Here is a 72089-nt window from a genome sequence, read left to right on the forward strand (position 1 = left end):
ATTTGGGTTTTTTTTTAGAGCAAAATCGTGGATGAGGAGTATATTGAATTGAAATCGAGAAAGAGGAGGGAAAAAAAAAAACCTGACATTTCATTTCCAATTGGGCGGCGGTTTGATTGGGCGGCAGTTTGAACCGCAGCCCAATTGAACCGCCGCCCAATTATTATTTTTTTTTTTGAATATTTTGGGCTGCGGTTTGGTTTGAACCGCAACCCATATACAATTTCGAACCGGAGCCCAAATGCTTTTTTCTACTAGTGGACTCACACCGGAGCTGGACTGTCCCGCCTCATAGACTGAATCAGTGAATAATCTACCGCTTCACAATTCTTCAAAAAAGCCTCAAGGATTAGATAACCACCTACAGGAATTACACCCTTTAGCATAGCAAACAACGGAAAATGAGAGAAGGAAAATATTTTACACACTACCAAACGGAGGATGAATCCAACTGATTGCAACTGAATTGAAAATAAGATGGAGAGAACAGGCTAGGAATAATAATCCTATTTATATGATAATGTTTAGAATTCTAACAGATCATCGATGTACAATAAGCTATTACTAGTCTCATATGCATATTTATGTTAATGTATAAGTTCCTACTTTTTAATTGTTTGAAATTGCTTTAGTTAGATTAGTTTCATTTTCAATCAAAAATATCTCTTTTAAGCATATTTTTTGGAAAATATTTTATGTGTACATTATATCTTATTATAAATTAAACAATCTTAAGTTTCCTTATTAGTTATTACACATAAATATAGATCAAAAAGAATTGAATATTTTATAGTTAGCATTTTTTTAATAAGTAAAGGGTAGAACACTAATTTTACAAGACGACACCGTAGCTCGTCACTTTGCTTATATAATAGAGATAAACTCGTCAATTTATGTTACATTTTCGGGTGTTGTGCATAAAAAAAAATGAGTTTTGCTATTTGACGTCCTAAATTTTTTACTAACGCCCTAAATACATTGTATTTTTATACGGTATTTAGTACTTTACCTTTTCTGTTCCTTACTCGCATAGTCGCATATAGTCTTAAACGTGTTGAGATCCTCTAGAGTTCCAAAATAACTCTACACGATAGAGTTTGTTAAATATCAGTCGTTGATTAAGAAATCAAAGGCTTGTATTTTCTTTCCCAAAAATCCCCCTATTTTCCCCCCGAATATCCTGCCCATATCTTTTTCTTTCCCACTAATCATGAGCCCTTGATTTTATAATATATGGCCAGGATTCAACTCTACTTGGTAGAGTTTTCATAAAACTCTAGAGAATCCGGAATAACCTGGTATATGCGAGTACCACTCCAAAAACGCTCACGGTGCCGGTGCCCAACTCATAAGCAAATTGAATTCCTTTTAAACCTCTTGAATCTGGAACCTCTCATATGTCATACGCAAAGCTCGAATTGCAGAAGCTCGTTCCAGGTTCTTGTTTTGTTCCTTAGATGAATCTACTTGTTTTGTTGTGGATTTTGGTTTGGAATTGCGATTTTTGAGATCTACTTCATGTGATTATTCATGCAATTGGTTTTATGCTATTTGTTTCATGAATTCAACTTATTTTTTCTTTCTCATACATGCTATCTCATGTTTTTAGTGATAATTTACATGTTATAAACTTATGACTCGAGTTTCTGGTTTAACTTCTTATCTCATCTTTGTTTCATGGAAGTAAATGATAAGAAAATTTATGTTACAATTTGTAGATGCGCATATTTGTCTTCACTTCTTCTTGTTTAATTTCATGAGATTAATTTTTCAAGTGTTGTGGCTGGAAATCAGTAATGAATGACCTGTCATCCCCGGGCCCAGGGCGGCCGCCCCTCTTGCCCTGGCTCAGGGACGGGCCTGACCAGGACCTGGCCCTCGATATGTCGAACCTGCACATTCACCGGCAGTATTTTTTCTCAGCTTTTCTCGCTATGGAACCATCCGATATCTTAATTTCGTTAGCAAGGTAAATAACTAAATACTCCTTTATCTCCATCCTCCATACTTCTCAAATCTCAATTAAATTGCACCAAATTTATTTACCCCCCTGGCCCTGTATACTTGTTCAGGAAATGTGGGGGTGGCTTTGTATCCGAGGACGTGCAAAAGTTCATTTGGACTTACTGCATTAACAACATCAGTGTAAGTTATCTTCTATAGTAGTCCTTCCGTCCCACACAATATAGTTCCTATTTCCCTTTTTTCACGGTAATTTATGCAAGTAGAATCTAAGAGAGATAGTAAAGATTTTTTGTTTATTTAAATAAATATTGTATGGGAAAAGATGATTTTAGGAGAGAGAATGGAAAATAATTGGTGAAAGAGCATTAATTGTAACATTTTGGTTGAATAAACAAAGGAAAAAACAAAATTCAAGAAACAGATAAGTGATGGGACACGGTTTTTCTAGACAAATTACGGAAAAATGTGGAACTAAATATAGAAAGGGGAACTATATTTTGGGACACCCAAAATGGAAATGGGAACTATATTTTGGGACGGAGGGAATAGTTTTTTTTTTTGCAAAAATCATTTCAATTATTTAAGGGTTCTGTTTAATTAGGTTAATTTAAGGAAAGCATAACTAGTTGAGTTGTTGGTATTGCGTATATCTTTGAGAATGTCCACTAAAATAGCCAATCAATTGAATGAACTAGATTTTAGTTGCACGGGATCAATAGAAAGAATTAAAGTTATGTATGTGACGTAATTACTCACTGAATTTTTTAAGTAATTCTTATAATATACAGTTTGTATTTGTTTTCTGTATCATATGTAACGATATTAGATAGGGTAATGTGGAAAATTATGATTGTATTATAGTTGTGTATTGTATTTTTAATGTAATTCATATTTGTCGTATAACACTATGGTGATACTCTCACTGTAATGTCTTGACATTTATTTTGAACTTAATAAACTTGATAGAAGCATATGTAGAAGGATCTTATTCCAAAGCATATTTCGAAACTATTCAGTCATATGAAGATTGTAACCTTTTGAAGTATATAGGATTTTATATATACTATTTCATTGGTAATTTTTTTTATGAAGGAAAAGAGAAGCTAGGGAGGTTTCCACATAGTGGGCCACCCTAAAGCATCCTTGCGGATGATTACAACCAGTAGGTGAGATTAGTCGTAGAGTGACTCCTCTGAGCCAACCAGTGTGCCGCATCATTAGCTTCCCGATAAATGTGTTGAATTTGAACTTCTTCAAACCTTTTAAGATCTTCACCTGCATCTAAAACGATAGCGTTAATTGTCCACGGAATTTTCCAAATATTTTTATTAGCTTGGATGACAGCCAAGATAATAACTTTCCTCACTCCCAAAGAGAGCGCCCCCCTAATCCCTTCCCGAAGGCCTCTAGCTTCAACAACTAAAATAGACTCAGAACTACTGAGAGCACCATCACCACATAACTTAAGAATACCAGTCTCATCTCTAATGATAAACGCGAACGTTGTCTGGCCATTAGCGAGTTTAGACCCATCAAAATTAATCTTCACAAACCCAGCCTCTGAAGGGGTCCAAACAATCAACTTTCTACTTTCTTCCTTTGATTTAGGAGAAGGGGTCTTCCTTTTACCAGGAAAAAGACACACCTCCTCTAACTGCAAATTAGGCAAACCTATTTTGCTAATTTTGTCCAGATAAGCACAAATCTTACTACTAATCCTTATTGCAGGCCTCTTGTTGAAATATCACACCATTTCTATTGTATCAAATAAACCACCAAGAGATGACAAACATTTCTATTTCTACCATAGAAAACTTCTTTTTAAGAGCCTCTAAGAACTCGATAAACGACATATTTTTACTAATGATACCCGGGCTTAGGAGATTAATCCTCCTAGAAAGTTCTGCAAACACATGTCAGGGGCAAAGAGAAAAGATGTGAATGGGCATTACAGAAAACACAATCTAGAGTCAGAAAGACATGACTAAGTTCCAATCTTTTCGTTGTTGGGAGACCATTGTGACAAAGTCTCCAAATGAAAAATTTAATTTTTGGGGGACTTTAAGTTTCCAAAGCCAATTGAAAACAGGATGGCGATGAGCCTCGGAGCTCAAACTGAAGTAGACAAACGCCTAAAGACCCCAAAACAATTTATCCTTCATAATATTACTTGGGATATGGACACTCTTAATATCAGTTAAAATATCCCACGGCACCATCTGTGATAAAGAATTTAAATTCCATTTACGATCCTGAGAAATAAAACTACTAACTAAAGCTTCTTCAGACCCCTCTACAAACCCAATGATCAAACCAGAAAGAAACTGATTGACCATCCCCTATACTCCATCTGACTCCTTTTTTGAAACTACTCCGTAAGTTCATAAGTTTACGCCATTGCCAAGATACATTAGCTTTTAGTTTGTAATTAAACAACTTTTCCCCTTTTAGGTATTTGTTTTTAACAAGACTTGCCCATAGATTATCAAGGGAAGAAAGGATTTTTCAAAGAAGTTTGAATTGGAGGGCTATATTACTAATCTTAGCTTTTCGGAGACCCAGCCCCCCTAATTTCTTTGGTTGACAAATCTTATCCCAACCTATGAAGTTGGGGGATTTAGCATCTGAAGTTTTATTCCAAAAAAAATTTCTATAACTCTTATCTAACGAAGATAAAATTTCAGTCTAACCATCTAACATACCATCATCATCATCCTGCAACTCATCAATAATATAGGTGCCTTCTTGAACACTAGAATAGGTGTCATCAATAGCAAGAAGGTCATCCTCCCCCGGGAGAAAATCATCGGCATCCTCCTTATAATTCCCAGCAAACAAATCTGCCGGGTGCAGTACTCTCAGAGAGACACGAGAAATAATTTCATCATTGGCAGGGGTGGAGGGAAAGGCAATAGCCCAGACTCGGAGTCATAAGCATTACACTTCTTAGCAGTCCAAGGCTTGACATAGGGGTCAAGAGAGGGTTCAGGAGAGGGAGTTAAAGCCTCACAATTAGGCTCATCATCATAGGACTCCACATCAACAACATCATACACCATTAAAGCTTTACCTTTCTCATTAGACTTAGGCAGACTCAAAGCACCAACTTTCCCAGCTCCAACTTGATCACCATCATTAATCATAATACCCTTCTAAACAGGATTATTTTTTACACCTTTAGCAGGAAATTTCTTTCGAGAAGAATTCTGAAAGCCACCAGACCCAACACTAGGAACATGAGAATTTCTAGAAACATGCTTAGGCCTTGCCTCTACTACATTAGCTTGCTCAGCTCTAGTGAGAGACTTAGCTTGCCTTGAAGCATTTTCAAGGAATTCGGCCAACCATTTCTTTTTAGGATTCTTAAGTACCCTAACTCTAACATCTTTCTGAGGAGGGTACAATAGAGAACACTTCTCAATGCTATGATCGTCATTTCCACAGAAAGAACAACCAATAGAAAAATCTTCATACCACAAAACATAGCCACTGGTACTACCACCGTCCTAACAATTTCAGCATATTTTAATAATGGTTTTGTAATATCAACTCTCACACAAACCCTTGCAAAACGAATTTTATGCTTTAAAAGAGATCTTGCATCAAGTTTAACAAAAGTTCCCATATTATTAGAGGCCAACAAGTTAGCCACAGATAGGATTTAGCAATTCAACAGGAAACCTTGGAATCCTAACCCACAGGTCTACCCATCTCAATTCCTCAATATAAGGATCAAAGATAGCACGCCATGGTTGGAGAACAAAAAGTTCCCCCTGCACATGCCATGGTCTTTCACACCACACAAAACAAAGATCCCCAGAATTAGCAAACATAATCATCACCCAATGATTTCCCATAATTTCACCCTTGCAGAACTTCCATTCTACTTCAGTTCTAGTGATAATAGTACGCAAATCAATAGGTTTACCTAACATTTTACCTATCAAACATGACTTAGAGAGTTCCTCTACATCTTTAACTTGAGGCAAATCATCAACATTAACAACATCAGGAAAAAAGAGGGGTCACGACAATCACTTACACCAACTTAGAAGAACCAGGAACATGGGATAACCAGCCATAGACGAATCAGGGACAACCACATTTATAGGAGGATTGGTATCCAAGGACATACCATTACCTCCACCAGGTTCAGATAAAATAGCATCTTTGAAAGATTTAGGAACTAACATGATAAAAGAGCACACTAGCCCACAAATGGACTGGCAGTAGAAATACAGGAACTCACTAATCAGAGAAAATTTTCGAGAAAAAGACAAGAGAGCAGAACTGAGAGTGAAGTAAAGATTTACCTGAATGGTCCACATTTTATAATCAAAACATTTCGGGCAAAAAACCCTAAACTCCATTGCTGAATTCAACTTACCAGAGAAATTTCCCGTCGCATTTAATGCATTAGTTGAAATAATGGAGAAAACTCCACCAGACGCAAAAGAAGTCTGCTTTTCGCAAACAACAGAATGCTTTCTCAAAGCAATGATGACCTTAAAACCAAAAAAATTGAAGACACTTGAAGCCAAACCCTCACAAAGAAATAAATGAACACACTCCCATCGATGAACAGTAAAATCCTAGCCGTCTTCCGACTTTTGTACTTAAAGCTCATGAATTGAAGCCACTTAATCCAAATTAAGGACGAATTAGGTAGTGAAATGATGAAAATAGGCTCAATTACTCTTCTCCTAGGCTCATAGCTCTGAAATGGAGTGGTTTTAATGTTAACCACCCTACTAATTATTGCAGATTTACAAAAATTCTTGCACACGAAAGACGAAGAGTTATCTACTTTTGTAGATAACCAAGGGATGATAGAGATTATCAGTAACGAGATAGTTACAACAATCACAATGAACGGAAAATATGAGCTTGAAATCGGGAATTTTTTCGCGTTCTGATGGCTATCTGATAGTTATTTACTCTTGTTTTCTCTCTCATGGTCTTTTTCCGCTAGTTCATTTCTTAGGTATTTATTGAAAACCAAAATTGTTTTTTCTCTTCTCCTAAATATTATATCTAGTTTAACCAATTCAAAACTCTGTTTTTTCTTGAACTCATAATTTATTTTATGATATGACATACTTGTGTGGCAATGGCAAACTATAATAGTTTTGTTGAAAATATAACTTGCTGATCATTTTTCTGCTCCATGGGAAATCTTGTTGTAATGCTCTATTACTAGTCTTAAAAGAAGGGAGGAAAGCTAATCTATAAGTTCTTTAAATACACAGGTGGATTTCTATTGACTAGTGGACTTAAGCAGACTTGCAGAACATTTTGTACAATGCTTGGAGGTTTTCCGTTATTGGATAAAATTATATATAGCTATATCACTTAACCAGTATCCATGGCTGCTTGTGATTATTGCAGGATGAGAGCTGTTATGTAACTTATTTGAAGGTTTTTCTGAAAAAGCTCATCAAAGAAGTTGAATTAACTGGTGGCGTTGTGTTGGATGAATTTTATGAGCGGTATGCTCATTACATGGCTTCTTTGAAGGTCAGTGTTGGTTATGGGTTATTTTTTTGTGTGGAAAAGCCCTCGATTTCCGTGCTCTTATATATCATGTGAATCATGTTGTTTTACTACCTATTTACATTTGTAGGAAGATGCATCAGGGAACCAAGATTTATGGACTGTGAAATGCATTACGTTTCTTTTTCATGATGGTAAGAACTTTTGCCATTTATATAGGTGTCGAATTGGTGGGTTTTTGTGGGTTGAGCTAATGTTTGGTTATTATTTTTACTTCTCTCTGTGAATATATGCAAGTTCCTAGTCACACCGGTCAAATGCAGATGGTTGTACCATTGAGATGTTCTCTCAATATGCTTCAAGGGGACACTGGGTAAGTTTGTGTCAATATGTTGTTTTGGACTTTAGAACTATGACGTTTTCTCTATCCCAATAATCGTGCAAATCATCTAGTCTTTATTTTTTAAGGTTTTAGAATATTATGAAATATATGGAACTTTGTTTTTTCCTTTATGTAACTTCGATTCCTGGTTTTCTTGCAACTATATGTAAATTGCTCTTATTTCAAGCATTTGTTCGACTTAATCTAAATATCATTTTAGTCTGCATTGGTTGTATTAATATGATTTTCTGACCCAAGTCTTAATGTGGTTTTGACATTTTGACATGCAATATGTTCTTGCAGATGAGGAACTAAGCTTTGTTGTATTTATTAAATGGTGTTTAATCTTCACATTTGGCACTTGCTGGTGGTTTGATCTAGTTTTGTCCTGCAAAAAAAAATTCTTTTGTCCTGAGAGTGTAAGTATGATAGACAGTTAGTTCACCTGCCTTATCCAGTTGAGCTAATTGTGTAAATAAATGTGTAGGTGTGCACTTTGGCCTTCTAGTCTTTTTCTGTCGGAGTTTATCCTTTCATTTCCCGAAGTTTTTACAAGGAAATTATGTTTTGAGGTGAACTTTTAGTGTTGATGTACTATGTTTTTTGACAAGTTTATATGTTGATTTGAATTAAACTTTTGGTGGATCGTGTACAACTTAGTGATTTCAGCCAGAAAATTAAGTTTCTATGAATGCTATAGTAACATTTGGTCATCACTTATGACATGCTTTTGTCTATTGGCCAAAATTTGGCTTGTTGAACTATACTATTTATGTAAATAATATTATAGAAATGCATCTATTCTGTGCCTCATTTAGATATTTCAATTACTTGTATGTGATAGTTGCTGATTTCCGATGGTGATAATGATTGTACTGTTTTGTTTATTATATGTAAACAGGTTGGTTCTGGTATAGGTCTGATTGGCATCTGCCTTAAGCATGCCAAAGCCTCCCAGGTATTATTTTTATCATATGTTCCCTTATGGTTAGAAGGAATTTTAGAATAGTTCTTTACCTTTTGGTAGACTGATAAAAATTTATTTGCCATAGTGAGAAGAGGTTTTCAATGTGTCGTTAAGGCACCAAAAATTACATTTAAACTATATTTATACCTTCTAATAAGCAATTACTAAGAATGTAGCAAAGGAAAATCAAGGGTCGATCCACACGGAAAAAGAGATTAATTAAAGTCTAACAAGTTCAAATTGCCAAATTGAAGGGTAATTTGGGGTTTTGAAATAGGTTTTGTAAACTACTCCCTTCGTTTCGTTTTAATCTACGTACTTTTCTTTTTGGTTTGTTTCTTTTTAATCTACACATTGTTGCCTTTTCTATTCTTGGTAATATGTCCCATCTACTTTCTCCTCTTTTTCCACCCATGTCATCCACTTTTTAATATTCTAACGCATTTTTTTTATTTTCTCTCACTTTTCAGTTTCTTTTCCCACCTTTTCAGTTTCTCTCATACTTTTATACTTCCTTCTTGGTCTTTCGCAAAGTGAAGTGAGTGAACTGAAAAGAAACGTAGAGTATGAGCTAACTAAGATCACACAAAACTAGCAAATAAAACATGTGTAAATATCAATGAGGAAAACATGAGTGTATGAATCAAACTAGAAGAATGATTATTAATGCAAATGCGTATTTGAAAGCGATAATTATGCAAGGTTTAGCTTTCCTCTAAAATACTCTCAAGTCCTCTCTCGAATGGCCCCCAAGACTAATTGCTTAATCAATTAACTAAATCCTCTAATGGTCTTTAATTAATTGATTAAGAGATCAAATAAGCGCGGAATATCTCTAATACAAGGATCCCCTTAATTTTTACGCAATATCTTGGCTTAGAAATTAAAATGATTCATGGGGATGATAAACAGGTTTAAAAGTCGATTAAGAATGTTTGCAACCAAAATACCAAAGCATAAGTATGATTATTATCTATCGGTTTATTCTAAGGCTTCAAAGCACCAATATCAATGCATAATCATCATCAAGTCACCACCAAAATGCCGCATAAATGTGATCAATATCTATCCTAAGGCCTCAAAACACCGATTGAGAAACCCACCTTTACCTGTCCTTATGGTAGGGTGTTCATTTTTCGATTGGGAAAAATGCGAGCCGAATCCGATCTGAAGCGTCAGATCGGATCAGATATCTAAATATTAAAAAAGTTCAAAATTAGTTTCGGATCGGGAATATTCGAAAATATTCTCATTTTTAGGATCCGATCCGCACCTTTCGGATATCTGATCCTAAAACTAAAAAACCGGGTCGGGTATGTCGACCGAATTACGGATCTGATCGACCGGATCGGACATTTATGAACACCCCTACTTATGGGACATTTTATACCGAAAGAGATACACATTGTTTTGTGTAATGCTCCATCTACTTTTCAGAGGTGTATGTTCGGCAATCATTTCGGACATGCTCGAGGATTCAATGAAAGTGTTCATGGATGATTTCAGTGTGTTGTTCGTATTTAGACATGTTTACTAGTTTTGAGAGCATGTTGGAAAGGTGTCAAAATACGAAACTTGACTTAAACTCGGAGAATTGTCACTTTATGATCGAAGAAGGCATTGTCCTTGGACATTAAGTATGAAGGTCGGGCGTTGAAGTTGATCCAGCAAAAGTTTCGATTATTGAGAAACTTTCCTTGCCAAACTCGGTGACGGGAGTGCGTGCTTTCCTTGGACATACATCGGTGTTTTATCAAGGACATTTCTCAAATACCCAAACCATTGACGAAACTATTTCAAAAAGATGTTGATTTTGAGTTTGATGAATCTTGCATAAAAACTTTTGAGGCTTTGAAAACAACTTTTACTTCTGCCCCCATAGTGAAGGCCATTGTGACTTTGCAGTGGGTGTTGTTCTACGGAAGAAAGGGGATCCGCAAATGACGCTTCACTAGGTTTAAATACGGGAGGGTAATGGGGGTGGTTAGGAAAGGGAGGCTCGTGTTCATATTGGACTTTGGCGAGATAAGTTCGCTAAGCCACCCTAGACATATGGTCAAGGTCAGTCCGAATACCCTAAAGAGTCCGAATACCCTAAAGAGTATGCATGATCTGCTGGTGATGTGCATTTAGGAATATGGCGCCCATGATGAAAGCCATATCAAAGGATTGTGAGGATGAATAACTGCCCTCCTCACTCACGGGAGTGCGATGTTCGACTATTCAAACCCTCGGTGCCTTCTGAGCGGGGATGAGCTGAAGATAGGTCAACTCATTAACAAAGTGATGAGGGTTAATGTGGGTAGCAAGAACCTCCCATCTATTTGGGCAATTAGTAGGTGGGTTCCAAATGAACTCATTTGAAGCATAATAATAGGGTTTTTTTGGCACAAGCCAAATGCAATTACACTGATAGCTGTGAATAAATTTCATCTAGAGCCAGGCTTGACTATCTAACTACTAGGACTGACCAATAGAAGACGCACTTAATTTAAAGATTTTGTGGAAAGGTGGGGTTAGGAAAGATGGAGTAAAATTTAAGGAAGATTAGTAATTGGAGTGGGTGTGTTAGATTTCTGAAGCGATAAAGTATGGAGTTAATTCAAAGATTTTGTGGAAAGGTGGGGTTAGGAAAGATGGAGTAAAATTTAAGGAAGATTAGTAATTGGAGTGGGTGTGTTAGATTTCTGAAGCGATAAAGTATGGAGTTAATTCAAAGATTTTGTGGAAAGGTGGGGTTAGGAATGATGGAGTAAAATTTAAGGAAGATTAGTAATTGGAGTGGGTATGCTAGATTTTTGAAGAGAGAAAGTATGGAGTAGGGATGACAATGAGGCGCGTCTGGCGCGGGTCCACCTGTACCCAGACCAGACCCGTTTATTTTTTACAGACCCAGACACGCCCTAGATCTGTTGGGTCTAGATTTTTCAGACCTATACCAGATACGCTGTGTCTAGCGGGTCCACGAGTCCTGAATGAGTCTTTCTTAGTTTTAAGTTTTCATCACATTTTTGAATATATGTAATTGAAAATTTTCGCCCTAATTTATATAGGTCCTGCATCCATGGTTAAAGCATTATCTAAACAAAATTTTAAAAATTAACTCATAAAAATCTTAAAATGTTACAACTTACAAAGTCATAAGTCTTAGATAGAGTTACAACACTAATGAGTTCACAAAATCACAACTCATAAAACCTTAGAGCTTAGGTTAAAAAAATTCCTAATATGTAAATGGGTCTGCCGGTCGAGTTTGGGTCTAGCATATGTGGACCCAACCCATGGTCTCCAGACCCGACCCAAACCCATTAAGTCTAAAATTTTTAGACCCAGACCTTTATAAATGGGTCGTGTCCTAGCGGGTCTGGGTCGGGTCCATGACCCATTGCCATCTATAGTATGGAGGTTCGGTAATGGAGGTTGAAGGAGTAAGAGAAAGAGAATTCGAGAGGATGAAGGAGGAAGAAGATGAGAAGAAAAAGAAAGGTAGGACTTTAAAGAAATTCACGAGTCGAGACGCTCGCGAAGGCTTATTTCAGTTCAAAGAAAGAAATCACTGCCGCCTGACGGAGCGGAATCTTGCATAGCTTATTTTAGTAATTTTTTCTTATTTTTCCTAAACACTATTTGTAGTTTTTTTAGTAATGACGATGTGATATTCTTTAATTGTGCAAGCTTTCCTTTGCCTTCTGTCTTTGAGGATGACTTGTTCGTCTCCTGAGCCTGCTTTTCCTTAGGTGTTGATTCTTTCCGGCAGTCTCTGAGTATTTGATTCTTGTTCTCATGCTTTAATTCAGGTGATCCTGAGTGATGGTGATTCATCAACTTTGGCGAATTTGAAGCTTAATTTAGAAATGAATGAGATTGCAAATTTTGATTCTTCTTTAGATCAAAGTACAAGTACCTCATATTTGGTAAGACTTAATGCTCCAAATGTAGCTAGCTTTTTGGCTTCTTTGCCTTTAGTGTCAATTTCTGTGATCCAGTTTCAGTGGGTTCATCTATGTCAAGGTTATGTCAACAATAAGAGTAGCTTAGCAATCGATAGCCTGTGAGGTTGCTTCTTTAGATATATATTTTTTTTAAAAAAATTTCTCCATCTGTGCTACGGCTGCTACCCCAGTCAGTTATGTGGCATCTAAGAGCTTCAAGTGATATGTGAATGAAGTAGGAGTTGTTTTACATTTTTTAATTTTATACTCCTGTTTTGCATACTAGCATCATCTAGGCATGTACTTCATCTATGATTATTTTCCCTTCTCTGCTTTCTTATTTCAGAATGTATGTCCAAATTACCCATTATCTCTCTACGCATTTGATGCAGAGCTTCACGGAAAAACTATTTCCAACTTTCTGTTGGTTCTTGGTTTTTTTAATGTTTGTGAGGAATCAACAAGGAAAATCAGTGTGAATGGACCTGAGTTTGGCCTGTGGCATGAACATAATAAGTCATGAGTATGAGTGTCATCTGTCAGACTGTCACCCATGAACAGGATGCTATGCAATTCTTAGGTTGTAGGATTTCGCAAGCTTGATTATGATTAACACTTTTTCAATAATAGTGTTTCCACAAAGCTGATTGCTGGGATTTGGCGTGATGAATTGATGATTGAATGGAAGGATATTGGCCTGTGACTGTGGCATGAACATGATAAAGTCATTAGTTTTATCTGTCACTCATGAAGAGGATGCTCTGCAGCTCTTGGTTTGTGGGATCACACAAAGCATATTATGATCATTACTTTTTCAACTGGGTAATTTTATTCCACCAAGCTGATTGCTGGGATTTGCCATGATAATTTTGCCGCTGAAGATTAAATACAAGTGCTTCGAGATAATTCTCAATATTAGCTACTATTTTGTATTTTCTTAAAATAGAGAAAACAGGGTTAGACAAAGGGAATACTTGTGTGACTATTCTTTTTTCTTTCAATATTCTCACATAAAGGTTTTATGAGTTTATGACATATAGATCTCACTCCCTCTGTCCTCAACAAATTGTCCTCTTAGGTTTGGGCACACCGCACACATATTAAGAGTAGATAGTAGGGTAGTGTAAGTTTTTGTGTGGCTAGAGTTAAAGTAAGAATAAAAAGTTGATTTATTAAGAGAAAGAGTTGTAGATGGTCCCACATCATATCATATAAATATGAAGAGAGAGACATTATATAGGTTAAGCGGTTTGGGTGAGGTGAATTTTCCATTTGAGGTAACACGATTGTTATTTATGGACTGACTAAAATAGTATATAGAACAATTATTAGAGGACGGATGTCGTTTTCAAAGCATAATTCGAGCTGATAATAATTCAGTTGCCATTATCATATAAGAAGTACAGGTCTTTTGCTATATTCTAGTCCTTGATATCAAATACAACACTTACAGATAAATTTATGTTATTTCCTTGTTGATTTCCTTACCCAAATGCAGTACTTATTTTTTTTATTTAAAATTGGTCCACAAATACTTTCCAAACAATAATCCATTTCTAAGTATGCCTGAAATGTCCAAGTCTGGGAGCTGTATTGTTGATTCAACAGTGTACGTGTTTTTAGCGATCATTCTTCATACTATATGGCGCAGGTGCGATGCATTCATCTGCCATGGGAATCTGCAAACGAGAGTGAGCTTCAGCAATTCAACCCTGATATTGTGTAAGCCTTCTTTTGATTACTCTTCTAGCAGTATCGTTTTTCATTTGTCACAGTAACGAATTATGATGGTTGGCTCTTGTCGTCGGCTCTTATTCTTATTGTTGATGCGCAGTTAACATATTAAATATGAATTGATTGTGCCACCTACCTCACAGTCAAAGTTTGTTTTGGCTTGTTTAATTATTAATGCAGTCTGTTTTAGGGAATCACTATCTTTTACTCTGGTGGCACTGGTAAGCAAATTAAATCCTAGAAGTAAATGCTGTTGTTCAGGCACTACCATCACTTATCTGTTAAGTTTTTCTGGAATGTCATTACATTTTAAGGAAAATATTTATACAATAAGCTTCCCAAAAGAGGCATATACCATACTTTTTGTGGCGAGGAAAGCAGGTTAAGAATTAAGAAATTTCTTTCTATCTAGTATCTAAATCAGAAGGTGTTTAGAGTGGAGTTAAATCAGACTGAAGCCGTCTTATGGCTAGGACGACGACAATAGAATGTCAAATAAGTACCAATTCAGATAACTGAGAATTTGAATTACATAATGCAATGCAGGTTCTAGAACCAACAGCCGCTTTACTCATTAGCAGTTGTTATGAATTAAGTTCACATAGCTTAAGCATTAGTAATGACAGAAATTAAGGAAGAAGATTAAGATTTGATTACTAAATTGAAATTACAGCGAAGTGTAATTTAAGCTTTTGAGAGGCTTGATTCCCTCCAAAACAAACTTTTAAAAGCTCACTAAAACATTAATCAATTCTCAACATGCTTCCCTTCTCTCCAACTATCAATATATATACTGAGTTTCCTGAAACAAACTCCCTGGCCTTTTCTCTAAGTTACCCATAACCAACATATAAAGATAATGTTTTTTTTTTTTTTGGTGAAAAGGGAACTAGATTACAATAAAACATCCAAATACAGAATTAAGTTATGGCATCAAGCCTTACATTCAAATGGCTGAAGTTCTCAATGTAATTAGGGGGTGAGGGAAAATATCTAACTACATTAACTTCCTGAGCTTCCTTCCTTTCCTTTTTCGCCATGTGGTCTGCAACTTCATTCCCTATGCGCCTGATGAATTCTAGCTTCACTTCCTGGAAAGACTCTTGTAGCTCCCTGCATTTAGATATTGAATCCGTCAAGAAATCCGTGGACCTTGAGCTATCTTGTATCTCTTTTAGGGCATTTTGACAGTCTGAATAAAAACTGCGCGGTAGCAAGTTGTAGGCCCATAACAATAGCAAGTACTTAGCGTGAAGGCTATCTCTAGCATCATCAAGAAGAACCCCTGCAATACTAGCAACAGTCTCTACACTAACAAAGGATGCATCCACAAATAATCTATGATCCGTTATGCAAGTTCCTATCACTTCCACTACTTGATTCTATGGATTGCCAGTAAAACTTGGCTCTTTGCGTTGCTTTTTCTATGATCATATTGGGCCTCAAATTAGGAGTATTTTCAAATATTCTTTTATTCCTATGTGTCCACAATTCCCAGCAAACATTAGGGAAGATAACACACAAGGGAATATTTGATAACGTGACGGGAACATTCTGGTTCTATATTGCAAATCGAGCTTAAGGGAGAGGGAATGATTTTTCTTACAAATAACATAGAGGCAGAGGGGAGGTGATCCCACCAGTCTCAAATTGGGGGTGGTTAGGCTTTTGTATGCAAGGAAAGGGAAAAGGCATTTTTGTGAGTTAAGGAGGATATGAGAATATCGGGCTTTTTGGATGTTGGATTGGGAATCTTGAAATCTAGAATTCTGCGGAGGATGAAGATCAGGGCCAGAATGCTAGGGATAATCTGGGGAGGAGGGATAGGGTTCGAAACTTGATCAGTTGTGAAAAGGTTAAGGAAAAAGGATCTAATGTGCGAAGTTAGGTCATTATCCTCACTAATGACATTGCCCGACTCATTTTGTAATGTGTTTATTCTACCCTTGTTCCTCTTAATCTAGACACATTTGTGAAAGAATGCAGTGCTTCAATCCCCTTTAACACACCAATCATACCTACTTTTCGAGATCCATAATAACTCTTCGTGATCCAGAATTGTAGATATTTCTTCCTGGAGATTTTCCTCAAAGGTTCAGGTGGAAAAAAGAGTTTGGGTGGTCTTGGAGGTGAAGTTGAGTGCCTTCCAATCTTCTAATTGCCCTATTCTTCCTCCGATAAAGGTTGCCGAAAACACCCCAATTCCATTCTAACAAGACATGTCTAAATCTCTCCAAGTTTATTATGACCCCTTCATCATGCATCCATGATCCTTCAATGACTTCTTTATATTGGGGGTGAAGTAACCACATTAACTCGAACCTAAACAGTTTCTCCCTTCTTTCCTTATAGGCTTTTGAAGGAGTTTGATGGGACAATGGTCTGAGGTTATTTTTGGTAAGTGGTAGAGACCCGCTTCCGGAAAGGCTCCATACCAGTCACTATTCACCCATCATCTATCTAATCTTTCATGAATGGGATATCTCTTCCTCTTGTTATACCACATAAACCTAGGGCCAATATACCCCATATCAATAAGGCCACACTCCTGCATCGTACTAGCATAAAGGGTGGTTCTATGTCTACTCACCACCATATTTTTCCCTTTGGTTAATGACTTCATCAAAGTCACCTACCACTGCCCATGGCAAATTCACATTTTGAGCGCAGGAAATTAAGTCTAACCACAATTCTTTACGTCTAGCAAATTTTGGACTCGCATAAATCGTATATAAAAGAAAAGGTTTAGAATTTTGTACCTCCACCAGCATGCATATTCCTTGGTTGTTGTGGCTTAAAACCGAGATCGAAAATCTAGTTGAATGCCAAAGAACCAAAATCCCCCTGCAAAGCCAATAGGTTCAACCAGCTTGGAAGAGTCGAAGGGTGTTTTTGGATGATTTTTGTGGGTTTGGTTCAGGCTGGCTCTGGATTATGAGTTTCAAGAATGTTGCGCATATTAGGTTTGAAGGACGGCCTTGCAATGCCTCTAGCATTCCAGTAAATCACCGACATATTAAATGGTAGGTTTAGCTTGCACATGAGGGCTTGCACAATAGCCGACTTTTTCTTTGCCCATGGGTGAACTTCTTCCCTTGTTGGGGCCCATATCCAACGGTACCTTTGGGGGTATGCTGCCATCTCCTTTACTCGCGGGTTTCTTCTTCCTCTTTCCACGACCCAGTTCACTTGCAGGGTCATCTGTTTGAGCATTGGCATTATCCTTAGCTCTATCAATGCATTCGAGTGAGTTAGGAATGACCATCTCATTGACGTTAATTTTAGGATGAAGATTTTCCTCAGGAGTAGGAAACAGTCGGGTCTAGCCACGGACCCAACCCAACTGCATCATGAGCCCCCGTTCCTCGTCCTCGCTCTTCACCTTTTTGTTGATCAGCTTCAGGACATGAAAGACCAGGGACATGAAAGACCGGGGGAATGTGAGTTGTGTCCGGTAATTGTGGGACATGAGCTGGGATGATCATTCCCTCCTCGGAGTACATCAGGAGATCCTTGCATTGGGGTGGGATTTGAAGCGGGTTTTCTATGATTTGTTTTACTTCGTGAAGGGACAGTTCTATCAACATCTCCCCTTGTTTCTAAAGGTAAAAGACATTGAACTGGTTGACCTCTGCCTTTAGGGGTAGTGGTGGGCGTTGGAACTCGCATGGGTATTCCTACCTTGAGAGGAGAAGGAGAGGTGGGGACAGGGGGGTGAGCTTTTTGGAGATGACAGGGGTGGGGGGGATTGGGGAGAAAGGGACGAGGCTGACATGGTTGGCCTTTTTTCCTGGGTTTGAGCAGCTTGGATGTGGTGATAGGTTTTTGATAGGTGTTTGCTCTTTTGAATGGGAGTTAACCACGAACTGTTGATCTTCCGCATGCTGTGGAGGCATAGGGTGGGTAGCTTCAGCTAGCATTGGACAGCTCACTTGAATTACTTCCTCGGAACCCGATGGTGGCGTGATTTGATCTGTTTCCAGAAGATGGAAGGTATTTCTACTCCCTTCATAGATTTTATTGTACTGACACAGTCGTCTGTTGAGATCTTCGGAGCTTCTCTAGGGACCCAATTATTTTTAAACGTTCGATCAATAACTTTTGGTTTTAACTTTCTCACCCACTCTCCTTCCTCCTGGCCTTCCGCGCGTTTCTCCATGCTTTTTAGAGGGCAGTTGTTTCCTCCATCCCCTAATTTCTCACAATTAATGCAATACCAGGGTCCTTGGAAAACTTCAATTTCCTAGAAGAATTTTCCCAACCAAATTCCTTTTGGTACTACAATATCGTCCCTCATTAATACGCACAGATTTGCATACTTTTTGCCTTCTCCTTTCAGGGAATTTTTGTCTATTTTCACCAGTTGCCCTAACTCCTTTCCTATTTTGGATAGGAAGTCTTGCCTGTAGAATTCCATAGGAAGTTCAGGTAATTTTACCCAAACTGCTACCACGTTGCATCTAGCGGATGAGGGCTTGAATCATGGCTCCTAACTTTGCACCCATAGATGGTGATTATATTCCAAGGTCCTTGCGTGAGTGCAGTCGTTCTTTCTTGGATTGAGTTACACTTGACCGTGTAGAAACTCTTCCCCGAGGCAGTTAGGGGTGGGATGACCCCTAAATTCCATATCTTCTTAAACTCCTTGGCTATAAATTCCTTGGAGAAGTAAGTGCCTACAACTTTGATTATGACATTCAACTTCCATGGCTCACAGAGTTGCTCATATTCCTCGTGGGAAGTTGGAATAAAATGGTCTAGGATGGAGGCGCAAAGGGTGGCTGGGGAAAGCACTGCCACGTCTAGGGTATGGGCTGGATTGGCAAGGGTTTTTAGGGCTTCTTTGAAGGAGAGGTTGGGAGGGGGGAGGGTGGGGCGGGGGGGGAGGGGTGGGAGGGGGAATCGCCCGAAGGTGGGGAATTTTCTCTCTCTACCTCACACTCTCTCTCTAGACATTTCTGCAAAGATAATGTTTAAAGCACAATTCCCCTTAATACCAGTTCATTGCAATTATATTTGAGGATTTATTGGGTAAGACTCTTCAAAGGACCTCTCTTTTCCTTGATGAGATAGTAATTATTTATGGGACCAGGTCACGGGAAACTGGTTGGATACCTAGGTTATTTAGAGTTAGTGCAAATTTTCTTTTTCCATGTAGACCACACTGGATAGATGATGGGTTTTAAAATAGTACGGCAAGTGCACGCTGTGTGTTAGCAGATACTACCTCCGTTTCCTAAAGATCTTCCCTGTCCATTTAAGTGCGTTTTCAAAAGATCTTCCCTCTTTTACTTTATTCCTTATTTGGAACTTTTTCCTCTTTTTACACTCTCATGTCCCTATCATATGGTCCACCATTACATTATTAATTCAATTTTACTCCCTTTCTCTCTTTTACTTTAACCTTTTTTTTGTATTTATCTATCTTAACCCCTTTCTCTCTCCTACTTTAACCACCCCACACCGCACACAAATTAATTCTCATTGGTATTTGTAGTAACAGTAACAAGGAAGATCTTTAGGAAACGGAGTACTAACTTAGCAAATACGGGTCGATTTATAGGGAGAGGAGTTCTACATATTGATGTTCAATTACTTAACTATTCAAAGAGAAAAGTTGTTGAATGATTAATAACTAAGCTAAAACAAATTAGATAACAAAAGATGGAAATTTATTAAATAATTTAAAATCTAGGCATTCGATCGGTCCACCATGCTTATACGAATCAGGGGCGTTCAAACAACTAATAATACTTAGGTATAGGGTACAACAATTAGAGTAGACGTTAATCTTGTGATCGGATCTTAACACTCTCATGGCAACATATGTAGTATGGTCACATCACATAATTAGACTTATCAGTGTGTTCTAGGCCTCTAAAAGTAAGATCTTGGTCAATACAAACAATTATTAGTCAGCTATGTTACTCCGACACGGATACGGGTGTCGTATCCAAGTAGGGATCGGAGGATCCGACACTCTACTCGAAAAGTATGGCCGATACGGGGATACGGTCAAAAGAGTGTCTTGACCAATCTTATAGACACGGGTATCGTATAAGTGTCGAAAAAAAAATCCCCAAACCTTTTTTCCGTAAAAAAAAAAGTCGTAAAATTATTAAAAAGTAGGTAGAATTTAAAATTTTGCCTTGAAAATTATTATAACTAAAGAATAGCAGACATTTATTAAACATCTTTGTTTGGGCCCTTGGCCTGGCCCAGCTAATATCAAAGAAATACTCCCTCCAAGGCTTAGGACCCCTAGGTCAAGGGAATTCACCAGCTTTTAAGTAACAAAGCAGCTTTACCCCAAAAAGGTGGAGGCTTCCCTAGGCATTGGGATGCTCCCCAAAAGGGTTTCTTGTCTGGGAAATCCCCAACACTATAAAAGCCAACAGTCTCATCAATGAACAGGTAATCAATTCTCACCTAACAAAACCAGAGCATCTCTCTCTAGACTGGATTACTTTTTCTCTCTACCTCAATCCCAACTGACTTGAGCGTCGGAGGGGCTTTCCCGGGAACACCCCCGGGCCAGTTTTTCCTTATTTTTGCAGGATTGGAGACAACGAGACTCGGGATTCTAACCTAACTCGGGATTTGACTCTCACCTTAAACATATTACTCTTTTGACTAGTTTCTAGGCAGAAACAGTTTGTCGCCGTCTGTGGGGACACTACATCTCAAAGTCACGTACCGAGAGCAACATGGCACCCCGAAAGAAAACCACCCGAGGTTCATTGTCTCGCCAACCCACACCTCTCCAGTCTCACCAACCCAACGTCTTGGTCGAATCCCTGGCCATTGACGACGAGGGGTCGACCCCTCGCAATGACGAGCATTCTGCCCCCCGAGAGGACCCAACACCGGTAACGATGGCGGACATCGAACGGATTGCTCGGCAGTTGAATGATAACATGCAGAGGAGTTTACAGCAGCTCATAGCCGGGATCCCCCAGCTTAATCAAGGGGAGCCCCGAGAGATGACCAAGGCAGAGCCCCGTGGCAGGGATAACCCTCAAACTCACGCTCCTAACCGGAGCGAGCAGCGAGGGGGAGGAGAGAGATCCCGACAGGCTCACTCTCAGAGGACACCAAACTCGGATGCCAGGCGCATTATAGAGGAGAACCGGAGGCGCAGGGCAAAGCAGGACGCTCGCAACCTCCTGAACAAGAAGAGAGAGGAGAGGGAGAGAACTCACCGAGAAGAACAAGCTCACTCTCAGACCCCGAAGAGGGAACGGGAGAAGTCTCCCGTCGGGTCAAAGAGGACTAGGCAGGAGGATGAGGCGGACTCAGGGCCTCCTCGAAACAAGACCAGCGCCTTGATCAACCGGGGAGTGCTCAATTTTATGACCCCCTTCAGTCGGGAGATCATGGAGGTGCCTAACCCGCGAAAGGTTAAGGTCCCTACCATCGAGCAGTACTCGGGCAGTAGCGATCCCGAGGATCACATGGCAGCCTACAAGGCTCAGATGAGTGTGCAGATGGGGTGTGAGGCCACTTGGTGCCGCTATTTCTCGACGACCCTCAAAGGGTTGGCGCTCAGTTGGTTTTCAGGCTTGTCACCTGGTATCATAACTAACTTTTCGGTTCTGGAGGCATTGTTTCACCAACACTTCATTGCTGGACGTAGGCACAAGAAAACCAGCATCCACTTAATGTCCATAAAGCAACAAGAATACGAGAGCCTTGCTGATTATATCAAGCGATTCAATGAGGAGTCACTGAAGATTTCGGATCTTCAGGATGGGGTTGCCTTTACCGCCTTAATGTCAGGCCTCTGGCCGGGAAAGTTTAGATGGTCCCTAGCTGAAAACGAAGTCACCACTTTCACCGAGGCCATGAGTCGGACTCAGAAATTCATCCAAGCCTCGGACATATGTAAGCCTGTCGGAGAAAAGGCTAAGAAGAAGAAGGAAGAACTCCCTTACCGGGAACCAAACAAAGGCATGAGGAATCACCAACAGTTGCTCCCGAGAGCAGTAGATAACGGGAATGATCCACGTTTCAACAGAAATAGGCGAGAGATCTATTTGGATCTCAAGCACAAGTCGGTATTACCCATTCCCCCACCTATCAGAACTTCCAAAGATAGGCGGGATCAGAGATTATGGTGTGAATATCATCGGGAGTGTGTTCACACCACGAAAGACTGTCGGGAGTTAAAAAAGGCCTTGGATCACTTGGCTGATCAAGGAAAGTTGAATAGATACATCAAACATCCCCGAGAGAGAGAAGGGAAGAGAAAGAAGCAAGAAACGATAGCGACAACACCGACGGGTACGTTGGTGTCATAGCAGGGGGCCATGCCTCAGGAGGATCATCTGGCCGCGCTCGAAAGGCCCACCTTCAAGCAATGACACATCGGATGTTGGAAGTGGAGCCTGTAAAGGCGGGATGCCCAGTGATGACATTCGGGGAGCCTGACCGGCACTTACACACCCCCCATGATGACCCACTGGTCATTGAAATGAAAATAGCAAACTCCCGGGTGAAGAGGATCCTCGTTGACAGTGGATCCTCAGCCGACATCATCACACTTGATTGCCTACTCAAACTAAAGTATACCGAGAAGGACGTGATCCCTACCAACCAACCGTTAATCGGTTTCGGAGGCGGGTCGGTCTATCCTCTTGGCCATGTGAAACTGCCTGTAAGGCTCGGGGAGAGAGGAAAAGGTAGGAGTCTACCAGTAGACTTCCTAGTTATTGACACCCCGCTGCCTTACAATGTCATTATGGGTAGGCCCACCATGAACAAACTAAAAGCCGCCATCTCGGTATATCAGTTGCTGCTCCAATATGAAACCGACGATGGGCAAGTCGGGAAGATTTATGGTGATCAACAAACGGCCCGGGAGTGTTATATCAACAGCTTTCGAGCCAAAGCACCAGAGGAGAAGAAGGAAAAGAAGAGGAAGAGAGAGGAACCGACAGAAGTCCCCACGGGACTCGGGGTTTATATATCTGAAAACCCCAAGTACTACGAACGCCCCCGACCTGTGGAGGAGGTCGAAGAGGTCGTGATAGATCCAGAAGTCGGGCACACATTGAGGATTGGCTCAAACCTTAATCCCGAGATCAGGGATCAACTGGTTCAGACCTTGAAAGAATTCAAGGATGTATTCTGAAAGAATTCAAGGATGTATTCGCTTATTCAGCTGCAGACATGCAAGGGTTGAACCCCGACTTTGCTTCCCATGAGCTAAACATCAAGGAAGGGTTCCGCCCTATCAAGCAAAAGCTTAGGCATCAGGGTCCCGAGAGGAATGCCGCAGCTGCAGAAGAAGTGAAGAAGCTACTGGAAGCGGGAATCATCGAAGAATGCCAATACACTGAAAGGTTAGCTAATGTGACCTTGGTGAAGAAGGCCAGCGGTGCTTGGCGTATGTGCGTCGACTTCACGGACCTTAACAAAGCATGCCCCAAAGACAACCATCCCCTCCCGAAAATTGACAGGTTAGTCGACTCCACAGCGGGTCACGAGTTGCTTAGCTTCATGGACGCCAACGCGGAATACCATCAGATCCCCATGGCTGAAAAGGACCGAGTCCATACTGCCTTTGTCACGGCCCAAGGCGTGTACTGCTACAAGATGATGCCCTTTGGGCTAAAAAACGCAGGGGCCACGTACCAAAGAACCATAAACAAGGTCTTTGCAGAGCAACTCGGGAGGAATATAGAAGTATACGTGGACGATATGATTGTTCAGAGCAAGAAGAAGAAGGATCACGTAGATGATCTGAGGGAGACATTGGCGACACTCAGGCGCCATGGTATGAAACTAAACCCCAAGAAATGTGTATTCGGGGTAACTGGCGGTAAGTGTTTGGGATTCCTGGTAGATGAGAAGGGGATAGAAGTCAACCCCGACAAGATTAATGCAGTGTTGAACATGTCCTCACCCCGAAACGTTCGGGAAGTACAGAGGCTGACGGGGTGCCTTGCTGCCTTAGGACGCTTTCTGTCCTGGTCAGCAGACAAGAGCTTGCTATTCTTCAGGGCCCTAAAAAGAAAAGAGAAAAAGAAAAGAGTTCGACTGGGACAAGGAGGCTGAAGAAGCGTTTCAACAATTAAAACAACACTTAGCAACGCTGCCAAAACTCATATCTCCCTTGCCGGGAGAGACTCTTTGCATATACCTCTCGGTATCAGAACACGCACTCAGCGCGGTGTTGGTTGCAGAAAGGGAAGCATCTCAACACCCCGTCTATTTCATCAGCCATGCATACCGAGGGGCAGAGTCGAGGTACAGCGAGGCTGAGAAAATGGTGTTCGCCTTGGTGATGGCGAGCAGAAAGTTGAAGCTGTATTTTCAAGCGCATCAGATCATCGTCCTAACCGGACAACCTATCAGGAAGCTAATTGAGAACCGGAATCATTCAACAAGAATGACCGAGTGGGCGGACCAGCTGGCCGACTACGGGTTGGAGTATGAGCCTCGCCGAGCAATCAAGGCACAGGCCGTAGCAGATTTCATCAGCGAGTGCTGCTCCCGCCCTGAAGACATTGAGATAAGGGAGTCGTGGGAACTTCAAGTAGACGGTAGTGCGACCAAGTCGGGAAGCGGGGCTGGATTGGTAATCATACCCTCTGTCGGGGACAAGATGGAGTACGCTGTGAAATTTGACTTCCTCGCCTCAAACAACGAGGCCGAGTATGAAGCGTGATCCTGGGCCTACAGATTTGTATCACAGCGGGAGCTCAGAACTTATTGGCAAAATCCGACTCCCAACTTATAGTGGGGCAAGTCTCGGGAGAGTATGAAGCTAAGGAGGATAATATGAGAATGTACCTCAACAAGGCCCGACAGCTAATTCAGAAGTTGACTTCATTTAAAATCCAACATTTCCCCCGGTCCGAGAACCAACAGGCTGATGCCCTTGCCCGTATGGCTAGCTCAGCAGAAGGGCTATCCCCTCGCAGTATAATTTGGGAAGTCCTGGAGCAACCAAGCATCAACTCTTTGGAAGTGCATACTTTGAACCGCACCAACACCTGGATGGCAGAAATCATAGGGTATCTCCGGGACGGAGTCTTGCCTGTGGATGAGAAGGAGGCTGAGGCCCTTAAAAAGAAGGCGGGGTGGTTTCTCTGGCATGAGGGCCACTTGTATAAAAAATCATACACCCATCCGCTGCTGAAGTGCGTAACTCCATTTGAGGGAGATTACATTTTGAGAGAAATCCACGAAGGGGCTTGCAGCAGTCATCAGGGAGCCAGGACTATAGCCAGGAAAGCCCTAAGGGCGGGGTATTATTGGCCCACCCTAAAGCAGGATGCGGAGGTTTTGGTGAAAAGGTGCCCAAATTGCCAGCTCCATGGAGATATACCTCGGGCTCCAACCAATCAGCTCAGTACTATCCAAGCTGTTCTTCCATTTGACAAGTGGCGAATGGACCTCATAGGCCCCTTTCCAGCAGCCTCGGGGCAAAGGAGGTTTCTCTTGGTAGCCATCGACTATTTCTCAAAATGGGTCGAGGCGGAACCACTGGCCTCCACTACGGATAAGCAAGTGCAGAACTTCATATGGAGAAACATCATCACCCGTTTCGGGTTCCCAAGACTCTCATCTCAGATAATGGAAGGCAATTTAACAGTGAACCAACTCGGGAGTACTGCTCCAGATTCGGCATTAGAACAAGGTTCTCAGCAGTATCCCGACCCCAGACAAATGGTCAAGCAGAGGCTGCAAACAAAGTTGTGCTGAATGGGATAAAAAAGTCTCTAGAAGGAGCTAAGGGAAGCTGGATTGACGACCTCCCGGGAGTATTATGGTCAGCAAGGACAACAGTGAAAGAGGCAAGTGGCCATTCACCCTTCAACCTGGTTTATGGAAGCGACGCTGTCCTTCCCGTGGAAGTCGGGATACCGTCCCCGAGAATGACATTCTATGACTACGAGTTGAACGAGGAAGAAAAAACGGTCAATCTCGACCTACTTCCCGAGACGAGAGGCAACGCTGTGTTGAGATCCATCACAATAAACTGCGAGTGGCAAGACAATTCAATCAAAGGGTCAAGGCTCGCCCTATCTCAGTCGGGGATTGGGTGGTAAGGAAGGTGGAAGCCACTGACCTCACTCATCTCAAAGGCAAGCTCGGGCCGAAGTGGGATGGACCTTACAAGGTTGTTGCCGAGGTCAAACCCGGGACATACCGACTTGAGTCATCAGAAGGCACCCCACTCGCCCTACCTTGGAATGCAGACAATTTGAAGAAGTATTACATCTAAGTTACCTTGTAACCCGGCCACACTTGAGCCTCTTATGTAATCAAAATGCAAGCCAACTCGGGGTATTCGCCAATTCTCTTTTGAGTTAACATGACTAAAGCCGCATTGGCCACAGTTGAGCCGTCGGTTTTATCATTCGTTACAACTCGGGGCCATTAGCAATACCTTTTTAGAGCTCGGTATTATTGCAGTAGTAATGAAAGTTGGCACATTATCTCATATTTGCAACGAATGATAACATTAATAACACATAAATTTTGGCAACAGACAAAGGATATGGTAAACAAAATACTTCATTTCATCAAAAGAAAAATACAACTTAAGGGTCCCGAGAACAGACTCTCAGGAACCATAAAAAACCTAACCCGAGAACAAACACTCGGGACTTAGTACACCTAAGTTCAAAACAAAAAGAGCTAAGCAGCGGCAGCCTTGATAGGGGAGCTATCGGTACTTCCAGTACCATCCTCCTCATGAGAACTCTCAGACAAGAGGTCCTCGGGTTCAGCATCGGCCTCAGGCTCAGGCTCAGCATCGGCCTCGGGATTCTCAGGCTTGACTGTCGGGGCCTCAGAAACCTTAGAAGCAGAGGAAAGGGGCGCCTTAGAAGCAGAGGAGGAAGGAGGATCCTTCGTAGCAGCCGCCTCAGCCTTCAATCGCTGCTCCTCAGCCTTCAATCGCTGCTCCTCAGCCTTCAATCGCTGCTCCTCAGCCTTCAATCGCTGCTCCTCAGCAATACGGGCATTAAAAGCCGCCTCGACTCCACTCCAGTCCAAGGTAAAGTCGGGACCCATCAGTATGCCCTTCAAGCGTTCCTTAGTCTCCCGAACCGCCATTGCATAAGAACGGGTGGCCATCTGACCAATGAAGTCATGCCCCTCGGGAGACCTCTTCCAGCTCTCGAGGAACTTGCCATGCTCGACCCGAAGAGCTTGCGCTTGGGAGGAAGCTTCCTTCAGCTTACGGTCGAGGTGTCGAATCTTTTTCTTCGACTTCGACAGCTTTCCCTTCGCCTCATCAAGTTTTTTCTGCGCAGTATTGCTCGCAATGGTGACGGCCTTGAGATCCGCCACTACCTTCTTCTTGCTCTCCACCAGCGCTTTGTACTCATTTACCGCCTTCGACGCCTCCTCGAACGTCTCCTTTTAGGAGTTGAGCTCGGTATTGAGGCGAACAATCTCAGCTTCCTGGTCCGAGATCGTCTTGTTAAGGCCCTCAACTTGACCTTTGAGGTCAGTAACACCGTGCTCAAACTGAGAGCGTCGATTAATCACCGACGTCATACGAATGGAGGTCTGCAAGTCAAAACATGTTAGATAGACAAAGTCGGTAAAGAATAAGCAATACGAGAACAAAAAAAAACATACCTCAAGCCATGATTCGTATAAGGCATTGATCTCTCCTAGGCCCAAATCCAGCATGGCCTTGTCATCAGCATCGGTGTATATGTCCTGAACAGCTGCCCTCACCCGGGCCATTTTCTGGGCAGAGCTCAGGGCGGTAATGGGAACGTCGATCCCGAATTTCTCAACTCGGGAGCGCTTCTGGAGAGGCTCTTCAAAATCAACCAGAGCTTGCTCGGGAAAGCTCCCGACCTTTCGCTTACTTCCTGAGGAGACCCCTGAAGAGGCCTTCTTAGAAACCTTGGAAGCCGCCCTCTCAGAGGCCGCCTTCTCAGAGGCCGCCTTCTCAGCAGCCTGAGCCTTCTCCACATCCCCTTCAGCTTTCGGGAGCGAACATGGGGCTTCTTAGCCTTCCTGGCCTCGATTTCCTAAGGAAGGTATATAAGTTAGCAAAGTCAAAGGAACACTGATCATAATCAACTAACGAGGTTTACCTTGGGAGGTGGTGGCACCGACATGACCTCCGCATCGAGTTCCGCCATAAGCCTCGCAGCCAAGTCAGCCCCATCAGTGAAGTGTTCGGCAATTGCAGGGTCTAAACGAGCTCGGGCAACACCTGAAACAAACAAATGTCAAATCTTTAGCGTTAAAAGGCAGTTCAAAAAGACTTGAAGAAAATTACCCTTGTCACAGCTACAACTCAAACCTACGGCCGCCAGGAACATCTCGTCCCGGATGGTATGTCTGGTAGGCAACCAGTTGGACGGCACATAAGCTAGATCCCCCGACTCCGTCCTCGGGGTGGTGGTAAGATAAATTGCCACAATTGCCTCTTTCCGAGACATCTCGGGGACCGTCTGGTTCAATCGAAATCTAGGTCCTTCCTCGGGAGGTAAGATAGGGATACCCCACTCAGCGTTGGTGTAAACATGATAAAACATGCGGCGGAATCTTTTTGATTCGAAGGAGGATCACGGACCACCTTGTACCCCGGGCGACATTGAAAGCGGAACCATCCCGGGCCATGACGATCAGCTGGGCCAAGCATAAGAGTGAAAGTGTTGCGCCACAAGCGCAAACTCGGGGCCACCCCGAGAAGTTCACAAACGGCGATAAACCCGTTAATGGTCAGCCAGCTATTCGGGAGAAGGTTAGTGAGGGTAAGCTAATAACCGTTGAGTAACTCTTTAATAAAAGGATGTAAGGGGAACCTAAGTCCCATCTGCATACTTTGATGATACACAGAGACACACCCGACAGGGGGAGTTAAGACCGACTCCGCCCCCTTAGCTCGAACAATAAAATAAGAATTTGGTGCTTATGTACTTAGAGTTTCTCTCCATAGACTTCATAAAGGTGGCCTCGGGGAAAAAGGTGTGGGGACCGCCCTCGGGGTCAAGGAGGGAAATCTCTTGGCCAGAGGTGGTAGGAGCTTCTTTCGCCTCCTCGGATACCGTCACCACCTGATCAGAAATTAGTTTATCCAAATAACTGGAACTACAAGGCTTATGGGCTAAAGATACTTCGAAGGGTCCAGGAATCACTCCCTCATCTTCCTCACTAAAGGAGTCGGGATTATCTACCAAAGGAAGTGCATCGGGAACCTTAGAAGGATCTTCACAAGGTATCCGAGTACTAACTAAGAAACCATCCACCCCTCGGATCTCTTCCGACAATCTAGCCGGGGAGGAAACGGAAGCAAGGGGATCCGCCTCGGGATCCATCCTAGAAACCTAGGAAAATAAAAGAAAGGGTCACTAAGAAGCGTACCTTCTCGGGTAATCAGAGTCGGGAACGGAGTCTGGGGCGCGAACTCGGGATCAGATGGAGTTGGGAGAAATTCTAGAGAGAAATCCTAGAGAGATTCTAGAGAAATTCTAGAGAGAGAATCTTGAGAGAATGAAAATGATTGAAAATGATTTGGGGTACGGACAAATTCTCTCTCCATCCCTATATATAACCACAATCTCCCCTCCGCGTCACGACAACCTCTGGACCCTCAATGGGACCTCAAAAGATTGGGCCAAAATTGAAGAAGCCCAACTCAAATTCAAGTCCTAAAAGTCCAAATGGCCAAAAGTCAGAAAGTCAACGGTCAAACATCTCAGGGTCAAACCCTACTCTCAAAAACCTTGACTCCCTCTAATCACCCACGAGTTGGGTACCCCTACTTGGTCAATCCAAGGGGCTCCCATACTTAGCCAAATAATGAGCCAAGTTCAATCATAACAACTCGGGATTGTACATGGAGGCTCATTGGCCCCCGAGTTGGGTACCCCTACTTGGTCAATCCAAGGGGCTCCCATACTTAGCCAAACAATGAGCTAAGTTCAATCATAACCAACTCGGGATTGTACATGGAGGCTCATTGACCCCCGAGTTGGGTACTCCTACTTGGTCAATCCAAGGGGCTCCCATACTTTGCCAAATAATGAGCTAAGTTCAATCATAACCAACTCGGGATTGTACATGGAGGCTCATTGGCCCCCGAGTTGGGTACCCCTACTTGGTCAATCCAAGGGGCTCGCATACTTAGCCAAATAATGAGCTAAGTTCCATCATAACCAACTCGGGATTGCATATGAGGGCATATTGGCCCCCGAGTTGGGTACCCCCACTTGGTCAATCCAAGGGGCTTTCATACTTAGCCAAATAATGGCTTAAGCACATTCAATGCCATGTCGGGATTGCCTAGGAAGGCTCACTGGCCCCCGAGTTGGGTGTTCCTATTAGATTAAAGGGACTCATGAAGATCGATATTCAGACCAACTCGGGACATAGGTAACCTCGGCCCACAACCGAACTGGGGGTCCTCTAAGTCAAAGCTTTTCTACCCCCGAGTCCCTGTGGCATTCGGGCCCAATCACGGGATCGCACCGGGATTCCCTTCATCCCTCGGTTTCGGGGTCGGGACTCAAACTGGGAAGCTAGAAGCTCCCCCTCCTCGGGTCGGGACTCATTCCCCAAGAGTGGAGATGCCCCCCTTCTAGTCGGGACTCTCCTCAAACTCAGATTATCGGCCCAAGTCGGGACTTCTCTTCCCCCCATGACGGGATTCACTCCAGGGTCAAAATTAAACCCCCTCGAGTCGGGATTCTCTCACCAGGGCTAGTTCCCCTTTCCCTCAAGTCGGGATTCGCCTCTCCCAAGTCGGGGCTCTTCCTCCCCATGATCAGATTTCATCTCCCTCAAAGTCGGGGTCATCACGCGTTCAAGCGTGACATTCTCGGGACGGGATCCATCTCATGTTCTCGGGACGAGTTCAAGCATAACCTAACTCGGCACAGTTCGCCTAAATAAATCAAGGGCAACCACACAGTGCATCATGACCTCCAAAATCATGCCAGCATCCCATGTTCCAAGGCAGTAGATCATCATGACAGACTTTCCGTCAACCAACTGTGCCTTGGATTCGGAACCCAGCCCCAATTGCTTGACGTGGGGCTAATTGTTTGGGCCCTTGGCCTGGCCCAGCTAATATCAAAGAAATACTCCCTCCAAGGCTTAGGACCCCTAGGTCAAGGGAATTCACCAGCTTTTAAGTAACAAAGCAACTTTACCCCAAAAAGGTGGAGGCTTCCCTAGGCATTGGGATGCTTCCCAAAAGGGTTTCTTGTCTGGGAAATCCCCAACACTATAAAAGCCAACAGTCTCATCAATGAACAGGTAATCAATTCTCACCTAACAAAACCAGAGCATCTCTCTCTAGACTGGATTACTTTCTCTCTCTACCTCAATCCCAACTGACTTGAGCGTCAGAGGGGCTTTCCCGGGAACACCCCCGGGCCAGTTTTTTCTTATTTTGCAGGATTGAAGACTACGAGACTCGGGATTCTAACCTAACTCGGGATTTGACTCTCACCTTAAACATATTACTCTTTTGACTAGTTTCTAGGCAGAAACAATCTTGGTTTAATAAGTAAGAGTTAATGGGGGCCATGTTCCAACACACACTAATTCCAATAGTTAACTGTACATTTAATAAGTATTAATTTTGCTTTTCTTTATAACATTTCAAGTTATAGTAGTATTTGGTTTGTTTTTTTTCAGAACCATTTCCCACGTTTCACCTTCCACCCTTTCACCTTCTATCTCTGTCTTTCATCTTCTTCAGTTCTCTTCGTTGTCCCTCTCTGTGTCAATCACATTCTTCGCATCAGAATACAATGGAGTCCTCCTTCAGTTTGAAATTGATCGAAAAGCAAAATCCCCATGGTAATTTTCCTAATCTCGGTCTCCTCTCTTTCCAATTTCACATCTAGGGTTTGTCATCCAAGCCCTAGATCTGTAATTTTCCTTCGCAATTTCAATGGCTTTTCTTTATTCTTTTTTTCTGGGTGATTTCGACACCTCTCTTCCGACACTTTTCTGATACCCGACTCGGACACTTCTTCCAGCCATGTCGAGCGTCGTGTCGCGTGTTGTGTCGAGTAGACACGCGACACCCAAGGTGAAAGAGGGTGTCGAAGTAACATAGTTAGTCAGTATATGATTCAACAACACTAACATAAATCGCAGATTAAATTGAATCACATTAGAATAGCTTCAACCTCAACCTAAATACTAAGAGAAATCAAGAACAATATATTATGGCATAAGCATGACTTCCCTTACTAAGTCCTAGAAATGAATCTACTCACTCATGACAAAGATAACAAAAACAATAACTATTGAAATATTCATACTTTGAAGCAATTAAAAATAAGAAAGCACAAATACTTGAAAATAAATAAGAAGAATGGAAGAGACAATTACCAATTGAAAGGAAAAACGAAGAACTTGAATTAAACTTGAACAATCTCCAACATACTATAATTAGGACTAGAGAGAGAAAACTAGTGTTTAGGAAAACTAACAAATGTAAATAAAAAAATCAGATTAAAGGTCCTTGTCAAATATTTTACAAAGCTATTTATACTAATTCCCAAAAAAGATAAAAAAAAGGAAATAAAAAAGTTTGGATTTAGCTTATGTGCCACCAGCCCGACCCAATCGGACGGGCCTCCAGTAACATTGGTCTTCAGCACGCTCAGAAAAGCAAGGTGTCCGATCAGGCCCGGCAGGCATGCTCGATCGAGCGCCCTTAACAAATTATGATCGGGCGAACATCGTCTGATCTTGCCCGAAACATCAGCTGGCTTGAGGAAAATGATCACGCGGTCGGATCCAGATCGGGCAGCCCTTCAAACAAAGGTTCATTGGCATATGACGCCAAGTCTTCAAACCTATTTATATTTGAAGGCTTTAGGAAGCATCTTTGGGCCTCGGGACTCGTACACGTGCCTGCTAACTCTCTCCATTGTGGCATTAAGAATAACCGAAAATAGTGAATAATTTCCTAAAACCTCTAAATTATCATAAAAACAAAATCACAACTAGATGGAAAATGTTAGTCTAAAACAGTTCCTAAGAGCACTATTAGCACGCATTTCAACCAAGACGAAGGGGGAAAAGTAGATATAAAACCATAACATCAATAGCTAGCTTGAGTTTGCACATGTCTGATGACATTTTGCTCGCTTTAGGAGCCATTTTCCGGCTATCCCTATTGTTTGGCTCTACGTTTTTGCTCTTCTCACCCTTTACGGAAATGCACTCTTCCAAGTGACAACACCATAATGTAAGTGTTAAGAACATATCTTAAGGTATATGTTACTCCCATGTCCTCATGTAGTGGGTTTTCTAAAGGAGAGGAATCCAAAACCTTTTGGGAAGGTATTGGTATTACACAGACACTAGCCATTGAGCCGTCTTAACTCTCTTGTGCGCAGAATTTTATAAGCTTTATTCTTTGTTCCTACTTTGCTCGTCCCTTCTGAACCCAGTGGTTCAGGAATTCAGAGAGTATTCACCACGTCTAAAATCTAAAGCCCGCATATGATGCGACTCAAATTTCTGAGCTGATTTTATTTGCTTACTCTTTTGCCTTGCAGATTGGGTGCTGACGTAATTTATGATCCATCATGCCTCCCGCATCTTGTTCGCGTACTTTCCATTTATCTAAACCGAAGAATGAACACTAACAACAGACTGAATGGCACTGCTCAAGCGTGTGACAAAGAAGAAGATTGCTCCAATGGTGATTGCTCAGGGTCCAACAAAGTGAATTTACAGGTTGCAACTCTAAAATCCTTGCTTGAAGAAATGGAGACTGGTCCAGTAGCCCTTATCGCCTCTGTGATAAGAAACATCGATACTTTTAATTGCTTTCTGAAGCTATGTTGTCAAAATGATCTTCTTGTTAAGGATATGACTGAATCTATTAGGCCTGATAATCTGCTACCGTACATGAAATCATATAATCGGTCAGATGTACGCTTGTTGATGCTATCCTATATGAGCAAGTGAACTAGTATATGTTTGTTGAAAACTCTAGTCCAAGTCGCTGAATGATTTTGTGCCATCTAACTGTGGCCCATGAGTGATGGCCAGTGTTTATTCTTTGATGTGAGGGGAAACTCCGCATGATAACTTTACATGGATAATATCGTATGGTGGAATATCTTAATTCACGTTTCACATGGTATGTATTTTGAAAGTTATCTACTAGATAACCTTTATTTAACTTTGCGTTAGTAATTGTTAGATATTGTAGTCAAACCATATTTTCCACAATCTAACTCGACTTTACTTTTTTTCATGACGGCTAAAGAGTTATTAAAGAGTTTAAAAACAACTATTTCTAAAAGATTTACTAATTTATTATGTCGAATGAAACGCTGGTTATGAAGATCTTTATTAAAAAGCAAAGAAGCAGCTACTTCTTTATAGAAATGCAAAGTTAGATGTTAAACTTTAGTTGATGGGTAGATAATGGTGCTTTAAAAGGTCTTATTATGATTATAATATACTTAAAAAAAATGAAAACAAAAAAATTATCATTAATAAATCGCTTGTACAACATCTAAAACAATTATAATTCACACATAAAAGATAATCTATATTAATGTGAGAGCTTTTATCCAAGCTACTAATATAGACGTTTCCGGACCAATGTCTTGCATGGTAATGTTTCAACCATAATAAATTTGGTGTTATAGTAACCTGGGATTTGACATTCATCTTCATATTCTTGATTTTCCACCAGAAGTAGTTTCCGATATCTTCAAAACTCCACGCTCCACGAACTGGAAAAACTAAATAAATCGATTATATGAGGAGAAAACCTCCACAAGAGAGGGAACAAAAGCTCCCAGGGAACAACCAAAACCCCCAACAAGGGAGCACTAATGAATCTCAAACATGGAGTTAAAGGCATAACAACGAATGGATTGTTATTCGTAACACAAAACAAAACTAGAAAAAAGATGGGGGGCAGTTTGTCGGACGTCGTTGAGCGTCATACCAAGCTCCACGAAGCAAGATTCCTCAAAGAGGGAAGTGGAAATTGGTGGTGGAAGAGAAAGTTGAGAGAATTTCTCAAAGAGGGTCTTCTATAATATACTATTATTTAATATATAGGATGAATGATTGAAGATTATAACAGGTTCGAATCCCCTCTCCCCTTCTTTGTACTTTGTACTGCCTTCGTGGCTCTTATGGATCAAAAAAATGATTGAAGATTATCATCATCCCCTTTTACTATTTGATCAATCTTACTCAAGTTGTGAAAGAGTACCATTTAATATATATTTAAGACTACAGGGTTAATTACCATGTTTAATGCGAAAAAAGAGTTTCCACCATACCTAATTTCCAAAATATAGAGTTACCATGTAGTCTCTTGATATTAATATATGTGAAAGTATTGGGTCAGACCATCTGACCAATGCTTACTATCAGACGGGATGAGCCCAAAACTCAAACTCGAACGAGCCGTTAGAGGAAGAAGCGTCGGAAGTTGAAGAAATCAAATATGCACCACTTTCTCTTTTCTCTCCTTCTTCTCCCCACTCTGTCGTTCGACACTGTACATTTTCATTGATTTTCCGTGTTCTCCGCCGCCATCGCTGACGGCAGCATTGGTAGATATATCGGATAGCAGTTTGATTGCTTTAAATAATGAAACGCTCCTTGGTGATGCTAAAGAAGCAATTTCTGGATGAAATTGTTGGAGGAATATGTGAGGATTGGTGTAAGAAGAAATTTCCATTTTTTGTGATGCTAAAGAAGCGATTTCTGGTTGAAATTGTTGGAGGAATATGTGAGGATTGGTCTTTAACTTGTTTTTTACAGTTTCAGTTAATTGATTTATTATTTCAGTTCATTGGTCTATTGTTAATAGTTCTAAATGAGATCACAAACATGTGTACTGCAAGCTTGACAAAAGTGTCATGTGGCACTTTCGTTTGATTGGAACGCCTTTTGATATATTTCTATAGATAGATTATTTTGCTTCTTTTGTCATGACTTGCCGCGTCCATTTTATACCTCTCAATGGCCCTAAATTTTGTGTTTCTTTTAATGATTCTTCCTCACGGAATTACAAAACTTCTATTTCAAAGGATCTTGATTCTTTATGGAGCGAGCAAAACAGGGTTTGACGAGCATTATCTGACTGGGATAATTTCAACTAGATTAATTAGAAATTGAGAAATTATATATAGTAGAAGTATGTTTGGCTATTTATATTAGTGATTCTATTCAAAATGATGTATTTGAAAAACAATCATAGTTTGTGGAGAGTTAGAGTCAGCCATTTTTCAAGAATGGGGAACGGGACCAATTAGGAATGATTATGTATAATGCAAATTCAATCCAATCAAATCAGTTCTCGTAAGTTTGAATATGAACTTTTAATTTTGGTAATGGTTTCGAGTATCATGTCATTTTGATGATTTGATAATAATTGCTAATCAGACTAATATATTATGGATTGTATTAGTATTTATGCTTTTTATTATAGGAAATAAAAATTAATTGGAAATCGTCTAAGTTGTGAAAGCCAAAAGTTCATGTAAGAAGAATGCACAAAATGTCTTACTTGTTTTAAGAAAAAACAATGATGATAATTCCAAATACAATAGAAATAATTGTAACAAACTCAAAAAATATAAAGAATGTAGTTTGTTTAATTTTTTATTCCAAGTATATAATATTGGAACCATTTAACAGCATGCCTAATCCATTCTAGTTCTATAAAGTTAAAAACTAAGTCTGGAACATGTTTCAAGTGGTTTCCTTTGTACTCAAAACTGACATAGCAATTTTTCAACAAAAAAGGTTCCTAATTAAATCTAGGATCAGAAATGAATATTCGGCTCATCCTATCCTAAACAAGTGAGAGATATGAGATGAATAAGAAGATTGTTGCTCCATGGAAGAAGTTATAGTGATCGACTGAATGAAGAAGACACCGAAGAAGAGAAGGAGAAAGAAAAAAGTGGAGAGAAAAAGACTAAAATAAAAATTAACCCCCAAAATTATTTTGAATATTGAAATATAGGTTGCGTCTTGTGAGTAACATTTTAGCATAACTTATTGTGTAATTAAATCTCACATGCGTGAACTAACATAAATGTTTTATGTCATTATAAAATTCTTTCTAGTCATTGTTGATGTATATAATTTTTCAGCAAACTTTCGTCATTTCCTTCTATTTCACTATCATTTTCAACTCTTTTATAGAAGTATATTCTTTCATTATTATTATATATATATCATATCATCGATCTATACAAATATATTAAAAGGCGTTCCTATCAAAGGAAGTGCCACGTGGTACTCCTCTCGAGATTTTAATACACATGATTATAATCTCAATCAAAAATATTAACAATGTGTAGTTACTAGGATTCGAACACACGACCACTGAAATGAAATGTGAGAGTTTAACCACTAATACAATATAATTTTAATATTTAAAGTTTCAAAGTAAAACATAATAAAGTCTCATAATTATATGTAATTATAAAATCATGTAGACAAACTTTTTTTTATCTTTAACCCATTTATTAAGTAATAACATTTGTTTACGCCAATCACGTTGAAATTGTTATTTTTATCCCCAATTCCTCAAAAGTTTTTTTAGAACAACTTATCATGTCATAACGTCCATTTTTCAATTTCGTACTAGACATAATATTACGAAAAGCTGAAAGAATCAAATATGAAATTTATGAATATATATTTAATCATTATAACTTACCCGAGGCATCGCCCGGGGTAAAATACTAGTTATTACTCATTTTATGTCATCTTTTAGCAATTTTTTTGTATCATTTTCCTTTCTTAACTTATTTGCTAATAACATCCCCTAAAAAGAAACTTACAATTAACTTAACCTTTTGCTTTGACTTGATTCTCCCTAAATCAAAAGTACCCCTCTATTTTTCTATCATTCTTACTTTCGTTTGTTCGTCTCCTAATACATCTCTTTTTTTTTTTTTTTTATAAGGGAAAATACTTAGGAGCACCCCCTTAGTTAAGAGGCTAACCTAAAACATCCTTACAGATGATGAGAGAAATATATACTATAAGGCGGAAACCAATATAATAAAGCGGAACAAGAATGCCCCTTTTGTGCCATGAAATCAGCTGCACCATTTGCCTAGCGAAAGCAGTGAGTCGCCTTCCACACTCAAACATTCTCCAAAAAATACCCTGCATTAGCAATGAAATAAAGAATCAATTTCCTAAGTAATACACCAATTAGTATTCATAATATTAACAACAGCCAGATTGTCTCCCTCGATCCAAAGATTGAAAATCTGCAGAGATATGGCAGCTTTAATGCCCTCCACCAATCCCCAAGTTTTACCCTGAATCACACTAGTAATTTGACCAGTGTATTTGGCTCCTGCAAGTAAAACACCAACATCCGAGTTTTTAATGACAAATCCAAAGGAGGCGTTGTCATTTTCAAACCATCAAAATTTATTTTAAACCAATTATTGACTAGCAAACATTCAAACCACATTTAATTTTGGGAGCAACTACTGGAACATTATCCTGAACAAAAGTATCTACAGAATTCTTAGCATCATCTGTTTTATCCCAATACATCTTTTTGAACTTAAATATATTTTATTATATATTAGTAAAATTATAACGATTGAAAAAAATTAAGAAAAATCAAACAAAATTTCACATAATTAAATCTTTCTTATAAATTAAGAGAAAATTACAAAAAAAACTATATTAAGGGGGTGTTTGGTTCACTAGTTTTAGGTATGAGGTATGGGTTTGGAATGAACAAAACCCATACATAGTGTTTGTTTAGCTTATTTTTAAATTTTAAACCCATACCTTAAACTCATAAGGTATGGGGTTTAGAAATCCATGAGGGGAGGTGGGTATGGCTCATACCTTACCTCTAGGTATCAAATACAAGAAGATTTTTCATTCCTAAATGAAACCAAACACAAGGTATTAAGTATCAAGTTCCAAACCGATACCACCTTGGTTTCATTCCTCATTCCAAACCCATACCATTATATGAACCAAACACCCCCTAATATAGATGGTGTTAGATTTAGAGAGATAAAAGAAAAAAAAACTGAAGTAACTCAATAGGTTGCTGACTTGGGAGTTGACAAACATAGAAAAATATTAAAATACTACACGGGGCCCAGTTTCAGCTTCCTTAATCCTTACATCGTCATCCAACAAAAAGAAAAAATATTTTAGTTGATTTCACTCTCAACTCTCAAGTCACAATCCAAAAAATAAATCAAAACTTCTAATAATTACTGAATACATAGAAATTTCAGTAATCATCTTCACTGCAGTACCAAAACCAGCCATCTTCATCATCCTTCAAACGTAACAAAAATGGCGGAAATCGAGGTGATTCATTCATGGTCCGCCCCTCGATCTCTCAGCACCAGTCTCATGTACTCTTTCGCTCAAGTAAATACATTCCTTCTTTGTTTTTCTTCTTCTCGTTTCATCAATTTTTTCTGCGCAATAAACTTTCCACAACGTTTCGTCATCAATTTACAATTTTGCATGTTTTTCTTCAAATTCAATCTTTTATGTCGTTGACTTCTCTGTTAATTTTTAGCGACCGCCGAAATCATCACTAGAAATCTTTGTAATTATGCTCGAATTTTCGTAGGAGAAATTTTACGGAAGTATGAATTTGTGCTTATTGGTTAATTAACGATTTTATTTATAAGTTTTTTTTTTTTTTTTTTACTTTTTGTGTTTTTTGTTGTTGTACATGTATAATAGCGGGATGATATTGAAGTGTTTGATGAACCCTTATATGCGAACTTTCTTCAAGTTACTGGTGCAAAGAGACCTTACAGAGAGGAGGTGTTGTCAAAAATGGTTTGTAATTGTAATTTGTAAAGAATGTTTCGCCATCATATCATTCTGAATAAAAATGAGGATTTTATTTTGTGTATCTTTTTGAGAATGTGTTCTATTGTTGATTAGGAATCTGACGGGGAGAAGATTGTGAACGGGATTATCTACGGTCCTGGAAATAAGAAATATCGCTTTTGTAAGGTACAACCGGTGTCCTTATTTGATGTATATAGTTTGACTTTCATGTTTGCCAATATATAATTATGCTATTAAAATCTTTTAGATTTATATTGAAACATATTGGGACGGATGAAATAAGATTCTACATGAGTATATGTTTTCCTTTACTTGTAAATTACAAACTATGGTGAAATTGGATTATGTGAATGGTATAAAATGTGTGTTGATTAAAGGGAATGGAGGGAGTAATATGTGTGTCTTCTTTTGTTGTGCTCGATTATTTGGAAAATATCATATTTGGCAAATAGGGTGAATGTAATTGTAGAGTGGTCTATTTAGTTCCAAAACATGCTTAGTGGTTTTTAGAAAATTGAAAAATTGAAAATTGTACTCACCGTCTCCACCTATCAATTTTACATTTCAAGTAACCTATGGCCCAATATGGGTTATATGGAGTAAAACATGGTGATGAGGAGGTGAGGCTTGACCCAAGGACAACCCACTTTGATGATACCACGTGAAATCTCGATATTTGGATCTTATAAAGTGAGTATATGTTCAAGTGAGGTTCCATTCCCAAACCCAATTGACAATGGTTTGTTTCAATAACATTCTCAAGGACACCAATTCTTTCCATGCAATGGTGAATAGACAGGTATTCTTCTTGGATTCTTTTAACAGAAGCATGCTTTAGCTATTTGTTTGCTACCATGTCTTGTTTCTTATTTCTAGAAGATGCTCTTTTGCTAGTAGAAAATCCATTAGACCCTAGTTAGTAGTAAGTAATAGCTGGATCTGATCAAGCCACATCATCGTGTAATAGTTGGACCTTTGGTCTGGTACTTTCTAGAATGAACATGACTTCCTAGTTTCCTTGTCACTAACAGATTAATCATATGGAAGACCAAATTTTCCGTAAAATGATATTTTGTGGTACTATCATCCATTTGAAGGCTTCACAAAAAAATTGGCGTCTTTTTGATGTAAACAGCCTAATTTTGGTTTCAGCACATGTCTAAACAACTGCTACCAGGCTTGTCAAGTGATTTGATGAAGAAGGGGAAGCACTTCATATTGATACGGAATCCAATGGATATTTTGGTGAGTTCTCATTGTTTATATGCATACCAGGTGTGGAGTAGTAAGTGTGCATATATATGAGCATCATGTGGAGTACACAAATTGTTTTACTTGTACGAAATTTGCTTTTCTCATATAAATGCTTTGCCTTATTATCAGTCAGGCTAACAGTTTGTGTGCTGTATTGCTAGCCATCCTTTGACAAGGTTGTGCCCCCAACTTTTCTTGAGGTGGGGTTAGCTGCTCTCGTCACCATTTACAGTGAGCTCTGTGATCTAGGAAATCCACCTGCTATCATTGATGCTGGAGAACTTCAACGAGATCCAGAGGTTAATTTCAAACTTTCAGCAATAATTTGATTTTGAGATTTTTTCTCTGTATGGACCATGTATAGTACTTCTTTTGATATATTTGGGTTCTGGTTAGATAACTGATAAAAGACAAGAGATAATATCACTTATCTCCGGATTTGATTTTAATTTGTGCCTCTCTTGTACTGTTTCACTGTTTCACTTTTTTATGTTCTGTAAAAGGCTTGTTCGTAGAGATGTACCTTGTACAGCGAGATGAGGGCTTTCTTACTGTATAGAAAGAAGATCTTGTATTTTTGTACTTTTGTTACAGTTGCAGAAAATAACTTTCTGTAAATGGTTGGAAGAGTTGCCTTATGTTTGCTTAATTACTGAGCTGAGCTGCTTTAGGGAAAAAAGATTCTCAGACCTTCCCCGATAAACCCTGACATCATATATATTTTTGGTCTCTTTGGATAGCACTAACTTTCCTATTATGCATGGTATTAGCAATTCATTTTCTGAGCGAACAACATGTGGAAATATTAGAGGCTCTAAAGCGTATTCTTATTTGGTGAAACTTGTTCTTTGCATTGTTAACTCTATTTTCTGGTAATATAAGGTTCAATTATGGTACTTTTTAGTGTGATAAAAATAATTTCATCGAACAATTTGAAGTTTACTCGCTTTTCTACATTATTCATTGTAACTGGGTCTCTACTTTTAACAAATATGGTGCTTTATTTATCTCTAGGGAGCTTTACGTGGTCTTTGTGAGGACCTGAATATTCCATTTCAGCCTACAATGCTTAAGTAAGGAAAATGCATGAACTCTCTTATGCTCTGCTCATTCAATTGTAGCATTTTATGCAGGAGAATATGTCATTGATTTAATCAGTGAAAATTACTGAATTTTTTCGCCTATATATGTGCTATATAGGAATGTATATGAACTCAATTACCTTTGTATTTGGCCTTGTTTGTCATCCTTTATTTCTAAACATGAGAAATCAAGGCTTTCTGAGGTTCGACTTTGCTCTTTTTTCTCCGTATATATTGTTTGAAGTTATAATAATAGAGATGATGAATGTACATTCTAATATGAACTTAACAATAGATAAATAGATTTTCGGTTTTTTCACCATATACCCCTGACAAATTTTTTTTGCACCGTATACCCTTTCAAGTTTCCAAATTCATCATACACCCCTTACTTTTCGAAAAATACATCACCTTACCCTTTTGACTAACGGTGTTAGACTTCCGTTAGTCTTTAGGCCCTAATCCTCTCCTAATCCTAATTAACTACCCTAAACCCTAAACAACCCTAATAACAATAACAAACCCTACAAACCTAATTAGCCCTAAAAGCCCACCAGTCCACCACCCACCCACCAGCCCACCAGTCCACCACCCCCAACAACCCCAACCCACCACCAACCTACCACCCCAACCGCAACCTTGCCAGCCCACCACCCCACCCCGCAACCTCGCCCATCCCCACCCCACACCATCGGATTTTAGCACCCCACCCCACCCCGGATTTTCGCACCTGTGACCCCCACCCCATCGGATTTTCGCAACTGTGAACCCCACCCCATCGGTTTTTCGCACCTCTGACCCCCACCCCACCGGATTTTCGCACCCCACCCGAACAGATTTTCGCACCCCTTTCCACCGGATTTCCGCACCTCACCCCTCTGTTTTTCGAAGCTATCCTCTGTTTCGCTCACCGGTCGCAGGTTGTTCGAAGGGGAGGGGGGATGTGGGAGGGGGGATCTCGTCGGCGTTCCTCTGTTTTTCGAAGGGTGGTAGCTGTGCCTGTGCGGGAGCGGAGAGGGGGGTGGGGGTTGTCGGGGAAAGGGGGTGGGGTTGTCGGGGAAAGGGGATGGGGTGGGGTTGTCGGGGAAAGGGGAGGGGGTTGTGGCTGGGGTAGGGGAAGGGGTGGGGTGGGGGGTGGTGTGATGGGTGGGTGGTTAGGGTAGGTTTAGGGTTAATTAGGGTTAGAGGGGAGATTAGGGTAGGGTTTAGGATTAATTAGGCTAGGGGAGTTAGGGTTTAGGTTAGTTAACTTGGGTTAGGAGGGGATTAGGGGTTAATGACTAACGGACGTTAACGCCGTTAGTCATTAAGGGTAAGTGGGTGAATTTTTTGAAAAGTGAAGGGTATATGGTGAATTTGGAAACTTGAAAGGGTATATGGTGCAAAAAAAAATTTGAGAGGGGTATATGGTGAAAAAACCCATATATTTTCTATGATATCTAGCAATAAATTTGAAGAGAAATTAATGATCAGAGCTCATCTGTCAGATGTATGGACACTTTTTTTCTCGAAATATAGGAAGTAGTAAACAGTAGATTACTCCCTTCGCCCATATCAGTCGATACAGTATGACCGAGATAAAGTTTTATGAGATTTATATGACTTCTGTATCTCATAATTGGTTGTTGGTAGTGGGGTATTCTTATTGTAATTAGATACTTCTTTATTATTGTCGGGGTTCCCATGAAGAGCGAGAAATAATATAAAGTTTGTGGGCCATGCTTTTTTAGGAGGTGTATTAATTATCATAGGACAAATGAAAATAGGAAGTTTATCGACTAAAATGGCATGGAGGGAGTAGATAGTATTTGCAAGCTAATAACAGATTTTGTAGAAGTGTTTTGTAGATTACTTGTCAATTGTTCGGATATATCAAATGTCACATTCTGTATATAATTTCAAATTTTAAAGCATGACCATTCTTTGTTATGCTCCTCTACTATCTTACAAACACTGCCTAAGCAGCATATAGTAGATTGAATAGTTTCAAATCCACCATTTCAGGTTCAATCTACTCCCTTTTCCCTACAATCTACTGTTTACCAATCACACAGTTTAGTGTTAATTGTGAGAATTTATTGTGTCTCATATCTAATTCATTAATCAGGTGAGACATTACTTCTTTGACTACTATTGTTCTTTCTTTCCTTAAGCATACCAAATGGCCATTGACGCTGACTGTCGTGATGGCATTTGTAGTAAACATAAATTTTCTTAACATTCCTTAAATTGGTAGTTTAAAGTATTGATGTTATGTGCTGTCGTATACATTAATTAGATAGATTGCTTTTGTTTCTGAATTTCATTTTCGAGATGCTCATACCTGTGCTATTAAGTAGCTAATGCTGTTGTTTGTGTACAATGGAGTACCTGATTCTCTATTGCTGATTTTGATGTATTAACCAAGGGCCTGTTCATTATTGTTTTTGTTTTTAGTTTCAATTTCTTTAAAAGGAGCAAAAACAAAGATATGAAACCAAAAAAAGTTGTTTAAGGTATTCAGTTGTGAGTTCTCGAAATAAACATGGTCAGATAAGTATCACAAATATTTATTTTAGTACACAACCTATATCATATGACCTGAAATCATACAACAATAAAATAGAAAGTGACAGTGACACTGAATAATCCCTAAACTACGTTGGCTTTTATTGACTTTGGCTATGCTCTCTTCACCTTATGTTGGGAACTTATTACTTATTCTTGTTGGAGACCAAACCAGATCAGAATAATTCTTACTAGACGAGATCAAACCTTCTAAATTCCATTTACTAATACAAATATTATTAATAAAAATTAAAATTGGATTTTTGAAAACTACATGTTGAGAAGAATCCAACAAGATCCAACATGAATTTGTGTTTTCCTGATCTATTGGCGTAAATATAGTCAAAGATCAGTCAGATGTCAGACGTGAGACTGCAAGACCTGACCAAACTAGATCACACCAGAAAAATTCAGAATAGACTAGAGTGTAGTATCAAACATTCAAACTCACTTCAGTTCAAGTGAAAAGAACATATCCTATATCTATTGGTTCAAATTTTCAGCCTTTTTGCCATACAAGTGACTGAGATAGCCAGATGGTTTCAGTTGGCTGTAACTGTATTTTATACGGAGTGTTTATATGCCATTTGTCTAGTTTCAACAAGATTTAAAGCTCAAATGATCCAGTTGCATCTTGCATACCTCTCATACCAGCTTGGCCACTTATAATGATGGACCGTTGCGTATTCTATAATAAAGACTCCTTAATTGACCTCCAAACTCAATCTTACCTTTGGCTAACTATATTTTTTACATACATCTTATTGAAAAAGCCTATGCATATCATATCTTTGTCTTTTGGCTAAAAATTTGTGGTTTTGAGTTTATAGGTAGTCAGAATTTAAATGAATCACCTCTTTCATTCAGATGGGAAGCTGGTCCCAAACCCATAGATGGTATCTGGGCTCCATGGTGGTATGGAAGTGTACATAAGTCAACTGGTTTCAAAACAGAACACAGATATCCCAAGGTTGGTTTTCTTTGTCATTACTAATCTAAGGATTACATTACTTGTCTTGTCGTTCTTATTATTAGTTTTCTCCATTGAGGGTGTATGGGCTCCATGGTAGAGACTAGTGTTTACTGAAGTGACAACTTCTCAGAGAGGCATAAACTAGTAAGACTTGCCAAGAAGGTGAACAGAGAAGTCATTGGATGAAACATACATTTCAACATGGTAGCCGTGTCTAACATTCCATTAGCAATATGATAGTGCTTTTGCAAATAAACAAAACCAGTGTATTTTTGAGGTTGAAACTTGCTTGACTAGAGTTCAAGTTCCTTAATGTTGAGGCTATCTTATAGCTAGTGCCATGTGTTTGAGCTGGAGCAACACTTGACTTTGCTCGATTCCGTTAGATCCTGAGTAAATGTCCCCTTCTTTTGTATATGACCCTTCTTTTGTACGTGGGTGACACCCCCTTGGTATTTATTTTCTGTTTCCCTATTACTTGTTGAAAAAAGTTACCATCTTCATCTTGGAGTATAATTTATCTTCTGAGATGTATCTTTGCAGTCCTTGTACTAAGGTCTCTGCTTATGGTCTCAAATGTTTTGTTTCAAGAATAACTTGACAAAGGCTATTATGTTTTTATAACTCATGTCTGCATATCAATGTCTATGATCGATTTCTGGTTTGGAGATGAAGTTATATTGATAAGTTCAGTTTGGTTTAACTGCTGATATTATCTGCTTGATGTTTTGAGTTGTAAGTATATTCTTAGTGAATTTCTTCTTTCATTGGATAAAATTTAGGTTAAGATTGTCTGAGAATAAAGTTTAGCTCCATTTCTCCCGTTACTGAACATGGAAGATAATGGTTGCTAAATGGATTTTGTTTTGTAGTTGACTGTTTTATATATATTTTGCTTCCCTTTTTACAACTTTAATTTTGGTTTTATGTATCAGACATTTCCATCTTCTCTCTATGACTTACTGGAAAAATGCCTACCTTTTTACAATTTCCTCAAGTGCCGTCTTAAGCGATCATCTGCTCTTCTAAGTTCATCCGTGCCCCCTCCTAGTCTTCCTGTTTCAGCAAACGAAAAGCTCCTTGCATGGGTTGGTGATGAGATTCTACCTCGTGATAGTGCAAAGGTGTATCTGTATTTTATTTTTTTAATTTGGAAACAGTTGGAGGTTTTGGGATGTTTCTCGATTTAATATAAATTCATCCTCTGCTGTTTGTGTGCTAACAATCTTGTTCTTATTTTTTTGTCACCTTGTTAAGGTTTCAGTTCTGGACTCAGTAGTACAAGGAGGTGATTCTGTTTGGGAAGGACTACGTATCTATAAAGGAAAAATATTTAAGCTTGAGGAGCATCTGGATAGGTCAGTGTGTGATGGAAACTTTCACTTCTTTGATTGATTTTTGTTAGCTGTTTGTAACTATAGTTTACCACATGATGAATATGCTTCATAAAAGTGGGGAAATCATCACATCAAATCGTGCTCAGATTAAGTCCTGTATGCCTGATGTAGTATGTTAATTTTCGTCTTCTAGGGCATCATCTTGCTGAACATGACTATAGCCTGTCATACAGTTGACAGTTCATAATTTAATTGGATGCATCAGCTGATTTGATATTTGATGTACTCCGTAAAAGAAATCATATGTTGAGCCCATCTATGATGGATCCCATATATTTTCCTGCCCCTAGTGTGCAGGGTCTTCTCTGTGCTTTATTTGATGTGAGTTGCTCTTCCATTTGGGCTAGGTAATCAGGGTTTTCTAATCTCACTTGGTGTGTCTCAATGTTAGAATCAAGATAAACTGTTATAGAAATAAGGTTTACTTGCAGTTCTTTTTATGAATTGCTTTTGCCTGTTAATAATCCCAGAAGCCTTGAATGTTCAACTCATTTTTAATTTAGGCGGCCATCGCAGTACCTATGACATTTGGTTTTGGATGGTTCTCACGTCTCTGTAAGATACAGCTGATAATGTGATGTATCAAGATACATGTCAACGGCTCTTGCTCATATAGTCATTTGCTCATAGATTTAATTGTACCAGACATTAGCAATGGAGCTTTGCACTCTTTGTCACTGCCTCTATGTTATATCTCCAGGATATCTAAAAAGTGTTAGGTTTGGACTTCGGAGTGACACTGGACGTATTTCGATTTTGTCGATGAATTACTATTTGATAGCTTGGGGACATGAGATTTTTGTCCTTAACCCTGCTATAAATTGGTGACACCTCTTTGTTTCTTCCTTTTTTTTTTGCTTTCTATTGGTCTATATTCTATATAATAGTGAACTTATATGTTGACAAAAAAATAATTTATGTAGCTCTTCTGATCTGTATGACTGTATGCATATGACCAATCCAGTATCTTTGCTGGATAATTTGACAATTTACTTCGAATCCCTCATCCTTCTTGTTAATTTTATGGGAATAATGCCCCATTTGCAAAGTTTGTCATTCGAGGCACTTGTACTAATCCTAGTTGTTGAAATTTGAACCCAGTATTCCAATCCTATCTTTGTTCTGGAGCATATAGATGAGAGACTTGTGCTATTTTGTTGTAACACTTATTTGTTTGCATAAAGATATCTTGATAAGTTCGTAGTAAGTGTGACTGCTGATCTTGTGGCTTTTTTTGTGCCACCTCTCTGTAATTCTGATGCTTGTTTGGCACAAAAATGTTTGTCTTCAGACTGTTTGACTCAGCAAAAGCTTTGGCTTTCAGTAATATTCCAACACGTGGAGAGGTGAGGTTGGGGTTGCATAGCTTCGATAATTTACCAAGAACTTTTGGTTTTTCATTTTCGCTTACGTTTATGTGATTTCACATGCCTGCTATAACAGGTCAAGGAAGCTATTTTCACAACTCTTATTAGGAATGGCATGTTTGATAATTCCCATATCCGCCTAAGTTTAACTCGCGGCAAGAAAGTAATTTCTTTTTATCTTTCTTTTTCTGCAAGCTGTTCATATGTTTTAAGTTGAGATATTTTCTACACAGTATTGCTGTTCCTTATATATTAGGATAGTAGCTACTAATATATAATGCTTTCTAGGATTTTATTTTTTGCAACTATTAATGTAATTTTTTTGCTTTAAACCTAGCACCCATCTGTGGTGTCATTCTGACTGCATGTGAGAGTTGAGACATGTTGGCGTCAAGTTTGAGAATAGTTTCTTTTTACTATACTGTTTTCACGTGTCTAACGTGTCTGAAGAATAACTGTTTTCTGGATTTCTGCAGGTCACTTCTGGAATGAGTCCTGCATTCAATCTTTATGGCTGCACCTTAATAGGTACTTTTACTTCCTTAGTATTCTTCGTTGAAAATATTGACTAGCTTTAGTAAGTCTTGGAAAAAATCCTCACAGCAACCTAGAGCAAGGTGAAGCCCTGAACATAAACATGACTTAGCACCATGTTTACTGGTTCTTGATTTTTTTTTTTTTTTTAATCTCAAGTCAGTTGGTTCTGTGAGCGTAACATTCACTTGTATTCCCCTCTCTTTTTACATATTTCTTTTTACCAATGTGGCTCAAGATATTTGACTTGTCCGAGTGAAGTGTTGGGTTAGGATTTCATACTCCTGACTCAGGAGTGTGAAATGAAGAGTGTCCAATGTTTTACACTAGTATGAAGATAAAATGAAGAGTCGAAAGATCGATAATTTCATATTATGCTGAGGAAATTCTTTATGATAACTTTTAGAGAACTTATGCTTAGAACTGATGCTTGTATGTGTTATTGTTGGGGCTGCTCATGGTTTTTGAATAATATTAAAGTATTTGCTTCTTTGGATGAGAAGTTGGTGTAAGGATTTTCATATGGGCTTGAAAGTTCAAATCTTTATATATTTGCTGAAACAGCAAGCAGTTCCGTGATCAAAGGTTTTTCATACTGTCTAGTTTTAGTGCTTGACAATCATACTCTGTGTGTCAGAATCCACCTTATATTAGCTTGTATTTGTTGTATTATATGCTTTCTAGTACTTTACTTTATGTTTCTAGCTCTTACGTATAGGGTTTTGTTCCATTAGTGTCTTATTGCAAAGAGTGTGTTTAGTGAAGAATAGCTTTCTCACAAGTAAGCATCTTTAGGGAGCATCACTGAATGAATGAATTCATCTTCCTGTCACGTTTTAACTGAGCTGTTGTGGTTTTCCTTACGTGTGGTCTTGCAATTTACGTTAAAGTTCCCCCTCCCCTATGAAGCATGGAATTAAAACTCTCCCGTTCCTTTACAGAACGGCGGTCCTGTGACGGATTTTGGATTTGCCGTTCCGCAAAATGCCGTTACAGAACGCCATAATAAAAATCACATACTTCTCGCCGCGTTGTCTGTTCCGTAACGCGAACTCGACACGTTAGAATGCTTTTATTCCCATTTCATCCGTTCTTTTCAAATATTAGCCAAAAATATTGTAGAATTTAATTATATAGCTAATGTAACATGACATTTTGATAAATTTAATTATATTATGTTGTAATAATGCTTCATAAACTAAAACAAAGCAAATAAGAACATATTAATGTGAATTTTTTGAAAAAATTCACGCCGCTTCGGTCGCGAAACGTTCTATTTCCCCATTACAAGCCATTCCCGCAACTGCAACTCGTCTTCGTCGTCCTGGATCCTCTTGTGACTGCTGTGCGCGCACAAGCCCCGATCGATATCCGACTCCCACTGTTGTCACCAATAGGCAAGAGTCGCCCTTTTCTTGAATCCACACAAGGCTTGCACCCTTACCGCCAAATAGGCAAGCGTGCGCCGCACCTCCGAGCGTCAGAACACTCGGACCATGAGGTCAAAGTTATTGTAAAGCAAGCAATGCTAGTCGTTCTCTTGAAAACTGTATGTCTCAAAGATTTTAAATTTCATGAAATTGATGAAATTTAGGTTTAGAGCTATCAATTCGCACCTGCCGGTCTAAGGGATGGAGAGAACAACGCTCAAGGATGTACTCAGACGTCATGCTTGTTCATTATTGTTTAGAGTTCAAACTTAAGTGATGGGGAATCGGTTAGCAATGATGTCACTTGTATGAAGTATCTAGTTTTTCTTCTCTTTTCTCCAGTCTTCCAGATATTATCCTTTCAGAATGTGTGCCTTCAATATGTAGATTCCAAACCTGCAGTTGAGAACTAAATAAATCCTTTTTTGTGGAAATGCAGTGCTCGCCGAATGGAAACCACCTGTCTATGATAACACCAAGGGTGTAGTTTTGGTTACTGCTTCAACCCGCCGTAATTCTCCAAATGTAAAAATGCTGCTCTGTTATTGCTGTTTGAGTGTATCAATATGACCTTTTGCTTGTCCATTTGCATACTTTTTCATTCTTCTTCATGGTGGTAGGGTTTATGTTTTAAGTTATATATACCATTTACATCAACTGATCGATACAGAAATATATGGTCATTTCATCCAGCTGCTGGAGCCTGGAAGTAATGAAAAATTTAAATGGGTGATGGCTGCTCTGCTGATCAGCTTTTGCTGCAGCACACTTCCACTTTTGAACACCCTTCTGGCATCATAAGGGTCTTCCATCTATCAGTTCAATAATTTATTTTTTGAAGCTGACCATCTATCTACAATCATGGTTTTCTCCTTACTATGCAAGATATCATTAATTGATTGACATGGTTAATGTGTGTGAAACTTCATGCTGAAATTCTCAGACCTTATTATATGTACATTGTAATGACTCATGAATCTTTATATGGTGACTCTGATAAGATACTTGAGATTTTACTTTACTTTTTTTGCTAGTATTTCTTTTAGCTCTTCACAGCAAAGACAAATTTATGTTTTCCCAATGTAAAGATGTTATTGGATGGACTGTTTTTCTTTGGTCACTGAAGTCAAGGGGGAAACAAGTATTATTCAACATGCTTATGGATTTAAATGATGAACTTGGGTTATATAAATGCAAATTATTATAGATATGAAACATTGAGAACATGTATACTCAGTTTATTTAAAAGATTTGCTCTATGTGCTTGCAGAATTTGGATTCAAAAATTCACCACAACAACCTGCTGAACAATATACTTGCAAAGGTAATATGTTCTGCTAGCATGCATGGCATGTTTGGTTAGTGGTACTAAATTGTGGTAATGGTAATGCTTTTTAGTATAACTTGGTGAAGACATTCCAATAACATCTATGGTAATGGAGCTTGGTATCAAATCATGTGTTTTCCTTCATAAATTTCCATTACCACCCAATACCACCTTCCCAAGTGGCAATGGATGGTAATGAAATTTTAGGAAGAAAATAAGTGTTTTGAGATAAAGTAGCATTACCATGGAAGTTAACATGGGGAATGCCTTCACAAATTTGCACTAGAAACCATTACCATTACCACCATTTAGTACCGCTAACCAAACGGGCCAGAAATGTAAGAATGCCAGTTATTCAGCATTAATATCATGAAGAATTTAAAATTGCTGACCCCTAAGCTCTATAAAATTCCCTAAAAGCACAAATATTTAATTGATTTATCAATTTTGGGATTGCTCTGTTGCTGCTTGAGTTTCGGATTACGTAAGATAGATGGGTCTCACGATGATTTTCTAATAATTCTAAGTTAAAGTAGCCCTCCTTCTTTTTCCTAATGCAGATAGAAGGAAATAATGCGAATGCTGATGATGCCATAATGCTTGACAAGGATGGCTATGTATCTGAAACAAATGCAACGAATATTGTGAGATTGTCTTACTTATTTGGCTTCCGTACATTTTAGAAATATCTCTATAGGTCTGGTTCTTAAAAAACCTGCTTTGCATCATTTTTAAAAATATTTCCCTGGATACCTTCATGTAAGATAGGGACTTGAAAAATTAGTTTTTTATTTGGTTCAAGCAAAACTGCTAATCCGACTAGCAGTTACCTAAAACCGTTAATTCAATTAGCTGACATTCTCTGTATTAGTAGATCATGTTATAATTTTAGTTTTAACCATGTTTGTAGGGATGGAAACAAAGTAGCCCACAAACTCTCTCATGTTAGTAGTCAATTTGTTGATATGAGGGTTTGGATAGAGGAAGTGCCTCCTGAGGTTGTTAGTGCTGTAATTTCAGATAAGACTTGTTTGATTGAATAAAAGGCTACGTTTCCTGTCAAAAAAAAAAAAAAAAAATTAGCTTAAGGAAAATTGCTAATTAGCGGTTCTTTATGAGTTCTGACCATATAAACCCCACAATTTCCCAAGGACATTAACCCCATTTCAGACAAAAATAAACCTCATAGCTTCTCTTTCACTCGAAGTCGAAATCCAGTGCCTTCCGCCACCTCAGACTGTAACCCCATTTCGGGTTACTTGTTGCTGTCGCACTGCAGTTCTTTCTCTACTACTATCGCATCCTCATACCTAGCTTTGTAAGGTATTTCTTTAAAAGTACAAAAAAAAGGACAATCTATGTTGATAATTATTGTTTCAATTATCACCATAGACAAAAACAAGCACGTAAACATTCAATTATCAAACCCAGAAAACAACAATTATCAACTTAGAAAAAAAAGAAGAAGAAATGGAGAGATACCTGCCTTTTCACCTCCACACCAATAGCATGCTTCTTACGAATCAGATGCCTTCTTCTGGCTCTCAAACTGTGACTTGCCGGCATGGTTTCTCTCCTGTAATACGAGTGGTTAAAGTCAGGCACAGATTATACAGGATGCTGATAATATGTGTTGACCGCTAATTTGACAAGCGGTTTTACTGTGCGGTAACCGCTAATTCACTTAGCAAATTTGTTCTGGGACAATAAAAAAATACCTTTTAGCGGTCCCGTCCTACGCGGAGAACCTAGGGAATTTTTTTGGATTCGGCGTAAACTAGGAATATTTTCTTAATCTAGCATTATCTAGGAACAAAATTCCACTTCTCCCTGTCCCCAAATGAATGAAAGAGGTTGTAAATTCATATTTGCAAACAGACAAACAGGTCACAGTCTTTGTCTCTCTCTCTCTCTTCTATTTTTTTTAAGGAAGGTCACAGGGGTTTTAATGTGCACTAGGTTAATATGGCTGTTATATGCAAATCATGGATGTTGATAAATGCGTAAATAATTGCAAGAATAATATAGTTTTGGGGAAATGTCCAATATGATATAATTGGGTTATTGCAAGATATTGTGCTTCCGGGGCTTCTAGGTAACGTACGATGAACTTCATTGGCGAGGATGGATAATTGGAGTACTGGTGACTCACCCTGTCTCACACAACTTATGATGGGGAGTTGATCCTCATCACCCATGTGCGGGGTGATTCCCCTCAATACTCCTTCCCCCCCCCCCCTCCTTGGCTGTGGCCCCTACGTACAAAATGAATGACAACTTTGCTGGCAAAAGATGTACTTCGAAAAGTGTGGCATGCATGTTGATACGTAATCAGCTATTCTTTTTTTGTAACTTTTTTTAAGTTTCATCTGGCAGTTTATGGTAAAAAAAGGCAGAGTCTTGACACCTCATGCGGACTATTGTCTTCCTGGAATAACTCGAGCTACTGTAAGTCTTACAATTCCCCTTCCCCTTAGCCTGTTCGGTGTAGCTCAATTTAGCGTGATCAAGAATTGGACGTAAATAGCTCTATGATGCTTATTATGAAATATTACAGTTGCTGAAGCCGTGAATTTCTCTGCTTGTTTAATTTATCCAAATGCACCTCCCTGTTAAACCAGTTTTTGGGGAGTAGTAAAGTTGTATGTTTCTGATTGTTTCGTCTGTTCTGTCTTTGTTGGGTCCTTGTTGCTCCCTCTTTTACCTTGTCATTGCAGATAACGTTACCCCTTTTGAAGCCTTAGCGGCTTAGCCATCATTTTCAATCTATGTTGCTCGGATTCGGGTACCCATGTCTGACACAAGTGCGTGTTATAGCTATGTTACTCCGCCACCTTCATTTACGTCAAAAACCGGGTGTTGTGTCGTGTCCGACTTGACGCTTCATTTTAAACTAAAAACTTTTCTTTTTTCTACAAAATAGCCGAGTCGGACACTTGGACACCCGTATCCGAGTAGACACTCAATCCGTGTCTGAGCAACATAGTGTTATAGTGTCCGATTCAGCTATTTTTTGTGAAACTTTTTCAATTTTTTGGCCCAAAACGAAATGTCCAAGTGTCTCACTCTCACTCATTTATGAATGTTTAGGATCCGACACGGGGACTTGAGGTGAAATGAAGAGTCCGAGTAACATAGTCTTCAATTTTGTTCATTTTTACCAAACTGCAAATGCCACTTGTTTCAAATTTAAGATGTCTGGCTACAACAAAATTCCTTTCTCAATCGAAAAACTCCAAATTGGGGGGAATACATATACATTCCTATGAATTAAATATGCTAGTCCAAGGAAACTGATCTTAGATGCATTTTTCACTCCTTTCTTATTCCTCATGCATAATTTGGTTCGATGATAGGGTTTGTCTTTTTTAGGATCTATTATTACATTATTGCATGACTCGAAACAAAGTGAGGTGCATCCGACAATGTGTTTATGCGTCCAGAACAGTGAAGCATGAATTGACCCTTAAAACCTTTGCACGTGAAGTTCAGGCAATCTCAAACATCTAAAAGCCTTGATTTGTAAAGAGAAGCATCAATATGAAAACAAATGATAATAACTTGGGATGTTTAGCTCATTTCAAAAAAAGATGATTGGTCCTTTCGGTTCAAGGGTTGGATGTGGCCAGTTACTGTTCTTCCATCTTCATAGAAATGCATGCACCAACCAGGATGAAATTGTTGGGGGTTTGGAATTTGATACTAACCAAGTCTTTATAGATAAAAAGATTAGTGCTGAAACTTTTTGACCATTAGAGAAATTATACAACATTTTAAATTGCAATTCCTTCTTTCTTTCTAAAACTTTCTATACTCCTCTATGATAATCTCATTGTATGTTACTGATTCTAAAAATGGTGACAAAGAAAGGGGGTTATGTTTCATATGAGTTTTTAAGAATTTGAGATTCTTGCAAGTTCAATGTACTACAATGAAGTCTATTCATTAATTCTGGTTGGTGAGAGCTAGTTTTTGTAAGAAACGAGGTTTGCGGTAAAAAGAGTCAACTGCACCCTCTTGTTTCATGTATATGAGAATCCCTACAATACACTTCTCGTGTAGTAGCTGCTACTACAGCAGTACTGCTGGCCTCCGTTTTCTATGTGCAATGATGCTGTTAACCTATGAGGGTTACTGTTTTCCTTGTATGTTTCCACTCGAACCTTCTAATAATCAACATCAGTAGCAATGTTTGTGGTCTGTTTCAAACCTAGCCCTTTATCTCACCGGTTTGATTCTAACATGAAAGCTTGGGAACTGCTGCCACTGTTGTCCTCTAGAGCATGATACTGCCTTTTTAGTTTCAGTCTTTCAGATATACGATCGAGTCTTATAGGAAGAAAGGGGTAAATACAAAGATTATGAGTCTAGTGGAAGCAAGCGATACCAATTGGTTAGTGTTTGGGTTGTTGCATGTCCTACATTTGGTGAGTGATTGGCAAGTGTTCTGATCAGTCAATGTGGTTTGGGAGGATTTAGTGAAAAGGAGGGAAGAAGTAATTTATTTTACCATGCAAGTGAACAATCTTGACTTCAACATATCTCCAGTAAATACCAATAATGTCATCTGTATATTTGAAACTTGAAAGAGAGATGCAAGTGAACAATCTTGACTTCAACATATCTCCAGTAAATACCAATAATGTCATCTGTATATTTGAAACTTGAAAGAGAGGTCATAAATTTTTTGTGGATCAGCGTGCGTCTTTCTCATCTATGTTGGAGGTCGCGGGTTTGTTACTTTGTATTAATAATGGTTATTTCATGGTTTGGGTTTAATGTGGTAGGAGGACTACTCCAAGAGGGAGAGTGTCATGTGGCACATGTACTCTATTGTCAATGCCTTTTTACATAATAGGTATTGATATGTTCAAGTTGGAATTTTGAATGAGGAATACTCCAAGAGGGAGAGTGTCATGTGGCCCATGTACTCTATTCTCAATGCCATTTTACATAATAAATATTGATATGTTCAAGTTGGAATTAGTTTCAAAGATTTTACGAACTCATGTTTAACGTTGTTGGAGGTACAATGTTCTATGTAATTTCGAGAGGTTTTTCCTTTTGGATTGATTGGTAGAATGGAAGTATTGGTAACGTAAGATGCTTGGACTCCATTTCTAGACCTAATCAATGCCAATGATCAGTTTTAGGACTCAGCTTCATAGACCTCATAAAGCCCTTTTCCTCAATTATATCAAAGGAAGATGTGAATCTGTTTTTTTGATCTACTGTGAACTATTTGGTTTTGATTGGAATAGATTATTCTACATTAGAGGGGGGAAGTTGTCCTGAAACTTCATTGGAGCATCTAAATGTTCTGTATGCTAATTTCAGGAAGCAAATGACTGCAAACTTTGTTGGTATAGTTTCTCCTCATCTATTAAGTAGTGCTCGTGTATTTGTTTAATCTAGCCGGTGTATGTGGAAGTTGATGGCTCTTCTTAGCTTCCTTATAGATTTATGGAGTTGAGTTTTCTGGCAAACTTGAATACAGAACATGATAGTGACACTGTTTCATATTCTTAGGTTCTTCCCCTTTCTTACATATATTGGTGGTCTTGTACTGCGCATTTGGATTCTATCTTCACCAATATAAACTTTCTTCTATGTAGAACTTACTAGATATATTGTATGATGCCAGTGTTGCCACTATATTTGGGGGACGAAAGCATCAATCTTTATTCATGGCTGGGTTAGGTGGAACTTGGATGGATGTTCCTCATCCATACTAATTAAGTGCACTCTTTGCGATTTCTCTGGTTTAGAACTACAACTTATGGTTTTATTTTTATAGACCCCCCCCCCCCCTCACTGCCAAATTTATTGTAATTTTTCCATATCTACGGAACAGAATGTTGTGTAATGATACTGCTTTCATGACTGAACTGGGTTGGTAATATGTTTTCATTTCACCTTTGTAGAATGTTTAATAATACCTTTCGAATTTACAGGTCATGGAACTTGTGGTGAAGGAACGTTTTGCCTTAGAAGAGCGACGAGTTAGCCTATCAGAGTTCCATACAGCAGATGAGGTCTTAATTTTCACTTTGCTGATCTTATGTTCTTTGCAATTTTACATTTCTGATTCACTTTTCATTTTTTGTAGTCAGCGCTAATACTTTCATATCCTCTCTTCTAACTTTCTTCGCAGTAAGATTTGCACTGTTTTGTGTGAAATAATTGACCAGAAGCTTCACCATTTGATGATATTCTTGAGAGTACTCTGTAGAACATGCCCTATACTTCTTATTTGAACATAGGCAATTTTTTGTTCCTAAAACTGGTTCTGAATTAGTCTCTGCACGATTGCAGAAATTTTGTGCCATCTAATAAATTGTGTTTCTGTAACATTATCATTGTCTTCAACTGATTTATGTATATGCTGGAGTGATAGAATCTGCACTCTACTTATGACTCATTCTGATGTCTATTTTTTGTAGGCATATGGCAACTGGTTTGAATTGGATATTGTAAATGCGTGAACTGTTAGTTATTTCAATTATTCAGCACAAAGATGTCTTTTAGGTCAATGAGTAACTGATCTGGTGCTCACTGGAATCTTTGCCCACCCAAATCTGAATGCATGTTTATTGTGCAGCAACATTGTCCAATCACTTTAATGAGCTTATATTATCTTTTGATATGGTCCCAGAAATGATAGCCTTTTTTGCCTTCTGTTTCTGATCCAGTCTCCTATATCTGGTTCATTGACCGACTTTTTGTTGCAGGTCTGGACAACTGGAACCATGGGAGAACTAAGCCCGGTAAGTTTGTCTATTCCGAACCATGAAGTCATGATCATAATTATTCGAGCTATATTGTGCAAGTGCTTGATAGGGGTATTTTCTGTCAGGTGGTGAAGGTTGATGGCCGTTTGGTTGGAGATGGGCAGGTAGGACCTGTGACACGGACGTTGCAGAATGCATACAAAAAGCTCACAGAAGAGGCTGGGGTGCCTATTCCCACCTATCAGAGAGAATGATTGCTTTTTGTTGAAAGGTATGTTAATGTGCCTAGTTGCTCAGCTAATTACCACTTGAAATTCTGATGTGACCTTGTTTACATTTGTTTATTTGGAGTCAAATTATGTCACGTGCCAAGTTTGGTCTGTCGGGTTCTCACTAATACCAAATATTATGGTTCAAGGAACTTTTGTCACATATTGCTGGAACTGATGGCTTGATGAGGAGTTTGATTGTCTTTTGAAGAAAACTTCGATTTGCAAATGAAGAAAGAAGCAGCAGGAAAATAAATTATGATCTTCAAGGATAATCCTGTTTGCCCTTGTTTATAAATTCAGTTGCTGGTAAGAGTTGCGCTTGTGCTTGAACTCTTAAGTGACTTGAAGGAGTATCTTGGGGATTTTACACACTGTAAATAGTACAATGCAATAGTCCTGAAAAAAAAATATTATTGCTTGATATATGTCCCCCTCTTATTATTGATTCTGTAATATTGAAGTTTCTGACGCCTCCCTAGTCCCTACTGTACCCCCAATAATCACGGCCTTGCAGCAGTTTGGGCAGTTTTGGGCGTTCAGTCGTTCAATTAGTCTGTGGTGCTGTGTTTTAGCAACATATCTCCCTCATTTGTGTGGTATGAATAATCTCTAATTTCCTTTTCTTTGGTAAGTTTATCTTTGCTGAAGACCAGCTTCATCTAGTTAATTTCATCATGGTTATGGCTACCAGTTTCAATTTTTAGCTTGTTTGTTGATGTAGTGGATAAAAAGTTTCAAATTCTTGTTTTTATGCTTTTGCTTGTTTGGGATTTGTGGTTTTATCTAGTGGTTTAGTTATCTTGGACCTTTAAGATGTTTTCCTTGGAATTTTATAAGAGACTTAAGGGGGGAAAAATCAACTCTCCACTAAGGGTGAGGAGCTAATGGAGGAAGATGAAGCTGTGTTTGATTTAATCGTAAGTTCAAAAAATTCGGAGGGAGTTCTTGAGGGATTAAAGGAGGAAGGTAATTTTACTTTTTAAGCAAAAGAAAATTGATGATGCCTTAGAGAAATATGGATATGCAGGGATTTATTCTTGTTTGGTATTAATTTGTAGAGGAATTTATTCTTGTTTGGTATTAATTTGTAGAAGAAAGGGAAATGATTTGAGTGTTTTGAGCTGGCTATTTGTATTCTTTCAAATTCTGCAGCTTGTTTTAGCAGAAAAAAATGAGTAATGAGAGCAAATAGGTAGGTTCTGTTTAATCGTCTTTGAATTTAGCCCAAACAGTATGAAAGCTTTATTTAGAAGAGCTATGGTTGCCATAGAGGTGGGGAAAAAGGATTGGGTGTATTGGGACTTGTTGATGGTTGCTAATATCGATCTTGAAAATAAGGAGGTATCCAAAAAACTTGAAGAGATTAAAAGCTCTTTTTTCAAGGGTAATGTAGAAATGCGCCTCCAAGATGACGTCCCAACATGTTTAGGATTAGGAGTTTCTTTACCAAACAAGAAGGTTAAAATGTATCTCGAGCATAATGATAGTTTTGAGTTTGAATGATAGGAAAGGAGCTTATGATTTATTTGTTTTACAAGACTTGAGAGCACAAAAGTGTTCATGTGAGAATGGGGAACAACTTTCAGCTGAACTCAAGTATCGGTTTGCTAATCGAAGGAGGTCGGGCTCTCTTATATCCATTTCAAGGAAAGATACCAAGTATTAATGAAAGGACAGTCTGTTTAGTGTTTCAATTCTAGGGCTGGTTTTATGATGACTATAAGGGTAGTCATGAGTTTCAGATGGTGGAATCAAGAGCAAGGAGACATGTAAGGAAAAGACGATAGTTATTTGCATTTGATGATTTAAATCAGAATAAAAAGGTGACTTCAATATGAAGTTGAAAGATCCAAGTATAAAAAACCTCGCAATGGAGGCTATGGGTGAGTCCATGAATGGAGACGTGGATACCAGAGTAAAGAGTAGTGTTACAGGTAGCCGTTGTCATGACAGTAAGGTCACTATCAGAACCTTATCATGTTGTGCTCAAGGTTCGAGAGGGAAGCAATGTTCACGGCTTTCTATTTCAGCAAGGAGAATGAAGACACGTCCCTATCCACTTAAGTATTCGTTGTCATATTTGTAGTACTAAGGCTAATAATGGTGTCTCTAACAATGTTTTACTTTGTAATAGTGGTTGTGTGTCGAGTCTTGTAACCCACGAAATGGCCTTAAGTCATGAATAGTGGGTTTTGGGTTGCTTGTTTGTACTTGTTGCCAAAAAAAGTTCCTGAAATGGTGGTAAGTAGGGCTAAAAAAAACTATCTGAAAATTTGACAATCCGATTTGATTTATTCTTTGAATACTCGACTGAGGAAAATATTTTGTATTGGATTCACGATATGAAATTTGAGAATATCAATTCAGATGATAGCAGTTTAAATATTAGTTGTTGGTTATCCAGATATCAAATTTTGGTATACTCGATATCCACAATCGGATATTTGTTTTGGCTATCTAATTCAATATTCAAAATAATGGGTATCTTTGACAAATTTGCTTAAGTTACCACAGTCTAGAGTATCTGGATAAAAACAATTTTTTTAGGAAGAGTGAATATCACTTTTCGTTCAGTTTCCTTTTATCTCCACCGGCTTACACGCCTTTTCCCAGAGGGACCATTCAGGCACATAAGTTACCCGACTAAGAAAAAAAAAGGCTTCATTGAAGCTTAATTGAGAGGACTATTCTCCAAATTACATTAATGAAGTGCATAAAGTAACTTTTGTAATCTTCACTTTCTTAATACTATCTCCAGTCTTTATTAGTTTTGTATTTCTTTTTGGATGTTTCGTATTAGTTTATCCATTTTTTTCTATTTTTGGAATGAGACCACTAACTTTCCATCACATATATTCAGCTTTTACATAAAATAATAGTTGTTCTTTCCTTCTGTGTCCCACAATATTGTTTCTCCTAAAATTTTGAGCAAAAGAAACGGGTAAACTAATAAAGACCGGAAGGAGTAAATTATAAGAATTCTCAAATCTATACAAATATATTAAAATGGTGTGCTTGACAACGTTTATGCGCCACATGTCACCCTCATTCTCTCACTAGAATTTTACCATGTGTACGATTAACCAACAAAGTTAGATGATCATTATTAAAAAAAATTATATATGGCCAAGTCTAAATTCGAACCCCTGACCTTACGTAAGAACTTTTAAAGACTCGCCATCTAAGCTAGTATCTTTTAGTGATTCATATTTCTACAATATATTGGATATCTTTGTAAAGAATTTAGTAATATGGTAATCAAGGCCTACAACCAAGTTTAATTTATTTTTTCTTATTTGTGTTTTTTCCTTGCAGCCATCCCCTTGCTCCATCTCCCCTTTCTAAATTCATAATGAATATTACACTCCCCTACTTCGTAATTAATGGACTAGCGGTACAAATTATACTTGCTACTAATCGAACTCTAAATTGTTGTTCGAAAATATAGATTAAGAGATGGAGTTCAAAGGCCAGACGACAATGTCCATAAAGAAGATCAGTGAAACTGTTAATCTTAGCATAAATTCGTTGACCGCATATATGATATTATTCACTAATCACTCCTAAATCATGTCAATATTCTCATTGCACATTGAAGTTTAATTTTCAATTCAGTAATTGATGCATAAGTTCATAACTGAAATTTACTCTTTATTTATGTACATATAACTAATAGTTAAGGCAATTGTATGATCCCCCAAGCTTTTATTGTTCCTCTTCAAGAAGGTGGAGTATTAGCTAATCTGACATTTTTTTTTTTTGGTTTTTGAGATAGATGGAACTTTCTGTTCCAATTCTCTTTTGTCTATTTAACTGATTTGCTTTCTTTTAGGGTTTTTTTTTTTGTTAGAGGGCTCCTCTAATCAATCAACTTTGTAATGTAATATGTTCATCTTTTTTTTTTTCTTTTCCTTTGGTGTAAATTCAGTAAGAACACATGTTTTCTTTTTTATTTTGCTTTCTAGATAGATTATACAGTTTTTTCATCACATACCCCCTGCCAAATTCTTTTTGCACCATATACCCGCACTTTTCAAAAAATACGTTCACTTACACTTAATAACTAACTGCGTTAAACTCTGTTAACTAGCCTAAATCTACCTCTAATCCTAACCCTAACCCTAACCCTAATACCCTAACCCTAACCTTAAACACCCCTCCCACACCCATTACCCTTTCCCCCTACTACACCACCAACACATTCCCCCTCCCCATCCCACGCAGCCCTTTCCCCCCACCCTTCCTCCCACCCCCGCATCACCCCACACAGGTCGCAAACCTTCCCTCCACTCGCACATCCCCCCCCCCACAGCTCCCCCACCTTTGCAGAACACCACACAGGCCGCAAACCTTCCCCCACCTCATGTAAAAATTTTGAAGCTCCCCCACCCTAGCCAAAAATTACGACACCCCCACCCTCGGCAAAAATTACGAACCCCTCACCCCCTTCGAATTACAAAATTAGAGTAGGAGGTGCGGCATTCTCTATTCTAAACCTCAAATTTCCCCACCCCTTTTGACAATCACGTTTGAGGTGTTGTCCTTTCGTGAAAAATCGGATTCTGTGCAATATGTTCAGCAGTAGTATTATCACAATATAAATAGATAGGAACATTAACTTTAACTTGCGAATTCCAAAACAAACCCTCTAACCAGACCATCTCAGAAGATGTGATAAGCTTCTATACTCTACCTCAGCTGATGACTTATTGTTCTCTATTTCTTAGTTTTCCATGAGACTAAAAGTGATCCCAAGAAAATATAATATGCACTTAAGGACCTACTACTGAAGAGACAAGTGCTCCAATCAGCATCACTATATGATGCCATTTGTAAGTCACAATCAGTAGAAAAATAATCCAAGATCGATTGTAATCTTGAGATATCTAACCACATACAAGGCTGCTTGAAGATGTGGCTTTCTAAGACATGATAAAAATTGGCTTAAATGTTGTGTTGGATATGACAAATCAGGCCTTGTGATGTTAAGATACAATAATCTTCCAATAAGCTTCTTGTACTGTTCTGGTTCTTCCAATGCCTCACATAGGTCTGTAGATAACCAAAAATTGGAATTGTCCAACTGAAGATCTTTTATAATGTCAGTAATTTATTTTCTCTTGCTGAGAAGAGTCCCTGATTTGTTTCTAATGATTTCAATCCCAAGTACATATTTTAAATCACCAAGGTCTTTTTATTGTGAATGCTTTGTCAAGGGCCAGCTTAACAACATCTATTTGTACTTTACTTATGCCTGTTAGCACTATGTCATCAACATATACCAATATATAGCATAACAAATTCACCATCAAGCTCTCTAGTAAACAATGAATAGTCTTGTTTAGGTTGCATAAAGCCAAGACTAAAAAGAAACTTGCCTAATTTCTTGTTCCACGGCCTAGATGCTTGCCTTAACCCATATAATGACCTTTTCAGCTTACACACCTCACCTGTTTTGGCTTTGTCATATCCAAGAGGAGGATTCATGTATACTTTCTCATCCAAATATCCATGAAAAAGTGTTATTTATGTCCAATTGACATAAAGGCCAATTTTCGGCTGTTGCAAGAGAGATTACAATCCTCACCGTAGCCAGTTTAGCTACTAGAGAAAAAGTGTGTGTGAAATGTTCACCTGCAACTTGCTGATACCCAGTGGCAATAAGCGTGCCTTATATCTCTCCATAATACCATATGGATTGTGCTTTACCTTAAACACCCACTTAGAACCTATAACTTTCTTCCCCTGAGGCAATGAGGTTATGTCCCAAGTGTCATTAATTTCAAGGGCATGAATTTCCTCATGGCTTATCTCCACTCATAATGAATGCTAGCTTGAGCATAAGAATGTGGTTCAGTGATAGGAGTTTGTGTTTGAACAGAAAAAGATTGAGAATGAGAAGTTGTGGGAGCTAAGGTAGGAAAAATAAAATCATCATACTTAGATGGTGGTTTAGAAATCCTTGTAAATGTCTACAAGGTGGATTATTCTAATTAGAAACAAGTTGATTAGAAATGGAAGTATTTATATCGTTAGTAGCAGAATGAGAATCAAGAGAAGTTTTGAAATATCATTAGCAATATTAATTGCAATATTCTGTTCATTGAGTTGGCTAGGGACAGGAGAAATAAAAGAAGAACAATGATCAGATGAATTTTCAGGATGAGTATTTAGGGTAGCAGGAGAATTTTGAGAAGAGCTAGAAATAGTAGTGGAAGTAGGAATATGATTATCAAGGGGTGTTTCATCATTTAATCCTAAAGAGATAATAGGAACATGATTAGAAGGAATAAGATTTGAAGATGGAGATTGATAAGGGAAAACATCTTCTCTGAATCTCTAGTAACTAAACACTTATGTGTTATAAGACGATCATGCACCTTGTACCCTTTTTTACCAAAAAGATAACCAATGAGCACACATTTTCTAGCTCTAGGACTAAATTTGTCTTTAGTTTTATCCATGTTGTAGGCATAACAAAGGCAACCAAAAACTTACAAGGCATTATAATCTGGGACTGAGTTATACAAAAATTCAAAAGGACTTTTCCAATTCAGAATGGCAGTGGGCATATGATTTATAAGATAGGTGGATGTAAGTAAACATTCTCCCTAAGATTTGGTTGGCATGTTTGCATGAAACTTTAAGGCTCTGGCAACCTCTAAAAGGTGCTTATGTTTTCTTTTGACACGACCATTTTGCTGTGGTCTTCCAACTTCACTTGTTTGGTGTGTAACTCCCTTGCCTGAGAATAATCCAAGACATTCTGTTTGAATGATTTCTGTGCCATTGTCTGTTCTAATGGTTTTTATTTTATTGTGAAATTGGGTTTCAGTTTGGGAAGAGAAAGAAGCTATGGTTTTATGAACTTACATTTTATTATGCAACATGAAAGTCCAGGTACATCTTGTGTAATCATCTAAGATGGTGAGAAAATATGAAGCACCTAATAAGGATTTAGTTTTATATGGGCCCCATAAAGCAATTTGAACAATTTAAAAGGTATTTTAGCTCAAATAGTGCTCCAAGGAAATGGCAGTTTATGGTGTTTAGCCATTACACATACTTCACAAAAGTATTTAGAGAGATGATCACAAGAGCATTCTACAACATGTTTCATTTTAGATAGAGAAAGGTGACCTAATCTTGCATGAATCAAATCAAGATCTATTAAGTTATGGGATTTAGAAGAATTGGATGATGATGAAGAAGCTACTAAAGCTATGTTTGTGGATTTGGTATAGGAAATTGAGTTTGAAGAAGAAGCAATAACATTAAGCAAAAACCATTGATCTTATGACCAACTGCAACAACAAAATCAACCAAGCATGATCTAATAACACACTCTTGCTGTTGAAAAACAACTTCAAATCCAGAATCCACCAACAATATCCCAACACTCAACAAGTTATGCTTAAAATTTTGAACCAGTAACACCATTTTTAAGCACAAGATCATCTATAATTTCAACATCTCCAATTTCATGTACATAGTTATATGTATCATCAGGCAACCCAATTTCAATAACTTTTTTCTAATTTTCTTTTATTAACCAACAACTCACTGTTGTAAGTTAATGGCATGTTGCGTTAGAATCCACTATCCAAATATTATTAAAAGAATGTTTCAGATTCATATCTGCACAATAATTAGCATATGCAGCAGTGTTTTTATTGGAAGATTCTCCAATAACTTGCTTGTTCTTTATGGCCTTCATGAACTCATGCATGATAGATTGCATCATATCATTGTCTCCAGAATTTCTGCCTCCATAGTTTGAAGGTCCATCAGCATGTATATCATAATCCGAAGGATTATCATCAATGTCAGCAGTGACATTGGCCGCCATCCTTGAAGAAAAAGAGCTTCCAACACTTCTGTTCTTTTTAAACCACTCAGGGTATCCAATCAGTTTAAAACACTGATCCTTTGTATGTTCAATTCCCTTACAAAAATCACACTTCTTATCTAACTTGTCCTGCTTCCAATCTTTCTTGAATCCACCTTTGCCTTGACTCCTTTGTGCAACAAGAGCACTAACTTCTTGAATGTTTATTATCTGATTAAAACTACCAACCTCTTTTTGCTTCTCTACTTGTTGAACCAGATAAAACGCTCTATTTACGTAAGGTAAAGGATCCATTGACAATATGTTGCTAATTGCATTGTCAAACCCACTATTCAGTCCAAGAAGGAATTACATCAACCTTTCTTCATTCTCAATATCAGCTAGTTTCTCAATCAACTCACAACTGCATTTTGATACTACTCCACAACTACATGAAGGAAACTTCCTCAGATTGTGTAATTCATCCGAAAATCTTTTCATCTTGCCAAAGTAATTGACAATAGACAGATTATCTTGCCTCAAATTATCTATTTCTCTCTTCAATTGATAAATTTAAGGTCCATTTGAATGACCAAATCTCTCGCAAATTTCACTCGATAACTGCTTAGAACTATCAATGTATATAAAATTTTCTCCAATATCCTCATTCATCGAATTCACTATCCAGCAAATGATCATATAATCACATCTCATGCATTTGCTAAAATCTTTATCAGTTATTTCATCAGGTTTCTTAATAGATCCATCAAAAAAACCTATTTTATCCTTCACAATTAAAGCTCTAACAACATTACGTTTAATTTCCAACTAAGAAAATTGCTTCCATTAAGGTTTATAGCAACTAATTTTCCTACTGTTTGATCTGAACTAGAAATGAAGTAAGGATCATTATACGCATTACTTACATAGTTACATTGTGAGAATTTCCAGTTGAATTCTCGAAATTGTTGACATTCGAATTTTCTCCAATCGCCATTTTCGCAAAGAAGAAATCACCAGATTCAATGAAATTCGTCAAAATGCGAAAAATCAAACACGAATTTTAACTCAATTGCACTTAAAAATAGTTCGCAATTGACAGATTTCAAACAAAATCTCAGGTATTAGGAGCGTACTACTTTGATACCATGAAAATACTTCAATAGAAGTTAGAGAGAAAAACCTGAGAGTTTTAATTTCTCACAAAATGTAAAGTATTTTTCTTATTGTACAAGAGAGAGAAAAGAGCTACTTATAGTAGCTTACAATTATATGAAGGAAGTTAGTTATAACAGAAACCTAACTTTATTATTACAACAAACTATTGCTATTCTAACAGAATATAGAATAGAACGATATATTTCATAATGTGTTTAAATACATAACTCATAACCCAAAAAAAAACCTCAACTTCCTCTCATTTATAAAAAAAAAACTATTTCAGTGTACAACATGAGCCAAAATTCTAGTAACATATCAACCAAACTTCAAAAATTTACGAGAAAACTTCATCAATCTAATCAAGGTGCCTGGCATGAACTTTCTTGCAAACAAGAAGCAAATATTAGTCTTCTTCCCATTATATTCACAAGTGTAATTACTCCTCAACTTTTGTAGCAACGTAGGTGTAACATGAGGCCTCTCAAATTTTCCAGGGTGAGGCCCTAAAATAGACCAATCAACCCATGTTACCGTCCTATTAGTATTTTTCTTCCAAAAATTGATACTAACATAAGTAGGCAAATAGTGTTCATCTCCATAACAAGAATTCTTGCAGAATTTTGAGAAGATGGTGAAGTACTTTTTGTCTGATATCACCTCAATGGCTAACTCACGATTCATCTCGAACCATTGAGACCCTTTTCGCCATTGCCACAATCGAACGAGAGGGCTCATGTGATAGTCGTAACGACCTCGTCCAGTAGCGCCTTTTAGATCATAAACCTGAATATGACTCTTTGTAGAGTTTATAAGATAGGAATAAACTGTGGAGAAATTAAACAATGGGATGCATGATTCCGATAGGAGAATGAACCGTTCATTCGAGTGATCAAGAAGGGCATTGGCTAGTAGGCGGCGTTCCGCTTCAACCATATTGAATTTTCCCCATTTAACTTCCTATTATAATAGAGATCAATAAGTAATTAACATAAGAGTATAATAGCAAGTTAAGTCTATACTTTGTATAATGAGAAAGTGTTTTTATTTATTTATAGCATGAACATTTATTGGCTTTAGAGCCGTACTTAAAACATACTATGTCTGTCTTATTTAAATATTTCATTTTAAGCTTCATATTTGCAAATGCATAACTTATTTAATTTATTGTATTTTATTATCATTTAGTACATATTGTAAAAAGTTAAATTATAAAGAGACATATTGCGAAAAATCTAACATAAGTTGAAAATTCAAGTCTAAATAGTTGTCGTGAATAGCACAAAAGTCAAAGTTAAACAACTAAATAAAAATGAAGGAAGAGATCATAACATGAAGTATCTAATGTAAATGTAAATAGAAAAAACATTCAAGTAAGGATTTGAAGAAGAAGGGGTTTCTGCAGGGACGGACCAATTAAAATAGGCTTTTTGTGGGGAAACACCACTTAAAATTTTTTTTTGGAGGAAAGGACCAAATAAAATACTTCCGTTGGTACTAAACACTACAGTACGATTTTCAAGCAAAATTGTCAACTTTCCGATGTTGACCTATATTTCCCTCCAAAACATCAATTTTTCATTTTTTTTATCTCATTCTACCCTAATTCCTCTCACCCTCTCACCAACCGGATCTTCTCTCCTCCAATTAAAACCCCCCATTTACTTCTTTCTCGCTCCACCCAATCCCCTCCTCCCGCCCACCATCGATCATCGACTAACCTTCTTTTGTCCCTGCACCTGCACAACCACCACAATCCGCTGCTTCACCACCCACGCAGCACAACCACTACGCACCACCAACTCGCCACTTCATCATCCAAGACAACCTTCTCTTCCCTATTCGAGTAAAATTTTCAACACTTCTTCAAATAGTGAAAAACAGAAGAAAAATTGTATATCATGTCAAAAAAAAAATTGTATACCCAGAAATCAAAATGGCGGAATCGTTAGATTTTAAGTTCAATTTATACATATATGAAGGAATGGAAGGAGAGTAATGTTGAGAATGAAGTTATATATCAGCTCCATTTGTGTTTCTTCAACTTTCTCTCTCTTACTCTGTTTTCGCCTATTTGAGTGAAATTTGAGTGTGAAATTTAAATTGTGTATTTAGAGGATAAAATGAGGAGATTCATAGGTGATGAGAGAAAATAGGGGAGTGTTATTTTCTTGTCTTCAAAAAATAATAAATTGAGAAGAACAAATTCATTTACTTTGCGGAGAAATTCGGAACTAACCTTGGTGAGAAATTGTTGGAAACTGTGGAGTGAAGTGCAGTTGAGGGGGAGAGCACCTTCAATTACTTTGGGGGAAATTGGGAAAATTAGGGTTTTAAGTAGTAAGAAAGGGAGGTAGAATGAGACAAAAGAAAAAAAACCGATGTTTTGGAGAAAAATATAAGCCAACGTCGGAAACTTGACAATTTCGCTTGAAAATCGTAATGTAGTGTTTAGTTGCCAACGGAAGTATTTTTTTTTGTCCTTCCCTCAAAAAAAAAAAATTTAATTGATGCCTTCCCATAAAAAAACCTATTTTAATTGGTTTTTCCCCACAAAAAACTCTAAGAAGAAATATATTTTTTATTGTCTTTCCATAATAAGTAAGATTTCAAATATTTACTATTGCAAGTCTGAGGCTACTAGCAATTTACTTAAAATGGTATGCATAAGTTTATGTTGGAAATAAGAATTGTAATATACTTTTTTAACTGGAACCTAAATTCGATTCTCAGGGACCATATTTTGTGAAAAGGGTCTTAGAAATTTTTAGTTCAAATGAAGAAAGGAATTGACAAGCAAGGTAGGATTCTATGACCACAAAAATTCCAAAGACAAATAGATGAAATTACTTTTGTAGGTGTAAAGAGTAGAACATAAGCAAAGTACTAGAAAAAGTTCCTTCTCCCTGGGATCAAAATTGAAGCTTTAAGTGCCAGAATATGCCAAAATTACTGCGATGACAAAAGTGACTAATTTTATAGAATACATTCTCAAGTATAATCATTGTTTGAATATTATAAAACGTTGTCTTGCTTTCTATTTCCTTGTCCTACTACATGCAATGCACCTAATGTAAGACCCTCTACAATTCTTAATTAGATAGTCACCGAGTCACGTCATGTTTTTTTTTTTTAAAAAAACTAGATCTACATCTAAGTGTAAAATGTAAAAAAGAATAAGCATTTTGTAGTTATCTTTCAACTTCGCGTGCGAAAACAAGAAACTTTGCCACGTAGAATAAAAAATTAAGAAATTGTATAGTATAGGGTTTGATCCCGAGACCTCAAGTACATATACTAAAGTTTTTTTTTTTTTTTGAAAGAGAAATTTCATTAATTGAAGGTCAAACAGCATCTACAATAGGTATTAAAGTAAAACAAGATACAATTAAACAAGACTAAATCAAATTTGTCTTCGAATAAACTACAGTGAACCAGATCGAACAATACAGCACATCCCTCTTGTATTTGCTGAATCAAGCCGTTATTAATGCGGAAGTCTATCATTCTGATATAGTAACTACTTTAATCTATATTAATAAATGAAATTTTAACCACTAAGCTAAGTTGTATTTAGTGTTATTATCGTAAAATATTATATTAATAAATGAAATTTTTTCTTATCCGGGACATAGCCCGAACCTAATAACTAATTTATCTCTATATGGAAAGCAAAACCGTAACATTAAATGGGCGGTATCACACTCCCATCTTACTAGCGTGAGGCTTAATTAACTTTCCATTATTTACTTCCTTAAACAATATGTGAACACTCCTAAATTCCCCCCTCCTATTCAGCGTATAATAAATATTCCACTTAGTTTTGTAAGATATCGTCTATTTTTAATTTAAAAGTAAGTACGACTCAAGCCCAATATTAAAGAGAGAGTGAACCATCTTTTTTAACATA

The 72089-nt window shown here is 38.4% G+C and overlaps 2 protein-coding genes across 2 annotated transcripts in view; one reads left to right on the plus strand and one right to left on the minus strand.

Annotated features, from left to right (window-relative positions):
- The first annotated feature begins 1276 nt into the window (after positions 1-1276).
- LOC104907402 (branched-chain-amino-acid aminotransferase-like protein 1) lies at positions 1277-59824 on the plus strand. The gene is given in 32 exon segments (XM_048643273.2): positions 1277-1437; positions 1795-1969; positions 2073-2145; positions 7354-7482; positions 7589-7652; positions 7756-7831; positions 8328-8412; positions 8742-8798; positions 12605-12721; positions 14391-14461; positions 33985-34409; positions 36598-36602; positions 39779-39841; positions 40166-40264; positions 40373-40444; positions 41432-41524; positions 41695-41832; positions 42548-42606; positions 46030-46132; positions 47071-47259; positions 47393-47493; positions 48824-48878; positions 48976-49062; positions 49376-49427; positions 51303-51388; positions 52134-52187; positions 52751-52834; positions 54567-54638; positions 58145-58225; positions 58922-58957; positions 59047-59192; positions 59340-59824. Coding segments are annotated over 31 exon segments (2970 nt in total). The 5' UTR covers positions 1277-1397; the 3' UTR covers positions 59176-59192; positions 59340-59824.
- Positions 59825-68307: 8483 nt separating this feature from the next.
- The window catches only part of LOC104907403 (glycosyltransferase BC10), a 6119-nt gene continuing 2337 nt past the window's right edge, over positions 68308-72089 (minus strand). Inside the window, exon 2 of the mRNA XM_010696324.4 lies at positions 68308-69139. Coding sequence (XP_010694626.3) covers positions 68498-69139 — 642 coding nt within the window. The 3' untranslated portion in view covers positions 68308-68497. The remainder of the gene's footprint in view (positions 69140-72089) is intronic.

Source organism: Beta vulgaris, chromosome 4 (genome assembly GCF_026745355.1).
Source record: "Beta vulgaris subsp. vulgaris cultivar EL10 chromosome 4, EL10.2, whole genome shotgun sequence".
In the NCBI taxonomy this organism is placed as follows: Eukaryota; Viridiplantae; Streptophyta; class Magnoliopsida; order Caryophyllales; family Amaranthaceae; genus Beta; species Beta vulgaris.